This window comes from Phyllobates terribilis, unplaced genomic scaffold, assembly GCF_046119375.1.
Source record: "Phyllobates terribilis strain yellow unplaced genomic scaffold, ASM4611937v1 Scaffold_13__5_contigs__length_258822181, whole genome shotgun sequence".
Classification (NCBI taxonomy): Eukaryota; Metazoa; Chordata; class Amphibia; order Anura; family Dendrobatidae; genus Phyllobates; species Phyllobates terribilis.
Window position 1 is genome coordinate 70,624,499 of NW_027362773.1, and position 72,089 is coordinate 70,696,587.

Sequence of the window (72,089 nt, forward strand, 5' to 3'; positions counted from 1 at the left end):
GATGGCACAAACAAGCCTTGTCCAACTGGAGAAGCGATCAAATCGCAGACAGTTCACTTTCCCCTTCTCCTTCAATTTGGTGATAAGGGTGCTGACATCAGGATGAATCTCTGGGTCAATGTCTGGATCCTAAATGCTGAAGCTGTCTTCAACAGCAATCTCCTCAAACTGGCTGAGAAGGAACTCCGGTCCTGTTAACCAAGAAGAATTTGCAAAAGCACCAACAGACACTGGCCTAGTAGTAAGGTCAGCAGGGTTAAGATGGGATGCAACATACTGCCATTGCTCAGGTTTAGAGGATTTCCTGATCCTTTCTACGCGGTTACTAACAAATATAGAATTGCTTTGTCTGGTTGTATATGTAGCCCTGAACAACCTTGCTGTCTGTGTAGAATCTTGTGTCATCCACGTGAAAAGCTAGTTCACTCTGTATGAAGTCTGCAATCTCTATGGCTAGTACAGCCCCACAGAGTTCAAGTCTGGGTGTGGTGTGCTCGGGTTTAGGAACCAATTTAGCCTTCCCAAATAGAAATCCAACATGGGCTTCATTGTTAGAGTCTATAACCTTCAAATAGGCAACAGCTTCAAAAGCTTCAGTAGAGGCATCAGAGAATGTATGGATCTCTTTCCTTTGACTCGTAGCAAGAGATGCTGGAGTGTAACAACGTGGTATGTGGATTTTATCCAAGGCGCAAAGAGATTCCCTCCATGACTTCCACTTTAGTTGTTTGTCAGCAGGGAGTAGTACATCCCAGGCCTTAATAGACACTGAGAGTTGTCTTAACAGAAGCTTGTCTTGTATAGTCAGGAGTGCAACAAACCCGAGTGGATCATATAGACTGTTCATCCCTGACAGAACCCCATGCTTACTAAATGTTTTTTCTGCACCACTAACCTGAAAGCTGAAGGGGTCCTTTAACAAGCTCTATCTCAAGCCCAGACTTCTCTGTACTGGTGGATTGTCTGAGCCTAGATTCAAGTCTCTGAATTCTGCGGCATGATCATTAGAGTGAAAGGCCTTCATGACAGCAGCACTATTGGAGGCAATTTTATGCAATCTTAAATGAGCTTTAGAAAGCATACCTTGTGTCCGTTTGAGCAGATCTACGACTTCTTCTGCTGTGGGCAGGAATTTGAGACCGTCGTCCACGTAGAAGTCCTTTTTAACAAACTGTTGGGTATCCTTCCTGAACTCTGATTCCCCATCTGAGGCAGTCCAACGTAGGCCGTATGTAGCAACTGCAGGAGAAGGACACGTGCACCTTCATGCGGTATTCAACCATTTCCTTGTTGGTGCCGTTGTCTCGGTGCCATAGAAAACGGAGATAATTTCTGTGATCTTGTCGCACAATGAAACAATGGAACATTTGTTCGGTCAGCAGTAATGGTGACAGGCTCTTTTCTGAATCTCATGAGCACTCACACCAGGTGTCACGAGTATGTCAGAGGTGACAGTAAGTCATCCTGCAGTGGTTTGCAGGAGATCTCCACGTTTGGCAATGCAGACAGCTGCCTAGATAGGCTGTAGCAGCACCACGTCCTCTCTGGAATCTTGAGGCCGTGTGCACTGTTGGAGTTCATCTAAAGCTAAGCCGTTATTACCTTGTTTTGTCTTTCCCTATTGTCTTTAGTTGCTAGCGGAGATTGAGTAGTGCTCATCTCCTTCCACCCCTAGTTTTAGCCTTACGCCAGGGATAGCAGGGCGAGGCATGTGATCGGCGACAGCTGCGGAGGCTGTATAGGGACATTTAAGGGAGACAGGGTGACACTAGTCCAGATTAGGAGGTCACCACTCCCCCTTTCCCTAGTGTCTGGGCTCCTTTCCCTTTCCCCTCTGTGTTATACGCACACCTGGCGTTACTCTCTGTGTTGCACTCTCACCTGGCGTGACACCAGGTTATTAGTCAGGTTGGGGCCAGTGAGGAGAACGTCGTTGAGAGATACACCATCGTGTTTGGAGCTTGAATCAAACCCCACTCTTATTTGTTTAGTCTTTCTTGAATGATATACTCCAAAGAAAGGTAGCTACCAGCATTCTTCATTGACTTGCAAGGGTGGAGCTGGCTCTGCATGGTCATTGCGAAATATCTTGTCCATAAAGGCTACGAAATGGTCCTTAATTTCAGGCTTGATTCTCAATGTTCTCTGCAGTGAGATTAACCTGGATAATGCCTGTTCTCGATTGCTAGGAAGCTTGACCCTTGTAGCTTTGAAGGGTAAGGGAGCAACTCAACGGTCAGATTCATTCTTGAAGAATCCACTGTCCATTATTTTACTAAATTCCTTGTCTTTTATGGATAAGGCGACCTTGTTGTCATCTTGTGTTGTGCGAAACACTGTCCTCCCTAAGTCGTCACCATAGGGAATGGGAATGATGTCAGGCTCTTGGATGAAGTCAGAGAGCCTTTCTTTCACTTCATAGTAATGAGAGAATGGTTTAAATTGAGTTGTGCAGCCATTGTGGAGTACATACGTTTTAAAGGAGTTAACTTCGGATGCCTTGTGACTCTTATCCAGACATACATTGGCCACGATTACCCAATATAGATCGCGTCTTTGGGCGTATGGAGCATCATCTGGAACATTCCATTCTTGGCGCACCTTGTGGACCTTCAGAATGGACCTAGCAGGATTAGAATATCAGCATTCGTGTCCAGAGGAGGAATTACGTTAGGTGCCTCAAGTGGGGATGATGAAGCACGGCTTCCGGAGTGGGAATTTCTTCCCTGTTATCGGGTATCTGGTCACAAACAATTATAGTTGGCAAGAGTATGTGCACGTTCCCCTTGATTGAAGAGATAATGTACCCAGAGGCTCTCCTACCAGAAGTCTCAATACGACCAGAACAAGTGTTGAGGGTGTATGGAGAAGTTTGTCTCTTTATATTGAAGATCTCAAAGAGTTTGGGCTTTGCTAGAGACCTGCTACTTTGCTCATCTATTACAGCATACATTTTGGAGGTCTTGTCGGGTTGTCCTCCTGGATAGACCTTAACCAGACATATTTTGGCACAGTATTTAGGACCAGTCCCTTCTCCGCATACTTCAATACATGAGGAGGAAACAGCAGTTGCAGTTGGATCAGGAACTTGTGACTACCCGCCATGCTTTTGAGCAGGATTGGATGCTGCAGAAGGTTGTGAATTGTGTGGAGCTGGTGTGAGATGCATGGATGCAATGTGTTTGTCACTACTGCATTCATTGCACTTAATGATGGCCTTACAGTCCTTAGCAAGGTGGTCTGAGGAGGCGCAACACTTATAACATAGCCCAAGCTCCTTGAGAGTATCTCTATGCTCCTGCAAAGTGTTAGCCCTAAGCCCACGGCATTTCTTAAGTGGGTAAGGTCTTTTGTGGATAGGGCACATATGGTTGCTGTCCATAACTTTAGGAGCAACAGCATTTGTTTTAGTGAAGGAGGGTGCAGTAAGTGGAACATCAGTCTTTCTCACGGATACTGTGCTCCTTAACTCTCTACGTTTGGTGATATTGTTATCATACTTTGTAGATGATGACGATGATGCTGGTGGAGTAGGTTCAGTGAAGTCGAAGCTGGGATCATTCTTCTTATGAGCTTGATCACTGACAAACCTGGAAAAATATGAAAAGAGAGGAAAAGACACATTATGCTGTCTTTTATACCGTGAGCCGTGGTCTGCCCATTTATCCTGCATGTTGTGTGGCAACTTGGTCACTACTGGATTCACGCCATGGGCAGTATTAAGGTAACTCAGTCCTGAAAGACATGGGTCTAATTTTGCCAATTCTATTTCCTTTAGCAGGTCGCTCTTGAAGTTTTCGATTGTCCTTGTTAGTTATCTTTGGGAAAATTTGCAGTCTCTTAAGTAAGGCAGACTCTATGGCTTCTGAGCTGCCATAGGTTTGCTCCAGTCTCTCCCATGCTGCAATAAGACCTGCATCTGAATAGCCCACATGAACTGCCCTTATTGTCTTGATGCGATCCGATGATTCAGGGTCTAGCCAGTTAACAAGCAAATCCAGTTGTTCCTTGCTCGTGAGGTTAAGATCTTGGATTACTGCTTGAAAGGTCAACTTCCAGGCTCTATAATTCTGGGCACAATCAACAAACTTGTAGAGACTGATGTTTATTAACTCCCTGCGAATCATGTATCCCTTCCCTAGCCAGGGCCAAATGCCAGGAAAAGACTGGACCAGTTTCCTGTGTGGTGATTGGTGCGGAACCAATATAGGGACGTAAGGGGAGACAGGGTGATATAAGGTCAATCTAGGAGGTTTCCACTACCCCTTTCCCTAGAGTCTGGGCCCCCTTTTCCCCCTTCCCTTTGTGTTGCACTTAGTCTTTCCTACACCTTGCGTGACATCGGCACAACACATCGCTCTCGTTACTCTAAAGTCCGTCCTATCCCTCTTCTTGGCAATGAGTGTGTGTGCATCCACGATGTCTTCTTGCGAGTGGGTAGATGGAACAGAGTGTTGGTGATGACAAGGTCATGTGGGGCACATGTTTTGAGGAGCAGAAGGCCATTACTGCTACATTTGCCAATGCCGTGTCTCACAATGACTTCTTCCCAGCTTTGATTGTCTGTTACCACTCTGGCATTAAAGTCTCCCAGTATAATTAGCTTTTCTGACTGTGGGATTACTGAAATAAGCTTGTCAAGTTCATCATAGAACTTATCCTTAATGTCACTTGGATTGGTCATTGTGGGAGCACAAGCTGGGTAAGTTTCTGAACAAGATGAGATTTGATAGCCTGCTTCTCGTCATTCAGTGCTGCCTCGATCACGCCAAATAAGCGTATATCCACCACTACGCTCTGTCAGTTGGCCAATATCTGCTAAGCATGTTTCGCTGAGAGCTGCTATGTCCTTGTTGTAGTGAGCTAGCTCCTTAGCAACCAGCGCTGTTCTTCTCTCTGATCTGTCTGCCTTGATTTTATCTAGCAGATTTCTCATATTCCATGTGCCAAGGTAGGGTACCATAATTTTCTTTGTGTGTCGACCACAATGAGCCATACCCACCAGCTGCGGTAGGCTGGCCAGTTCAAGGTGAAGCAGACTATGTCTGAGGCACCTTTTCTAGTCCCTTCCTCAATGGAGGTGAGCAGAGTGATCCTAAAAAGGGCTGCTCAGACACTCATGGGGCTGACTAACTCCACCGCTGCTTCAGTCCAGTGGGGAGCGACCCTATGCCCTGAGCCGCCTGTGTGCAGGTTCGTGACTACAGCTTCCAGTGATTCCACACCTGCTGCTTTGCCACTCCCCCATCGCCACAAGGCTTTGAAGTTTGGTAATTGAAGTCATGACTTGCACTTGACTTGGATTAAAGTGAGTAAGAGTTGCGCATGTCGTCAGCCTCTCATCCGTGCCTCTCAAGATCCAGTGGCAAGAGCTAGTTGAGACGACTGTAGATAGGTCAAGATGCAATGGATGGCCAGCAGTGTCACTGCTCCCTCAAAGTGCTCCATAATGCTTTGCTGCAAATCGCTTTTCTGTCCACCAAATCCAGCCTTCACATGCACGGGTAGGCAAACCCTTAAAATCAACAAGGTCATCAAAACCAACGGTTACCCTCACCTGGATTTGCCCGCCTGCGGAGGCGGCATACTAGAGTGTACCCACTGCCACATGCTAGCAGTTACTTGGAGGTACAGGTGAGAGCGGAGTACCAGATGAAGACCAAAGATGGGTGAGGCATCCTAAAAGGACACGACATTACCTCTATCAGAGGTGCTACTGTAGCACCCTGAGGATTCGGCTGCTACAGGGGTATTGCACCTCAACCCAGAGGTGTGATATTCCACTCCCGGGTAAGGATGGAGTGTGGAACTGAGCTCAGTTAGCTGCATACACTACATACATCCCATTTCCGAGGGACAGACCGATGGTACTCCCACTAGGTATATGTGCAGGTACGACAGTGTCTGTCCCTGGCTGGAGTGGGAGGGGGGTGGAACATCCCAGTAGTGTAGGGGCAGATAGGGGGAGCAGTCTGGGTAATGCTAGGAGCTCATTGGGTGCTGGTCACCTGAGCTCACACATAGAGGGAGTATATAAGGTGGGCACCATCTTAGATCAGGGTCAGTCTTCTGTAGAGAGTCAGTCAGTCCTGAGAGAGGTCCAGGAGCGCCTGCAGAGAGAAGAGAGAGAGGAGAAGAGAAGGACCCAGAGGGGGAGAAGAAGGAACCCCAAGAACCCAGAATTAGACCAGAAGGGTGAAGGGTTGGCACGCAAGGGAACCGGATCCCAAATTAGTGGAGGAGAGAAACAACCCTCAGCTAAGAACCGGAGGCTGCGACATTACATGTGGAGCAGCCCCTCACTAAGTCCACTAAGAAGGCACACCAGGTATAGGGTCAGGGAACCCCGAAGAGGTGCACCCACCAAGAGGCCCGAGGGAGCCGGATATAAGTGGACCCCTGGTGAGAAAGGCCAGTAGAGAGGACAGTCAGAAAGGGAGCTCAGGACCACGCTCCAGAATTGCTTGGGGGTTGGCCGAGTCCAGGACCTGGTGGACGCAGCACGGCTCGGGCGGTCACTCAAGGCCAGAGTGACCAACAGAACAGCAGTAAGTAAAAACCCTGAACTGCACAGCCCGACTCTGAGTCTTCTTACCATCCACACTGCACCACCACTACCACCATCCTCTACACCTGACCCCCTGAGGCTATACCCCTCCCGTTGGGGGTTATACTACCCGAAGCTGCACACATACCACCAGCCTCAGCGGACCCTGCTGCAGCGGCGGCCGTATTGACCGCAAATCAACGGGTGGCGTAGTCGACACTAAGAACTAATAACATCTGTAAAGACTGCCACACACTGAGTTTGACACCCTGGGCACGGACCGGGTCACAGCCACTCGGAGACTACAACCCCCATCTGATCCGGCTCCGGGTATCCCCCAAACAACACTGGCCCAGGGGGCGCGTCAACTTTGGCGTAGTCGGCAGGATAACGTGCCCGCAACAACCGGGTACTGCGTGCCTGAAGAAAAGTTCACCGTTACCTCAAAAAGAAGTCTCCCGCCGGTTCCGGAGGGTCCCCGCCAACGGACCCCATCACAGGTCGTTTCCCGCCGGTTGTCCGCCATTTGCAGCTTTTTCCCGCCATCCATGGAGTTTCCCGCCACTGGGAGACGATTCCCGCCATTTCCAAAGATTTCCTGCCTTGGAAGAGCGGACGCCATTATGGGCGTGCCAGAGGGTGGCAAAAGGCCACCTCCCATCGTGGGCCAGGTCGAAGAATGGCGCCAAAAGCGGAAACCGCGCCCACCAACAGGGACTGTGATGCTGGAAGTGTCCATCAGCGTGAGAGAACTGCCCCTGGAACTGACAATCACTAAGTTGCCCCGGGACCACCCTCAATGTGGGCGGAGACAGAACAAAAGAACGAAGATGGGTGCAGCCTGGAGGAGTCTGGAGAGAGCGCACCCGGAGACAAGAAGTCTGGAGAGGAGTCCAGAGAAAGCGTACCCGGAGATGGAGGGAGAGACAGGCAGCACCGACCCAGTGGTCAGGAGCCTGCTGCAAGCAACAACCCCACTAGGCTTAGTGGAGATCCTAGCACAGCTCCCCCGAGACCGGGAGTGTGCACAGACCGCGCTGGAGGGCCTCGCACGGAGGATGGCCCAGGTGCAGTAAGACACGCTGACGGAGTGGAGCCGTGAGATGGCCCAGCAGACCGGAACCCGTCAGCGGAGCACGCCGCCCGAGACGAGGAGACAGACCGCCTCTGAGGATGGCGCAGGAGGAATTAAGGCCGGAGACGGCGCCGAGAAGGGAGCTGAACGGACGGAGGCAGGTAAAGGGGACGTCTCTACCCCGAGCCAAGAAACTGTGTATCTGTCCCAGCTCCCCGTCGCAGAGCCCGAAATTCCCCCTGCCGTGCCCGTCGCTGCATCGTCACCATGCCAGACTAGGCCTCAAGCAGAAGCCGCGGCCGCGACCCCTGTGACGTCACGCGCCTCAACCCTGAGCGCGGCAAAGCAGGAAACACCACCGGCCTGGTCGCAAGGTCTAGTACCTCCGGGCGCCGCAATTCCAACAGCGCCCCCTACCTCCGCGGAGCCACCGGCCTGGTCGCAGGGCCGAGTACCCCCGGGCGCCGCCGTCCTTACGGTGCCCTTTACCTTTAGGGTGCCCCAAGCCTGGTCGCAAGGCCTGGTCGACCTGGGTGCCGCTACCATCAACGCGCCCTCAACATCTCGAGTGCCGCACCTGGGCGAAGATCTATTTGCCCAGCACACGTGCCCGGATGGGCAGCCCTTTATATGGCCACCGGAGTACTACCAGCTGGAACTCCAAAAAGCAAGGCCCTTGTGCGAGCCCCTGATTCCGGCTCCGAAGCCCGTTAAGAGGACCCCGCTCCCGCTGGAAGAAGCGCAGTTCGAGTGGGACCCCACCGGAGGAGACCTCATGGGGTTCACTCAAGAAACGCGGGCAGCCGCAGCTGAACGTGCGGAGTGCTGCCGGCAGCAGTTAGAGGTCTTCGACTGGGAGAGGAGAGAGAGGCGGGTCCGAGAGCAGCGGCTGCAGGAACAGAGCGCAGAGCAGAAGAGCCGGACCAGGAGGAACCCCCGTGCAGCCCACGGTCCCCGTGCCACCGGGACTGTAATTAAATTCCAACTGCAGCACGGTTGGGGTTTCATCAGAGACCATCATACCCCCGGCGACGTCTTTGTAACCCGCAGAGACGTAGAAAGCCATCTGCCGGAGGGACACAGAGGTCGTGACCTGTATGTAGGGGATGAGGTCACATTCACCCGGCACAAGTGTGCCAAAGGACCCTACGCCCTCCATGTGCATCGCCTGACGGAGGAGGAGCTGCGGTGTGAGGAGGAGCAAGAGGACCCGGACGGGTCTGAAGAAGGAGCAGGAGGACGCCGTCATTAAAGTACGGTAAAGAGACTGTACATAGTTACCCGTCGGGGTACACTGAACTGTTACTGCTGCTAGTTAAAATATAGTCCCCGTTGGGACCAGCAAATTGAACTGAAACCCGTGTGTCCCTATTCCCACTGACCGAGGACTGAGAGCGGTCATTCCTTTCCTAATACCTGGCCGAGGACTGAGAGCGGCCATATCTCCCCTTGTACATAGTTGCACTTTCTAAGGCGCCCCCTACCGGTTTTATAGGAAACTGTTTTTCTTCCAGAAGAGACTGTGGCACTTACCCGGTCACAATTTGCACCGTGGCCGGAGGAACAAGAAAATTAACAAGAAAGTTTTATATAAAAAGTTTTTGCTGATAATATATATATTGTTTTATATGTTTATGATGTTTATGAAAAAATTGTATGTTTATGGATGTTTTATTCTCTTACAGCCCGAGGATGTGCTGTGATTTACCTGGGGGGAATGTAGCACCCTGAGGATTCGGCTGCTACAGGGGTATTGCACCTCAACCCAGAGGTGTGATATTCCACTCCCGGGTAAGGATGGAGTGTGGAACTGAGCTCAGTTAGCTGCATACACTACATACATCCCATTTCCGAGGGACAGACCGATGGTACTCCCACTAGGTATATGTGCAGGTACGACAGTGTCTGTCCCTGGCTGGAGTGGGAGGGGGGTGGAACATCCCAGTAGTGTAGGGGCAGATAGGGGGAGCAGTCTGGGTAATGCTAGGAGCTCATTGGGTGCTGGTCACCTGAGCTCACACATAGAGGGAGTATATAAGGTGGGCACCATCTTAGATCAGGGTCAGTCTTCTGTAGAGAGTCAGTCAGTCCTGAGAGAGGTCCAGGAGCGCCTGCAGAGAGAAGAGAGAGAGGAGAAGAGAAGGACCCAGAGGGGGAGAAGAAGGAACCCCAAGAACCCAGAATTAGACCAGAAGGGTGAAGGGTTGGCACGCAAGGGAACCGGATCCCAAATTAGTGGAGGAGAGAAACAACCCTCAGCTAAGAACCGGAGGCTGCGACATTACATGTGGAGCAGCCCCTCACTAAGTCCACTAAGAAGGCACACCAGGTATAGGGTCAGGGAACCCCGAAGAGGTGCACCCACCAAGAGGCCCGAGGGAGCCGGATATAAGTGGACCCCTGGTGAGAAAGGCCAGTAGAGAGGACAGTCAGAAAGGGAGCTCAGGACCACGCTCCAGAATTGCTTGGGGGTTGGCCGAGTCCAGGACCTGGTGGACGCAGCACGGCTCGGGCGGTCACTCAAGGCCAGAGTGACCAACAGAACAGCAGTAAGTAAAAACCCTGAACTGCACAGCCCGACTCTGAGTCTTCTTACCATCCACACTGCACCACCACTACCACCATCCTCTACACCTGACCCCCTGAGGCTATACCCCTCCCGTTGGGGGTTATACTACCCGAAGCTGCACACATACCACCAGCCTCAGCGGACCCTGCTGCAGCGGCGGCCGTATTGACCGCAAATCAACGGGTGGCGTAGTCGACACTAAGAACTAATAACATCTGTAAAGACTGCCACACACTGAGTTTGACACCCTGGGCACGGACCGGGTCACAGCCACTCGAAGACTACAACCCCCATCTGATCCGGCTCCGGGTATCCCCCAAACAACACTGGCCCAGGGGGCGCGTCACTACCTCTATCTGGACACCCCACACTGCATGCACACCCAAGTCTCATGCACACATTACTTATTTTTTCCTTGCAGATTTTAGGCAGATTAAAATCTGCATAATGTGAATTCTTGTGGTGTAATTCACCCATACTAATGAGTGGGGGAAAATACGCAACAAAAGATGTCAAAAACGTGGAACAAATTTATTTTATGCAGCATTCTTCCTGCCAACACATAGGATATACAGCACAATTTTCTCCTTCAAATCCTGAACGTGTGTACATAGCCTTAGTTCCTGTCCTAAGCCTCCATTCCCCATTCATTATAAGTCCTTGATAGCATCATAGTGAATTTGGGGGTGGGAGAGACATTATCAGGTACTTAACATCCTCTGCCACCTCTCAATCCATTACAAGTGTCTTGTCCCTCCTTTTAATTCATTATAAAGTGTCCTATGCACCTTTCCCCCACCTCTCCCACTCCCCAATAAATTTTAAGTCCCTGAGAGTGTCATAATAAATTATAAGATGGGGGAGGAAGCTATCAGGGGCTTAGCACCCTTCTCCACCTCCTAATTAATTTTACATCCATATCTAATGTCCTCTTTCCCCTCCCCCTGTTCATAAGTCCATTATAATTCCCCAACCATCTCATTGTCCTTTCCCCCACATCCCATATTGTTCTCTCCACCACTTCCATCAATGTTCTCCCCCACCACAACTCAGTGTCCTCACCACCACACCCATCATTGTTCTTCCCACCACACCGCAGTGTTCTCTCCACCACCCCAATCATTGATCTCCCCACCACACCTCAGTGTCCTCTCCATCACCCCCATCATTGTTCTCCCCCACCACACCTCAGTGTCCTCTCCACCATCCCCACCATTGTTCTCACCACCACACCTCAGTGTCCTCTCAACCACCCCCATCATTGTTCTCCCCACCACACCTCAGTGTCCTCTCCACCATCCCCACCATTGTTCTCCCCCACCTCATCATTCCTCTCCTCCACCACACCGCAGTGTCCTCTCCATCGCCCCCATCGTTGTTCTCCCCCACCACACCTCAGTGTCCTCTCCCCAGTGTATTGGTTTTAAAAAAAAATACTCACCTTTCCGACTGTTCCCCCACAGCATCGTTGTCGCAGGCAACTTTCTCTCTCACACAGTCGCGTGCTGCATGCGGACGTCATCAAGCCGTGTTCAGACAGAAAGCGCCTGGCAGGAAGCAGAGGATGTTTTCCTACAGCTCCACTGCTATTTCCTCCTGTAGGCAGTGGAGCTCCAGGGACCGCTCCCTGCCCACCACGTATGATGAGGGCAATCTAGCCATGGCCTCCCCAGAGCCTTGAGCTCTGAGAAACAGGTCAGATTGGCATCATTATTAGCCACCATGCAAGGGCCCCCCTCCAACTAAGGGTACCGGTGCAGCTGCACCGCCGGTACGTCTGCCCCTGATCCAACCCCTCCATACAGTATGACTTTACTCCTTCATTTTTGTAAGTGGGGTTTTTACACATTTTTTGGATAACGAAGACTGCTATTCCTCTGTATCAAGGCACAATTGACTTTATACACTGCTCAAAAAAATAAAAGGAACACTCAAATAACACATCCTAGATTTGAATGAATGAAATAATCTCATTGAATACTTTGTTCTGTGCAAAGTTGAATGTGCTGACAACAAAATCACACAAAAATCATCAATGGAAATCAAATTTATTAACCAATGGAGGCCTGAATTTGGAGTCACCCCCAAAATTAAAGTGGAAAAACACACTACTGGCTGATCCAACTTTGATGTAATGTCCTTATAACAAGTCAAAATGAGGCTCAGTATTGTGTGTGGCCTCCACGTGCCTGTATGACTTCCTTACAATGTCTGGGCATACTCCTGATGAGGTTGCGGATGGTCTCCTGTGGGATCTCCTCCTAGACCTGGACTAAAGCATCCGCCAACTCTTGGACAGTCTGTGGTGCAACGTGGCGTTGATAGATGGAGTGAGACATGAATTCCCAGATGTGCTCAATCGTATTCAGGTCTGGGGAACGGGCGGGCCAGTTCATAGCTTCAATGCCCTCATCTTGCAGGAACTGCTGACACACTCCAGCCACATGAGGTCTGGCATTGTCCTGCATTAGGAGGAACCCAGGGCCAACCGCACCAGCATATGGTCTCACAAGGGGTCTGAGGATCTCATCTCGGTACCTAATGGCAGTCAGGCTACATCTGGCGAGTACATGGAGGGCTATGCGGCTCTGCAAAGAAATGGCACCCCACACCATTACTGACCCACTGCGAAACCGGTCATGCTGAAGGATGTTGCAGGCAGCAGATTGCTCTCCATGGCGTCTCCAGACTCTGTCATGTCTGTCACATGTGCCCAGTGTGAACCTGCTTTCATCTGTGAAGAGCACAGGGCGTCAGTGGCGATTTTGCCAATCCTGGTGTTCTGTTGCAAATGCCAAGCGTCCTGCACGGTGTTGGGCTGTGAGCATAACCCCCATCTGTGGACGTTGGGCCCTCATACCACCCTCATGGAGTCGGTTTCTAACCGTTTATGCAGACACATGCACATTTGTGGCCTGCTTGAGATCATTTTGCAGGGCTCTGGCAGTGCTCCTCCTGTTCCTCCTTTCACAAAGGCAGAGGTAGCAGTCCTGCTGCTGAGTTGTTACCCTCCTACGGCCCCCTCCACAACTCCTGGTGTACTGGCCTGTCTCCTGGTATCGCCTCCAGCCTCTGGACACTACGCTGACAGACACAGCAAACCTTCTTGCCCCAGCTCGCATTGATGTGCCATCCTGGATGAGCTGCACTACCTGAGCAACTTCTGTGGGTTGTAGAGTCCATCTCATGCTACCACGAGTGTGAAAGCACAACCAACATTCAAAAGTGACCAAAACATCAGCCAGAAAGCATTGGTACTGAGATGTGGTCTGTGGTCCCCACCTGCAGAACCACTCCTTTATTGAGTGTGTCTTGATAATTGCCAATAATTATCATCTATTGTCTATTCCATTTGCACAACAGCATGTGAAATTTATTGTCAATCAGTGTTGCTTCCTAAGTGGACAGTTTGATTTCACAGAAGTTTGATTTACTTGGAGTTATATTCTGTTGTTTAAGTGTTCCCTTTATTTTTTTGAGCAGTGTATTTGTGGCACCCCAGGGGTCTGGTTTTCCACAGTAATGTAATGTTATGTCTGAGAGCAGGTGGGAGGTCCTTTGGTCAGGGATCCTGTGCATGCCACACCTCCTGCCCAGTCTTGGGAGGGGAAGAGCTTCCCCTGTAAAAACCCGGGGCTGAGGCAGGGAGAGTCAGACAAGGAGAGTGGAGACAAGAAGCAGCATAGGAAACAGCAGAGTTCCAAGGAGTCAGGGGCTGGCAGCTGCAGCGCTCGCCCTGACTAAGAAGATTCTTTACCGGACCCGGAGTCCGAGGCTGTGGGGACTAACTTCTACCCAGCAGCAGAATCCGTCAGGCAGGGGATTTCAGGTCCTCTGGCCCAGAAGCCCGAAGGCACGGTCACACGCGTGGGACCAGCACCGCCATCGTGGAGCGGAAGCCATTAGAAGGCCCCGAGTCACCGGCCATACGGGTGAGCACCACACGGTACACTCAGGGACGTGGGCTACTTACATCAGCTTCTAGCAAGGTAGCCAGAAGAGTACAGTCAGTTTGTGAGGCCTATAACTACGCCTGGCCAGGGGAGATCCCATCTGCTCAAAGACTGACCAGGCCCCGTTTGCTAGCAAGTACTCCGGGAGGGTCTATCGTTGTTACCAGTAAAGACTCTGAACTACACCGTACCGTCTCTGAGTGGTTCCTGCTACCCCCATCATCCACGTCGGCTGCCCTGAGGCCATACCCCTCCCGTTGGGGGTTATACTATCACGCTGCACAATCCTACCACCGGCCTCAGCGGTCTGCCCTGCAGCAGCAGCTCCCTGGCTGCACTCAACGGGTGGCGTAGTCATCAACTATTTACTACTAATAGACTGCCGTCTAGTTTGACTCCCTGGGCACGGACCGGGTCACCGCCACGAGACTACAACCCTCTACTGATCCGGCTCCGGGTAGGCTCCCGCATGCGCAACGCAGCGCGACACAGGCCCACGGGCGCGTCATTTTGGCGTAGTCAGCAGGATTTCGTGCCCGCAACCACCGGGTACTGCGTGCCTGAAAAGCAAAGACTGTTCAAACTTACCAGTGGTGAAGATTCCCGCTATCCGTGGAGGTTTCCCGCCATCCGGCGCCATCTTCTACCTTCTTCCCGCCATCGGTGAAGTTTCCCGCCATCCGGCGCCATCTTCGGCCTTCTTCCCGCCATCCGTGGAGTTTTCCCGCCGTTGGACGCCATCTTGGGGACGCCGCGCGGGAAGAAGAGGGGCGTGGACTCCGAAAGCGCGAGAGAACTGAAGCCCCGCCTCACGTCCGGACGTTGCGTAAGGTCCTGGAAGGAGCCCAGCAGACGCCGACGTCACAGGAGCGCGACGGAAGGTCCTCAACCCTGACGATCCACTGCGGAGCCGCGGCCTACGGAAGAGGATCATCGCAAGGTAGGCCACGGTCCACTAGGGGGGAGGAAGATGTCGGATACGGAGGAGAGCTTCACTGCCCCAACCCCCGCCAGCGCTACCGCTGCTGCAGTTATGCCCTTCACCATGCCCTATATCCCGGGAGCAGCTTGGCTACCCCAGTATTCAGGGGAGTCACATACCCTGCATGACTTTAGAGAAAAGCTGGATAGCCTCTTCCAGGTGTACCCCCTCACAGAAGAGCAAAAAGTGAGCATCCTGGTGGCCCAACTAACCGGGGCAGCCAAAAGGGAAGTAAAATCCTGGCCACCTGGGAGGAAGACTGTCGCAGGGATACTAACCCGGCTGAAGGACACCTTTGATACCCGCACCTCAGCCGAGATTAAGCTTAGATTCTACGGGTGCAAGCAGCGAGCGCATGAGAGTATAAGGGACTATGCACTAAACCTACAAGAGGCCCTGAGGGCCATAAAGCAGACCGACCCTGATGGGGTGGGAAACGAGGACAGGCTGTTGACTGAACAATTTATAGAGGGTTTATATTGCAATGCCCACCGAACCCAGTTGCGGGCAATGGCCTTACAGGATCCCCATCTGGACTTTGCACAGTTCAAGGACAGAGCCATCCGGGTGCTCCGAGAACCGGCACCAGGTGGCGTTGTGACCCACAGACGCCCCACTACCACTTACTACCAGGAGGCGGCGCCCTTGTCAGCAGGGCCTGTGGGAGCTGATGCGCAGGCTTTGGACAATGACCCGGCTCCAGACCTACACCATCAGGTCCAAGAGCTAGCTAAGAGCGTTGCTGCGCTAACCCGAACTGTGCAGTCTTTACAGGTTTCCACCCCAGGGAAGATCCAGCTGGCATCCGGACCGGAGGACATCCCGTGGCGTCGACCAAGGAGGACCCCACCGGCCAGAGGAAGACCCAGTGACCGATACAGCGAGGACGGACGACCCATCTGCCGCCGCTGCAATCAACCCGGACATATGGAAAGGTACTGTTCTTTAAACGGGCACAACCTGGGGTAGAGGGCCAACCCCCAGGAAAAAGATCACCAGGCCCATCGAACTGGCGCGACAGATATGTGGGAGGACGTCCAGTCTTGCCTGTGGTACTGGATGGCATTCCCATGAGTGCCCTACTGGATACCGGGTCACAGGTCACCACCATCCCGTACGTGCTCTTCAAGCAGTACTGGAATGACTCGGATATTACCCACTACCCTGACGACGACTTGAGTATCATCGCCAGCAATGGCCAGCCCGTGCCACAGATCGGATTTAAGGAGGTGGCCCTCAAAATCGGTAGAGTCGAACTGGCCGCACAGGGACTGATCATTGTAGATATTGATAAACATGAGAGTCACCCAAAAATAACTCTAGGAACTAACGTAATTGAAAATTGTCTTGCAGAGGTGATTTTCCTTTTACAGCAGGTTGCCAAGAACGCCAGCTCCGGCGAGCAGCGGGTGCTCCAGAAAGAGATCCGGGCACTGATGCAACGGCAACAAGTGGAACTCTCCGGCGGTGAGATTGGTAGCGTAAGAATGTGTGACCCTTTTCCTATTGCCATGCCCCCAAAAAGTGAAATGATGATTTGGTGCCGGGCAGCTATTGGTCTGAGAGGAAGAGATTACCAGGCAATGGTAGAACCAGTTTACTCAGACAGTAGGCCCACCATTTTGACAGCACGGGGGGTGGTCAATGTACGCCATGGGAGGGTGCCCATTCGCATAATAAATATCGGGGAGAGGGAAGTGTACCTGCCCCGGTATGCCACGCTAGCCAAATTATTTACCACTAATCAAAATTCTATACAATCTGTGGAACCCTTGCCTCCATCTCACCCGGAGGAAGGTAACGGCTCTAAGAAAGACATGGAGGACTGGTGTCAGCAACTACATTTGGGTACTGATTCCACTCCCTCACATCAGAAACAAGGAGTCTATCGGGTGGTTCAAGAGTATGAGAGAGTGTTTAGTATACACCCGTTAGACTTCGGGCGAGTCAAGGGGGTAGAACACCGCATCCCCACGGGAGATCATCCTCCCATAAAAGAGAGGTATCGACCCGTACCCCCTGCACATTACCAACACGCTAAGGGGATGCTTAGAGACATGAAGGAGGCTGGGGTAATCCGGGATAGCTGTAGCCCCTGGGCAGCCCCACTAGTTTTAGTCAAAAAGAAAGACAACACCATGAGAATGTGTGTAGATTACCGGAAAATCAACCGTATCACACACAAGGATGCGTACCCCTTACCAAGGATAGAGGAGTCATTGGCTGCTTTAAGATCTGCTAACTTCTTCTCTACCTTGGATCTCACTAGCGGGTACTGGCAGGTTCCTGTAGCAGAGGCGGACCGGGAGAAGACCGCATTCACCACCCCGATGGGACTTAGCGAGTTCACCTGCATGCCGTTCGGACTCTGCAACGCCCCAGGAACCTTCCAACGATTAATGGAGTGCTGTCTGGGCCACAGAAACTTCGAGACGGTCCTGTTGTACCTGGACGATGTCATCGTATACTCCAAAACTTATGAGGACCACCTGAAACACCTGGCGGAGGTGTTCGAAGCTCTGGCGAGTTACGGCCTAAAGGTGAAACCCTCCAAGTGTCACCTCCTGAAACCAAAGGTGCAATACCTGGGACACGTGGTGAGCGCTGACGGAGTGGCTCCCGACCCCGATAAGATCACCGCAATTAAGGGATGGCCAAGCCCCTCCAGCGTAAAAGAAGTGCGGCAGTTCCTAGGGTTGGTAGGCTACTACCGAAGGTTTATTCCCGGTTTCACCAAAAAGGCAGCGCCTATGCAGGACCTCCTGATAGGCCAGTCCCGGAAGGCCAAGAACCAGAAGCCGCCCTTCAAATGGGAAGAGCTAGAAGAAGAGTCCTTCCGCCAGCTGAAGATGGCCCTCACGGGGGATGAAATCTTGGCGTACCCAGACTATAGCCAGCCCTTCATCCTCTACACCGACGCCAGTAACATCGGGCTAGGAGCCGTACTATCCCAGATTCAGCAGGGGAGAGAACGAGTGATCTCCTATGCCAGCCGAAAACTGCGACCCACCGAAAGGAATTCCGAGAATTACAGCTCATTTAAGCTAGAGTTCCTGGCCGTGGTATGGGCAGTCACCGAGCGCTTTAGGCATTACCTCGCTTCTTCCCGGTTCACCGTATACACGGATAACAACCCGTTGATACACCTGGACACGGCAAGACTCGGTGCCCTGGAGCAGAGGTGAATGGCCCGTCTGTCCAACTACGAGTTCACAATCAAATACCGGGCAGGACGCTCCAATACTAACGCGGATGCCCTGTCCAGGATGCCCAACCTGCCGGACGAAGGAGAAGATCCGGAGGGACTGGAAGAAGTTGAACTCCCTGCGTTCCACCGTCATGGGACTATCCAGTATTCCCACCGGGTAAGGGGTAAACAGGCTGCTACGTTGAACCCCTTACCCCACTACAACTGGGCGGAAACGCAAGACAGCGACCCTGCCGTCCGACTGGTGAAGGAGATGCTGACTCGGCCGGAGGCTCGACTTGAACCAGACGCTCCGGAGGAAGCCAAACAACTATGGGCGGAGAAGAGTCGACTATTCCTTTACAAGGGGAAGTTGTGCCGCAGAATGGTCAACTCCCGGACGCATGAACTACTCTGGCAAGTAGTGGTGCCACGAAGAGACGCAGCCATGGTGATGGAGGCATACCACGACGGAGCTGGACACTTCGGGTGGAAAAAGCTGGAGTTCCTGCTGCGCGAGCGGTTCCACTGGGTAGGCATGAGGGGAACCATCGAGAAGTGGTGCAGAGACTGTGGCCCGTGCAATCTGAGAAGGAAGGACCGGGCCAGCCAGAAGACTCCCCTGCAGTCCATCGTCACCCGGCAACCGTTGGAACTGGTAGCCTTGGATCATGTAAAACTGACCCCAAGCAGAAGTGGCTACGTCTACGCGTTAACCATCGTGGATCATTACTCCCGGTTCTTGGTTGTCGTCCCCGTCAAGGACTTAACGGCTCAAACAGCAGCTAGAGCCTTCCAGCAGCACTTCTGCCGTCCACACGGGTACCCGGACCAAGTGCTGACGGACCAGGGACCTGCCTTTGAAGCGGAGGTCTTCCAGGAATTCTGCAATCTGTATGGCTGCCGGAAGATAAGGACGACACCCTACCATCCGCAAACTAATGGACTTTGTGAAAAAATGAACCAGGTGGTAATGGATCTGCTAAAAACATTGCCCCTGGAAGAACGCAGTCTGTGGCCTGAGAAGTTGCCCGATCTGGTGGACCTATACAACCACATCCCGGTAGGTTCCACCAACTGTACCCCGGCTTACCTAATGAGGGCGAGACCTGGTAAGTTACCTGTTGACCTGGAAATGGGAGTCCTGACACCTGAGGACACTTCACCAGAAACAGACTGGGACACAGAGAGGCAGCAGCAGTACCGGAGAGTACAAGAGAGCGTGGAGCGAAGTCTCTGTCAGGCTAGGGAAAGACAAGAGAAGACTTACAACCAGTATGCTCCCGCTGTTCCCCTGGTACCCGGAGAGCAGGTCTTGAAGAGGAAAAGACGGCTCCACAAGTTGGATGACCAGTGGGAGGAGGACCCGTACACCGTACTGCCCTCAAGCCACGAGAACCCGAAGGTCTGTACCATCAGTAAAGACGGAGGGGAAACCACAGCCATTGTATCCCGGGACCATCTGAAGAAGTGTCCCGAACAACTGAGGAACCCTGAAGAGGAACAAGAAGACCATCGACCCGTGGAAGAAAGGGAAGATATGGTTAGTACCGTGCTCGGGGACTTCCCTCAGTCTTGGACTCAAGTCAATGGTGCAGTTGTGGTACCCGTACTCACCTTCCTCCAACCATCATCCCAAGAACCTACGGAGCAACGGGTAGAGCTGGAAGAACAGCCGGTCCAGGAGGCAGAAGACTCCACACAAGCAGAACAGGAGAATCAACCCTCTGCTTATAGTGAGCCTGCCGTACCCCTAGTGAGACAAAGAGCCGGTAGACAGCTGCCCAGTTTACCCTTGACAGCTCCTACACCCTGTAGTTCAGGGCCAGACAGTCAGCTCCGTAGGTCCACTCGGGCCACTAGAGGCCAGTTACCCGCACGCTGGAGAATTTAAAGTGTATAAATTGTTTTATTTATGTTTTTTTTTCTGTGTATTGTTGCTTGTGAATAATTTTGTGTTTCCAGTTGTTTTTAGGAAACCTTGGTGGATTTACCGGGAATCCTTGTATATAGTTGGAGCGTAACCCAGGATGGACTAGAGACTGTTAAGGACTCGGGGTAGGACAGACCCCTACCTGGTTACGTCTCCCTGTGTTGGTGAAATGGACACCTTTGCTTTTCTTCAAAGACTGCACCCGGTTGCGGACACGCCGCAACCATCTTATGTGTTTTTCTTATTGTGTTGTTATTGTTATACTTTGTTATGTTTTTCTAAATGTGTTTAGTCCCGGAGTACTAAATTTCACTAGGGGGGAATGTGGCACCCCAGGGGTCTGGTTTTCCACAGTAATGTAATGTTATGTCTGAGAGCAGGTGGGAGGTCCTTTGGTCAGGGATCCTGTGCATGCCACACCTCCTGCCCAGTCTTGGGAGGGGAAGAGCTTCCCCTGTAAAAACCCGGGGCTGAGGCAGGGAGAGTCAGACAAGGAGAGTGGAGACAAGAAGCAGCATAGGAAACAGCAGAGTTCCAAGGAGTCAGGGGCTGGCAGCTGCAGCGCTCGCCCTGACTAAGAAGATTCTTTACCGGACCCGGAGTCCGAGGCTGTGGGGACTAACTTCTACCCAGCAGCAGAATCCGTCAGGCAGGGGATTTCAGGTCCTCTGGCCCAGAAGCCCGAAGGCACGGTCACACGCGTGAGACCAGCACCGCCATCGTGGAGCGGAAGCCATTAGAAGGCCCCGAGTCACCGGCCATACGGGTGAGCACCACACGGTACACTCAGGGACGTGGGCTATTTACATCAGCTTCTAGCAAGGTAGCCAGAAGAGTACAGTCAGTTTGTGAGGCCTATAACTACGCCTGGCCAGGGGAGATCCCATCTGCTCAAAGACTGACCAGGCCCCGTTTGCTAGCAAGTACTCCGGGAGGGTCTATCGTTGTTACCAGTAAAGACCCTGAACTACACCGTACCGTCTCTGAGTGGTTCCTGCTACCCCCATCATCCACGTCGGCTGCCCTGAGGCCATACCCCTCCCGTTGGGGGTTATACTATCACGCTGCACAATCCTACCACCGGCCTCAGCGGTCTGCCCTGCAGCAGCAGCTCCCTGGCTGCACTCAACGGGTGGCGTAGTCATCAACTATTTACTACTAATAGACTGCCGTCTAGTTTGACTCCCTGGGCACGGACCGGGTCACCGCCACGAGACTACAACCCTCTACTGATCCGGCTCCGGGTAGGCTCCCGCATGCGCAACGCAGCGCGACACAGGCCCAGGGGCGCGTCATATTTGTCTAGGGACGATCAGTAGCATTACCCGACCAACGCATAATTTTATTACCCTTTTTGTATGGATAAACTAGTTGCATGCATTGCTCAAGTGTGATTTTGGCTCATTCTTCCACCCAAACACTCTTCACCTCTTCAAATCCTTAAGGTCCCATGGGCTCTTTCTATGAACTCTGAGCTTTAGTTCCTTCCATACATTTTTTATTGGATTCAGGTATGTGATTGGCTGGGCCATTCTAGCAGCTTTATTATCTTTTTGTGAAACCAGTTTGGAGTTTCCTTGGCTGTGTGTTTGGGATCATTGTGTTGATAAACAGTCCACCCTTGTTTCATCCTCATCATCCTGGTAGATGGCAGCAGATTTTTATCAAGAATGTCTTGGTACACTTGTCCATTCATCCTTCCTTCAATCACATGAAGTTTGCCATTGCCGTATTCTGAAAAACTCCACACCTGATGTTCCCAGCTCCAAACTTCACTGTTGGTATGCTGTTTTTGGGGTGATATGCACTGTCTCTTAGCCTCCAAACATGGTGTGTATTATGGTATCCAAAGAGTTCAATTTTGGTCTCACCTGACCAGAACTTCCAGTATTTCACAGGCTTGTCTAAATGTTGTTGAGCCAACTTTAAACGCGCTTGAACATGCTTTTTCAGCAGTGGAGTCTTGCGTGGTGAACGTGCATACAGGCCACGGAGGTTGAGTGCATTACTTATTGTTTTCTTTGAAACAATTGTACCTGCTGACTCCAGGTCTTTCTGTAGCTCTCATCAGGTGGTTCTTGACTCTTGGACAACTCTTCTGATAATTCTTTTCACTTCTGTGTCTGAAATGTTGGTGGGAGCACCTGGTTGTGGCCGGTTTATGGTGAAATTATATGCTTTCCACTTCTGATTTATGGCCCCAACCGTGTTCACTTGACCCTTCAGTAGTTTACAGATTCTTCTGTAACCAATGACATCAGTATGTTTTGCAACAATAAGATTGTGAAGGTCTTGAGGCAGCTCACTGATTCTACCTATCATGAGATGTTTCTTGTGTGGCGCCTTGGTAATGAGACACCTTTTGAAAGGCCATCAGTTGAACCAGCTGATATTATTTTTCACTAAGTGGCAGGATTGCTTTCTAATTACTGATAGATTTCAGCTGGTGTCTTGACTTTCCATGGCTTTTTGCACCTCTCTTTCTTCATGTGTTCAATACTTTTTCCCTGTGTCATTTCTCATTAGTAGGCTATGTTCACACGTTGTGTTTTCACTGTGTTTTTTTATGCATTTTTTTAATGCAAATTAAAAGCCGCGTTTTACAGTACCAGCAAAAGCTATGAGATTTCAGAAATCTCATGCACACACATTGGTTTTTTTCTCAACTGAATTGGGAAACTGCTGCGTTTTTGAAAACTGCAACATCTCACTTCTTTTAGCGTTTTTGCAGCATTTTTTCACCCATAGAAAGCAATGAGTAAGTGCAAAAAAGCAGCAAAAATGCAGCAAAAAATCTTGCTATCAGTTTTTGCTGCATTTTTAGTGAAAAAAGCACGTATAGCAGTATGTCAAACCTATTATATTTGTGATTTTCCCAAGTTTAAACCATAATGTCTTGGTCTCCTCACGTGAGAATGGTAGTTAGGATTAGTACAGTTTAATTAAATTAGTGATATATAAAGTAAAGTAAACAATAGTTGATCAAGGCGTGAAATTGAATAATACCTGACCAGCTCAAGGGCTGACCAAAGTGCATAAGTAAACAGTGTCCTACAAACTCAATGATCTGCCAGTGTCTTAGGTAAACTATGCTCGACCAATTCAACTCCCCCCGCTGTTACATTTGTAATTGTGCATTTTTTCATGAACTCATAAACTTTTTTGTTCAGAATAGTCACTATTTTTTCAGACATAAAAATATTTTTCCACTATATAATTTGATCAAATTTCCCTTTTTTCCAAAATTGTATCATGGTCTTGCACTGGTACCCTAACACCTAGCATTGTTCATGCTTCTGTTATGAAAGCCAAGCGAATCTTTGGGATCCTGAAAAACGCAGCAAAAAGACGCAGCAGAACCTGCTTTTTGCAAGCAGCCTTTTTTACTGCCAAGAGAGCAGGTTTTGCTTGCAGAAAAAAATGCACCAAAAACGCAATGTATAAACATAGCCTTACACATAATTTAATTTTGAAAGTATCACTTTGTATTTGGAGTTTTTCAATAAAAAATTATTTGATTTAAATAGAATGTATTACAGCTTTGTAAACGCTATTTGTAGCCAGTCAAGAGTCTTTCCATTCTTGTTTGAGGGATTTTCATCCATTCTTCATTGGAAAATTCTTCCAGTTCTGTGAGATTCCTGGGTAGTCTTGCATGCGCTGCAATTTTGAGGTCTGGCCACAGATTTTCAATGATGTTCAGATCAGGGGACTGTGAGGGCCATTGTAAAACTTTCAGATTGCGCCTTTTGAGGTATTCTATTGTGGATTTTGATGTGTGCTTAGGATCATTATCTTTTCTGGAAGCCATCCTTTTTTCAACTTCAGCTTATTTACAGATGGAGTTATGTTTGCATCAAGAATTTGTTGAAATTTCATTGAATCCATTCTTCTCTCTACCCGTGAAATGTTCCCCGTGTCATTGGCTGCAACACAACCCCAAAGCATGATTGATCCACCCCCATCCTTTAATATTTGGTACAGAAACCTTTGTTTGCAATTACAGAGGTCAGACTTTTCCTGTTGTTCTTGATACATTGCAGCAAGGGATTTTGGTCCACTCCTCCATACAGCTTCACTGCACACATGTGGGGAGCCGCTCATCACGGCGCATGCACAGCTCCCAGATACACACTGCGCAAGTGTGGTATTTCAAAGCGGATTCCAGTGACAAAAGCGCAAAACTGGAAGCATCATTCATATTGCGTGGGCAGTGACAACCCTGACTGAACACAATGAAGCACACCCCTATGACTAAACAAGCAAGTAAAATATAACTATATAAAGTGTTTTTTGCAAAGTATTACAGCGCTCGTTTTTAATGAGAAAAAGTGTGTTATTGATTCACATTGCATCACTAACAACGTACTGGGGACAGTTTAGTTGCTGCAAATCACATGACAGGTTCCCTTTAATATTTGGTACAGAAACCTTTGTTTGTAATTACAGAGGTCAGACGTTTCCTGTAGTTCTTGACCAAGTTTGCACACACTGCAGCAAGAGATTTTGGTCCACTCCTCCATACAGATTTTCTCCAGATCTTTCAGGTTTTGGGGCTGTCGCTGGGCAATATTGAGTTTGACTCGCCCCCTGGGCAGCGTGGGGAACCCGGAACCGGGCCTTTTGTGGGATGCTGGGGGTTGTAGTCACTGTGGTGATGACCCGGTCCCGTGGCTCAGGGTGGTCAAACCAGTGGCAGTCGATTGATATGATTTTCATTATTTTCGAATGTCCGACTACGCCACCCGTGGATTGCGGTCAGGATGAACAGCCGCTGCAGGGCAGACAGCTGGGGCTGGTGTTGGTGAGAAGCGCAGGAATGGTATAACTCCCCACGGGCAGAGTGTAGCCCCAGGGCAGTGTAGGTGAATGATGGGGGTGATGGTGCGCGGGAATAACAACTCAGAGTCTCTGTAATGCAGTCCAGGATCCTTACTCACAGTTCATTACTCCACGTTACTCCGGCCGGCTGTAACTTCCCGCGTCGCACCATTTTCACCAGGTGAGGGGGCTCGGCCAGCTCTCAGATAATTTTGGAGCGCTTCTCAGGACCCCCATCTTGTGTCCTTTCTCTGGCCTGTCATACCCTGCCAGTGACCACGCTTCTGTCCGGCTGCCTCGGGCCTTCTCTGGGTAAACTTCGGCGCCATTTTCCCTGACCCTATGTGGTGCCTTCCTAGCGGGTGTAGCGAGGGGCTACACCATATAAAATGTCACAGCCTCCGGTTTCTAGTTGAGGGTAGTTCCCCGCCTCCACTAGTTTCGGGGACCGCTCTCCCCCTTGGCCTGACCCCACTACTCAGGTAGATGCGGGCGTATGGTGGCTACCAGCCGGTCCACACCCCTAGGGTCCCTTCTCTCCTCCGTGTTCCTGGAACCTCCTCCGTTCTTCTTCATCTCTTCTCCCCTACTCTCTCTCTCTCTTTCAGTGCTGACTGGGTCTCACTGGCTAGACCCGAGTCCGGAGCAGAGCTCCACAGAGTCCTGCTCTGTCACATCTTCTTTCTCACTCCACTCAACCGGCCTCTCTCTGAACTAAGATGGTGCCCACCTTTTGTACCTCCCTCTAGGTGTACCCAGGAACTGCTTCCCCCCTGCTCCTGCACTACCGGGTTCCCCCTTTCCTAGGTGTTCCCTCCCCCCACTCCAGCCAGGCACAGGGACTGTCATGCTCTACTTGGAGCATATCCGTCGCCCTGCCCCCCGGACATGTGGTGTAATGCATGCAGGTGTCGGGGTTCTGGTCCACACTCCAGCCTTACCTGAGAGTGAGATGTTGCACATCTGGAGGAGATGCAATACCTCTGTAGCAACCGAACCCCCAGGGCGCTACATGTTTCAGCTCCCGCCTAAGACTTTCTATTGGGTTTAGATCTGCAGACTGGCTAGATCAGTCCAGGACCTTGAAATGCTTCTTAGGGGCCACTCCTTAGTTGCCCTGGCTGTGTGTTTTTGGGTTATTGTTATGCTGGAAGACCCAGCCACGACTCATCTTCAATGCTCTTACTGGGGGAAGGAGAAGGTTGGCCAAAATCTAGCGATACATGACCCCATCTATCCTCCCTTCAATAAGGTGCAGTCGTCCTGTCCCCTTTGCAGAAAGCACCCACAAAGATTGATGTTTCCCCAACCATGCTTCACGGTTGAGACGCTATTCTTGGGGTTGTAATCATTCTCCTTCTTCCTCCAAACATGGTGAGTGGAGTTGACACCAAAAAGTTAATGTTTGAGACTGTGGTCCCAGCTCATTAGCCAGGTCCTCCCATGCACAGGTGCATCTCACTAAATTAGAATATCATCAAAATGTTCATTTATTTCAGCTCTTCAATGCAAAAAGTGAAACTCATATATTATATAGAGTCATTACAAACAGAGTGATCTATTTCAAGTGTTTATTTCTGTTAATGTTGATGATTATGGCTTACAGCTAATGAAACACAAAAGGTCTGTGAGATCCAGAATTCTTGCAGGTTGTTAGGTGGTCAAATACTTATTTCATGCAATAATTTAAAAGTCATACAATGTGATTTTCTGGATTTTTTTTAGATTCTGTCTCTCACAGTTAAAGTGTACCTGTGATAAAAATTACAGAACTCTCCATTCTTTGTAGGTGGGAAAATTAGCAAAATCGGCAGTGTATCAAATACTTGTTTTCTCCACTGTATATTTGAAAAAGTGTTTGTCCCTTCCTGATTTCTTATTCTTTTGCATGTTTGTCACACTTAGCTTTTTCAGATCACAAAACAAATTTAAATATTAGACAAAGATAACAAAGTAAATACAAAGTTCAGTTTTTAAATGAAGGTCTTTATTATTAAGGGAACAAGAAATCCAAACCTACAGGTCTCTGTGTGAAAAAGTGATTGTTCCTTAAACTTAATATGCAAATTGCCTCTTCAGAGAAAAAGAGGACTTGTACTCTATAGCGCCACCTATTGGAAGCAGCAATCCTACATGTCACAATCATCCCTTTAACGAGTCGTGCAATATGACTTAGGATAAAAGCCAAATCAGAATCTCAATTTGCAGACACAGTGTTTCGGGCTGTTGGCCCTCGTCAGTGCAAAGTATGAGCACTGATTTGGCTAGGTGAGAGGCTCTGGACTGAGGTCTAAGGGGTAACATTTCTCCTTATAGAGAGTGACACACCAGCTCTGGCACGTCAAGGTAAGGAGGCTTATTCGCCATGCAATGCGAAGCCTTGCAAAGGTAAAAAACGGTGCTTGATATGGACATTGATGTTGTTACCTTGCTGAAGACTGTATCTGAAGCCAAGCGGGCATAGCTGCCACTGGAAAGGCTCTAGAATATTACATGTGTAACATTCCTTTGAGTTATAAGCAGTGTATGATGAGTAATAAACTGCTGGACTTTAGATTACCGGAAAACATGTGTGCTTTAATTGACCCGGCGAAGTGAGTGCCCCTCAACATGATCAATAGCGCTACTCCACAATATATATATATATATATATATATATATATATATATATATATATATATATATATATATATATATGTGTGTGTATATATTGTGTGGGTGTGTATATACAGTGGTATGAAAAAAGCCCTTGACCGGCACAAAGTGCAACATAAAGCAAAAAGTCCATTCAATAGTGCTGGTTACCCCACCTCGCTTAGAGTCCAGCTTCTTAGCTCTTTAGCAAAGGACTCAATTCAGGAGGTCTGAAACCTCCATATACTCTGACTTAAGTGAGACAAACAGGTCTCAAATTACAAAGTGAATCACACCCGGGGTGGAGATATGGTGAGCAGCCATCTCTCCCAACTCATCAGCTGCTCATAATCAACCTTTCATGGCCAATAAACCCCTTTTACTCCATGTTTATCTCACATCCACTATGTGTCTAACAGCCACCTTACAATAATATATACAATGAAGGAAATTATTTGATCCCTTGCTGTTTTTGTAAGTTTTCCCACTGACAAAGACATGAACAGTCTATGATTTTAAGGGTAGGTTAATTTTAACATTGAGAGATAGAATATCCCCCCCAAAAAATCAAGAAAATCACATTGTATAAATTAGATACATTTATTTGCATTTTGCAGTGAGAAATTAGTATTTGATTCCTCTGGCAAACAATACTTGGTGGCAAAACCCTTGTTGGCAAGCACAGCAGTCAGACTTTTTTGGAGTTGATAATGAGGGTTGCGCACATGTCAGGAGGAATTTTGGTCCACTCCTCTTTACAGATAATCTCTAAATCATTCAGATTTTGAGGCTGTCGCTTCGCAACTCGGAGCTTCAACTCCCTCCATACGTTTTCTATGGGATTAAGGTCTGGAGACTGGCTAGGCCACTCCATGACCTTAATGTGCTGCTTTCTGAGCCACTCCTTTGTTGCCTACTCCTTTGTTGCCTTGACTGTATGTTTTGGGTCACTGTCTTGCTGGAAGGCTCAGCCACAATCAATTTTTAATGTCCTGGCAGAGGGAAGTAGGTTGTCACTCAGGATTTTACAGTACATGGCTCCATCCATTTTCCCATTGATGCGATGAAGTAGTCCTGTGCCCTTAGCAGAGAAACACCCCCAAAACATAATGTTTCCACCTCCATGCTTGAAAGTGGGGACGGTGTTCTTTAGGTCATAGGCAGCATTTCTCTTCCTCCAAACACGGTGAGTTGAGTTAATGCCAAAGAGCTCAATTTTTGTCTCATCTGACCACAGCACCTTCTCCCAATAACTCACAGAATTATCAAGGTGTTGATTGGCAAACTTCAGAAGGGCCTGCACATGTGCCTTCTTGAGCAGGGGGACCTTGTGGGCACTGCAGGATTTTAAACCTTTAAGGCGTAATGTGTTACCAATTTGTTTCTGGGTGATTGTGGTCTCAGCTGCCTTGAGATCATTAAGTTTCCCCCGTGTAGTTTTAGGCTGATCTCTCACTTTGCTCATGATCAAGGATACCCCACGAAGTGAGATTTTGCATGGTGCCCCAGATCGATGTCGATTGACAGTCATTTTGTATTTCTTCCATTTTCTTACTATTGTACCAACAGTTGTCTCCTTCTCACCCAGCATCTTTCTTATGGTTTTGTAGCCCATTCCAACTTTGTTCAGGTCTATGATCTTGTCCCTGACATCCTTAGAAAGCTCTTTGGTCTTGCCCATGTTGTAGAGGTTAGAGTCAGACTGATAAATTGAGTCTGTGGATAGGAGTCTTTTATACAGGTGACTATGTAAGAATGCTGTCTTTAATGCAGGTAATGAGTTGATTAGGAGCGTCTAACTGGTCTGTTGGAGCCAGAATTCATAATGGTTTGTAGGGGATCAAATACTTATTTCTCACTGCAAAGTGCAAATAAATGTATCTAAATTTATACAATGTGATTTTCTTGATTTTTTGGGGATATTCTATCTCTCAATATTAAAAATAAAATACCCTTAAAATTATAGAGTGTTCATGTCTTTGTCAGTGGGCAAACTTACAAAAACAGCAAGGGATCAAATAATTATTTCCTTCACTTTACATTCTAGGAGTTCACTCTCTCTTGTAGGCATTTGGCCTTAGCAAGCGATCATATGGGCAATGCAGCTATGGTCCAAACCCATGCAGTTTTCCACAGACAGCGCAGCACCAAAACAAACTAAAAAATAAATCCCTAGTTTTGTCCATGCGCTAACTAAACAGAACAAATCCTGACTACTCATACAAGGCTGAGCTAGCTCCAGCTTGGTCAAACAAAAGTTATTGTCCATACAACTGCTGATACTTGCGGTTCTCTACACACGGTCTGTGCAGGCTCTTCTCAGAGAGGAATTCTAGCCTGTCTTTCTCTATACTTTAGCTCCAAGACAAATCCAGTCTGGTCAGTTTCCCTGAGTTGACTTTTTATATATAAAGCCCGGGAAAGCAGTCTCCAGCACGTGTTTCCGAGCAGTCAAACAGATGGGTGGGACTGGCTGCTGACATATCCCCACCTCAAAGGTGTGATATGGCAGATAAAAAGGAGATTAGTTGTTTCATTCAGTGTCTGTGTCTGGAGGTGTGTTGACCTCCAGTATTGCCTGTGTTTGCTAAAGGACTCAAGAGCTAGACACTAACCTGAGCGGGCTAACCGACACTACTGTATGGAATATTTACTTTCTGCTTTCAATCTGTGCCGGAAAAGGCTGTCTTGTTGTTTTGGCTATGCTGATCGGTTTATGAAGTTTTAATAAACCTGCCTGGACATTTTACTGTAACCATTTCCTGTGTGTCTACCTCAACCGCAGCTGAGTGAGTAGAAACCCTACAATATACAGTGTTCTGTCCTGACAGTGAATTGGCTATCTGAAAGTCATATTTTGTGTTTATTACAAGTTCCTGTGTATTGCACTCTGTTTACTGTTTATATTGTTTGGTAAGAGCACCATCTGCTGCTGATTTAATGTATGCATTTTAGTTTCAGTTTGCTGTGCATTAGTGGGATTGTTCCTGTTGCATTGTGGTCTTGTTATGACACTGTGAAAGTAGCAGCAGCCATTTCCTGCATTCTTCTGAAGAGAAACCATCTCAATTGTTGCTGTCTTGTTCCTTGCAAAACAGCCTGCTCTAAGCATAGTTGGTAAGCTATTGTCTATGTATTTTAATGCAGTATTGCTGTGAGTATTTGATGTATTAGTTAGGTAATAATCAGCTTGTATATTACCTCATGTTATACTGTATATTGCTAAATATCTGTATCTATGCATTGTACAGTTATATGTTCTGAAATACCCGTTATTACACCCTATAGTTTCACCCTTTCCTGTCAATCTCCAATCAATAAAGAAGGTTACAACTTCACAGCCCCTTTTCCTTAAAGAAGACAGGGGGTTTAGCTACATGTCTCACTGAACACCGTGCTATCGTGTGAGGACAGTATAGTGAAATAACTGCTAAGAACACGCTCAGAAGATCTGACTATACGAAGCCCGCCATTATCCACTTGGAGCCCACAACAGATATCATAGCAGCCTCCTATCTGTTGCACCGAATTGTCGTACCATACGGAGCCCGCCATTATCCACACAGAGCCTGCATACAGATATTGCAGCAGTCTCCTAACAGTTGCATCATGTCTGAAGGACTAGCATCCTCTATTAAGACAAGATCACGAATTGGTTCCTCCAAGGAATCATCCGTCAGCAATGCCGCCAACCATAGCCCACGCAAAAGCAGAAGCAGTGAAAGCACGAGTCGGCTTTGCTGATCAACAGATTGAACTGAAATTACAGCATGCATCCCTGGATGCAGAAAAAGCACACCAAAAAGCTTCCCTTGATGCAGAACACGCATCCCTGGATGCAGAAAGAGCAATAGAAAAGGCACGCTTAGAAGCGACATTAGAGAAGCTTGCTAACGAAAAATAAACAGCAGCAGCCGTAGCGGAAGCCGAAGCGTTAGAGGCTGCCATATCTTCTGATGGCGAACACAGCAGACGCAGCAGTGTACTAGGCCTACAGCAAGCTCCTTACGATTCACTGCAGCACACTTCAGAGTATGTCCATCAACATTCCAAATCAGATGACTACCCAGACCTACAGCCGGAGACAGAACATTTTGTCAAGTCAAGCCAACCAGATCATTCGGACCGCCAGAAAGTCAGCTATCAGTTGCCCTGCTGTGAACAAGAAAATTTTGGGGTAAGACTGACTACAGTAATCTTTCTCCAGAACAGAAGATCTGGAATCTGCCCTGACTTAGAGAGACTCCCTTCGCTTCAAAAAGGTACTAGACCAGTTGGACTAAACCAGAGACATCTAACAGGTATGGCCACACAGCACACATGTACTCTGACAACACACCATGAGCTGGCATCAGAGGCAATTAAGCTACAATAGACTTTGCCAAGTTCCTTGCTCGACGTGAGTTGGTCGCTAAGGGACTTGTAAAGTTCAGTGATCACGCTGAAAACTACAGAGCGTGGCGAGCCTCCTTCGAAAATGCCATCAGAGACATAAGTCTATCATGTAGTGAAGAAGTGGATCTCCTGGTAAAATGGCTAGGAAGTTAGTCTGCCGAGCACGCAAAGAGAATAAGAGACATTAATGTAAATCCAGATGTCGGTCTCAAAAGAATTTGGAATAGACTTGATGAATGCTATGGCTCAGTAGAGGTTATAAAAAGTGCCTTGTTTAAGAGAATAGAAGACTTTCCTAAAATAGCGAACAAAGACTATTCAAAGCTTAGAGAGTTAACTGACTTTTTAATGGAATTGTCTGTAGCAAAAACAGAAGGGGATCTTGTGGGGTTGACATTTCTTGACAGTGTTGGAGGTGTGAACCCCATAGTTCAAAAGCTCCCATTCAACCTGCAAGACAAGTGGGTTACACATGGTTGTCGGTATAAACAGACTTACAGTGTACCATTTCCTCATTTCAATGTGTTTGTAGATTTTGCCTGTGAACAAGCAAGAATTAGAAATGATCCAACTTTGGTTTCGCACTGTCATATGCCAATACCTTCTGTTAGTAAACCTCGTAGAGCAACTGTAGAGGTCCACAAAAATAAAATTTCCTCCACCGGTTCAGTTCACAAAGAGTTCAGCTCCCCTCAAGGAGAAGACAAATCCAAGGACCCAAGCAGACAGACAGTGTCCCTTACACAAGAAGCCACATTCCTTACTTAAGTGCAGAGTTTTTAGTGAAAAATCATTGAAAGAATGGAAGGCCTTCCTTATGGAGAAACACATCTGCTAAAAATGCTGCTCTTCAAAATCCCACTTCGCCAGGGACGGTGAGGTTAGTGCAAAGTGTGCGGAATGTGACAGCGGTGAACATAACACAGCTCTACACCCTGGATCACCAACGGGGACTCTGCCCCAAGTCCAAGAGCATAGCGGGGAGCTGGGGAAACAAATACTGACGCTCTAGCAATTACTTCTAAGTGTACAGAAGTTTGTGGAAACCTCACAGGAGGCAAGTCCTGCTCTAAAATTTCCCTAGTGAGAGTTTACCCAGCAAGCAAAAAAGACAAAGCCATCAAAGTATATGCGATTTTAGACAATCAGAGTAACAAGTTGTTAGCAAAGTCTGCCTTCTTTGATAGCTTTAACATCAAGGAACCCAGTGCCCCCTACTCTCTAAAAATGTGTGCCACTATCATAGAGACAACTGGTAGGAGAGCAACAGGCTACGTAGTCGAGTCTATAGGTAGTCAAATGTGTCTGCCCTTACCAACCATACTGGAATATAATAGACAATAGGTCAGAGATACCTACACCTCAAGTAGCATCGCTCTTGAAGCTACCTCTTGAAGCTCATCAAGAGAATGCCAAGAGAGTGCAAAGCAGTCATCAAAGCAAAAGGTGGCTACTTTGAAGAACCTAGAATATAAGACATATTTTCAGTTGTTTCACACTTTTTTGTTAAGTATATAATTCCACATGTGTTAATTCATAGTTTTGATGCCTTCAGTGTGAATGTACAATTTTCAAAGTCATGAAAATACAGAAAAATCTTTAAATGAGAAGGTGTGTCCAAACTTTTGGTCTGTACTATATATATATATATATATATATATATATATATATATATTGTGTAGGGGTTTTATTCACTTGGCTGCGACAGGAGGAAAAAAGAGGCTTGTTTCTTTAAAAGTTCATGTGGGTTTATTGCTTCATAAACACAGAAACCAAACAGAAAAGCAAATAGCCTTTAGATCAGGCAAACAAAGTACAATGACCTTAGCAGGTCTATGCTCACTCAGGCCTGTGTGGCACACGGGCTGGGGGCAGTGTCCAGGATCCTAGCTTGGTCTGAAAACAAACATACACCCTCCAAACACACATACCATGTGCCAAACAACAGCCTCCCTTGTATAGGCTGTTAACCACACCCAGAGGTGAGGTATGTGGGTTGAAAGACCCGCCCAACTGTTAAACTACCCGTAACCTGGTCCCAGGTGCAACAAACGATCCTCCTAGTGCTTATGTGCACTAGAGAAACACTCCAGGTTACATCACAGAGACCAGCCATCTCTGTGACACATACCTCCCATCGACTATGCGACCATTACCCACCTTATATACCTCCCCCCTTTGCCTAAAGCCGTGGGGCTTGGCACTTTCTACTATCAGACAAGGGATTCTCAATAGGGCATCGGCATTACCATGTAGCTTCCCTGCTATATGCGCTACATGGAAGTTGAAATCTCATAGGGCTAAGAACCTGCGGGTGACCCTAGCATTTTTAGCCTTTGTTTCCCTCAACCATCTGAGTGGGGCATGGTCGGATACCACTCTAAATTTGCGTCCTACCAGATAGTACCATAATGTGCTCACCGCCCACTTTATGACCAAGCACTCCTTCTCTATGACCCAATAATTCCTCTCATATGACGACAGCTTCCAACCCAGGTAGAGAACAGGATGCTCCTATCCGTGTATCTCTTGGGAAAGGACTGCTCCTAAACCGACATCTGAGCTGTCCGTTTGGAGTATAAACTCTTTCTTAAACTCGGGGGCCACCAGGACTGGTTGCTTACACAGGGCCCCTTTCATTTTTTAAAAAGGCCGTCTCTGCCTCTTCAGACCATTTGCCCATTGCCAATTTCGTCCCCTTAAGGAGGTCAGTCAGGGGTGCGGCCATCATGGCGAAGTTTGAGATGAAACTCCTGTAGTATCCCACGATCCCCAGGAAGGCTCTAACCTGTTTCTTTGACAGCGGTCTCAGCTAGGTTTGGATTGCTTCCACTTTACTGATTTGGGGTTTGATCTTGACTCTCCCCACTACATAGTCCAGGTATTTGGCTTCTTCTTTCCCCATGGCACATTTCTTCAGGTTTGTTGAAAACTCTGCCTTCCTTAGAGCATCAAACACTGCCTGGACCTTTTCCAGATGATTCTCCCAGTCCAGGCTGAAGATAACAATATCGTCCAGGTATGGTGCGGCGTATTACTAATGGTGTGCAAGGATTCGATCCATAGCTCTCTGGAAGGTTGCAGGGGCCCCCTGCAGTCCAAACGGCATCCGGACATACTGGAAGCATCCGTCCAGCATAGAAAACTCAGTTTTCTCCTTGGCTCCCTGTGCCATGGGGATCTGCCAGTATTCCTTCGTCAAATCCAAGGTGGTTATGTACCTTGCTGGCCCAAGTCTCTCGCTCAGTTCATCGACGCGTGGCATGGGATATGCGTCGAACTTGGAGACCTCATTCAACTTCTGATAGTTGTTGCAGTACCTCCATTCCCCATCGGGCTTTGGGACCAGGACAATCGGGCTCGACCAGCCGCTCTTGGATTCCTCAATGACCCCGAGTTTCAACATACGCTCCACCTCCTTGGAGATCACTTCTCGTTGGGCCTCCGGAATTCGACTGGGCTTCACATTTACGCACACATGTGGCTCCGTCAGAACTTCATGTTCTCTGACCTTTGTGCATCCTGGCAATTCCGAGAACAGGTCCCAGTTTTTCTGGAGCAACTCGCGGCACTGCTATTTTTGGGCCTTCGACAGCGTCTCCGCTATGGCGACATCTCCAACCTCGCCTTCTGGCATGCCCAGCAAGCACGGAGTTTCAGCCAGCTGTCTGTCTTGGTATGGCTTGATGAGGTTGACATGGTAGATCTGATATGGTTTCCGTCTTCCTGGTTGATGAATCCTATAGTTCACATCACCAAGCTTCTCCACCACCTCATACAGTCCTTGCCATTTGGGCAAGAACTTGCTCTCTACAGTAGAAATTAGCACAAGGACTCGGTCTCCCGGATTGAACTGCCTCACTCTGGCTGACCGGTTGTAGACCCTGGCCTGAGCTTCTTGTGCCTGGAGGAGATGTCCTTTTATAATGGGCATCACCTTCGCAATCCTCTGCTGCATCAGTGCCACGTGCTCGATGACGCTTCTGTGGCACGTGAATTCGGCTTCCCAGATTTCCTTGGCTATATCCAGGAAACCTTGTGGATGTCGGCCATACAGAAATTCGAATGGCGAGAACCCCATAGAGGTCTGTGGAACCTCTCAGATGGAGAACAGCAGATATGGGAGGGGACTGTCCCAGTCTCTACCATCCTTTTCTATGGCCTTCCTCAGCATACTCTTTAGCATTTTATTAAACCTTTCCACAAGGCCATCTGTCTGAGGATGGGACACTGAAGTCCTCAGTTGGGAGATTTGCAAGACCTTGCATCACCTTACTCATAAAAGGTGTTCCCTGGTCGGTCAGGATCTCCCTTGGTAAACCAAGGGACCAACCAAGTCCATGGCAATTCTCTAGAATGGCACTGCAATAATGGGCAATGGCACGAGGGGACTTCAAAAGTGAGAGGTGGGGCGGTTAACTGGCACGTAGGGCAGGACCTGCAATACTTTAATATTTCCTAGTGGCACCCGGGCCAATAGAACCTCTGCATAATCTGTTCCTGCATTTTTTCCACCCCTAGATGTCCTCCCAAGATACTCAAATGGGCAATGTGGGAAATAGTGACCACAACATTATACAATTCCACATGTGTTTCAGTAGGGTGCCCAGCAAGGGAGTCACAAAAACACTGAACTTCAGGAGGGCAAAGTTTGATCAGCTAAGAGATGCCCTTCACCTTATAGACTGGGATAGTATCTTTAGTAATAGGAGCACGGATAGAAAATGGGAAATTTTCAAAACAGTCCTACATAGTCACTGTAGAAGGTACATACCTTATGGGAATAAAAGGGCTAGGAATAGGAGGAAGCCAATGTGGCTAAATAAGGAAGTCAAGAGGGCAATGAAAAACAAAAAAAGGGCTTTCGGTAAACTTAAACAAGAAGGCAGCGAGGAAGCGCTAATATCTTATAGGGAAAAAAACAAAATCTGTAAGAAACAAATAAGAATAGCAAAAGAGGAGACAGAGAGACTAATTGCCAAGGAAAGTAAAACAAATCCCAAACTGTTCTTTAACTATATAAACAGTAAAATGATTAAAACTGATGGAGTTGGCCCATTGAAAAATAACCTGGGTAAAATCCTAGAGGGCGATGAGGGTAAAGCAAACCTACTCAATAGCTTCTTCTCCACTGTTTTCACAAAAGAAAACAATTTATCGGAGGAAATGCAGAGTGATAAAGTAAACCCTCCGCTAAATATCACCCACCTAACCCAGGAGGAAGTTCAGAAACGCCTAAATAATATCAAAATAGACAAGTCACCAGGCCCAGATGGCATACACCCCCGGGTACTAAAAGAATTAAGTAATGTGATAGACAGACCGCTGTATCTTATATTCAAGCACTCTTTATGGACAGGGACTGTCCCACTAGACTGGCGCCAAACAAATGTGGTACCAATATTCAAAAAGGGGTCTAAAAGTGACCCTGGGAACTATAGACCAGTCAGCTTAACGTCTGTTGTGGGTAAATTGTTTGAAGGATTTCTTAGAGATGCTATTGTAGAATATCTTAATGATAATAACTGTCTAACTCCATATCAACATGGATTCATGAGGGATCTCTCCTGCCAAACAAACCTGATTGCCTTCTACGAGGAGGTGAGCTCACAGCTGGACCGGGGAGAGTCAGTGGATGTTGTATACCTTGACTTCTCCAAAGCGTTTGATACCGTGCCACACAAAAGGTTGGTATATAAAATGAGAATGCTTGGTCTGGGGGATAATGTGTGCAAGTGGGTGAATAGCTGGCTGAGTGATAGAAAGCAGAGGGTGGTTATCATTGGAGTAAGCTCAGGTGTGTCAGGGTTACTAGCGGGGTGCCTCAAGGGTCTGTCTTGGGCCCTATATTATTTAATATATTTATTAATGATCTAGTGGAAGGGTTGCATAGTAAAATAGCAATATTTGCAGATGATACTAAACTTTGTAAAGTAGTTAATACAGATGAGGATAGGGCACAGCTACAGGAGGATGTAGATAAATTGGGGAGTTGGGCCAAAAAATGGCAAATGGGGTTCAATGCCGATAAATGTAAGGTCATGCACATGGGAAAGAAAAACAGCAGTCACCCATACATATTAAATGGGAAACTGTTGGGGAAATCAGACATGGAGAAGGACCTGGGCGTCTTGGTTAATAGCAAATTAAATTGGAGTGCCCAGTGTCAGGCAGGAGCTGCGAAGGCAAATAGAGTCATGGCATGCATCAGAAGAGGAATAGGGGCATATGATGAGAACATTGTTCTTCCTCTGTATAAAGCACTGGTAAGGCCGCACTTAGAATATTGTGCACAGTTCTGGGCTCCGGTGCTCAGGAAAGACATATTGGAGCTAGAGAGGGTACAAAGGAGGGCGACTAAGGTAATAAAGGGAATGGAGGAACTAGAATACCCAGGTTGTCAAAATTAGGCCTATTTACGTTGGAAAAGAGAAGGCTTAGGGGAGACCTCATAAATATGTATAAATACATCAGGGGGCAGTACGGAGATCTCTCCCATGACCTGTTTATACCAAGGATGGTGACAAAGACGAGGGGGCACACTATGCGTCTGGAGGAAAGGAGGTTCCTGCACCAGCATAGAAGGGGATTCTTTACGGTCAGAGCCGTGAGACTCTGGAACTCTCTGGGAGAGGAAGTGGTGATGTCCAACTCACTTAATGAGTTGAAGAGAGGCCTGGACACCTTTCTTGAGAACAATAAAATTACATCTTATGCTTAGGATAGTTAATTAATCCAGGGATTTAATCTGACTGCCAGATTGGTGTCGGGAAGTGAATTTTTCCTCAATGATGTAAATTGGCCTATTCCGCATGGGTTTTTTTTTGCCTTCCCCTGGATCAAGGCTGCGGAATAGCTGCAGTGCACAAGAAATAGGCTGAACTGGATGGACGCTTGTCTTTTTTCGGCCTTATAAACTATGTATCTATGTATCTAAACTATGTATGTCCAACACTTTCCGTCTATAGGGACTCGGGACTATTAACTGTTCTACCAGCTCTTCCCTCACTTTCGTGACCTGGTACAACAATTCCCCACTTTTCATAAAATAGCGAAACCTTGTGTCAGCCCCTGGTTCCTATGCCACCCCATTTATGACCGTGACATTATTTAAGGCTTCCTTCAGAAGTTAGGTCCCTATGTTGGGCAGACCCAAAATTCTTGCTGGACACCCCTAACTCTGGAATAAGAGATAGAAAAGACAGCGCACATAGGGCTTAATCTGTATAAAAGTAAATACTAGGTCCCACAATCAGTCTGACTCACCTTCTGAGGTTGTGTGAGTCACAACCAACTGTGAAGCACCTGTAAGATGGCCACTGCAGGAGATCCCGCTGATCAGTAAACAATGAGAGGAGATAAGAAGCTGGGCTGATCCTCCGCGCTGGTCCAGAGACACACAAGGGTTAATGATAAACCAAACCTTCTTTATCACTTGGCCTACGCGTTGTGGCAACACTGCCACTTCCTCAGGGCAGCCAAATAAAACCAAATGATAAAGAAGGTTTGGTTTATCATTAACCCTTGTGTGTCTCTGGACCAGCGCGGAGGATCAGCCCGGCTTCTTATCTCCTCTCATTGCTAACTCTGGAATGTCAGACTCAGGGGACCCTACCTCTTCATCCCGCACAAGGACACAAAAGGGAAACCCGTCTGACTCTGGGTGTGGTGATACTTCTTCAGTGTTACCTGGTTTCCTAACCGTGCCAGAAAACCTTGTACTCTTCTTCCACAGATCCCAAAATAAACAAAAGTCTTGGCCTATAATGATAGGGTGCAACTGACGCGCCCCCTTGGCCTGTGCTGTGCAGGGGATACCCGGAGCCGGGCTTTCTGTAAGATGCTGGGGGTTGTAGTCTCCGTGTGGCGGTGACCCGGTCCGTGCCTAGGGTGGTCAAACCAGTGGCAGTCTAGTGGTATTGCAATTGTCTGACTACGCCACCCGTGGATTGCGGTCAGTGGGGACCGCCGCTGCGCTGCAGACCGCTGAGGCTGATGTTATATGCGCAGCCAGGAATGGGATGACTCCCCACGGGAGAAGTATTGCCTCAGGGCAGCTAGAATGAATGTTGGGAGTGATGGTGTGAGCGTCCCAGTACTGATGGTGCTGGTGCGGCGATGAAACACAGAGACTTGTAATTGCAGTTTCCAATGCTTTACTCACGGTTGTTATTCTGGTCACTTGTGCACATGAGGGACCGTCTGAGCCGTGCTGCGTTCACCAGGCAAGGGGCTCGACCAACTCCCAGGCAATTCCAGAGCGTGGCACAGGGCTCCCTTCCTTTCCTTTCTCTGGCCGTCCCCACCAGTGACCCACCTTTGTCCAGCTCCCTCGGGCCTTCTCTTGGCGAAACCTATCTCCGGTTTCCCTGACCCTATGCGGTATGCTTTCCTGGTGGATGTAGTGAGGGGTCGCACCAAGATGTGGTAACAACCTCCGTTCTTTGGCTGAGGAATCTGTTGCCTCCACCAATTTGGGTTCCGGTACCCTGTTCTGCCAACCCTTCACCCTGTATCTCCTGGGCATATGGGGTTCCTTCTGTCCTCGTGTCTCTGGGCCTTTCTCTGTGTTCCTTGCTTCCTTTCTCCTCTGTTCCAGTTCCTTTCTTACTTTCCTTTCTGTTCTTTCTTCTCTCTCTCAGGCTCCAGCCTTCTGACAAGGCCTGCCTGCGGAGCAGAGCCCATGCAGAGGCTCTGCTTCCTGTCTTCTCCTCTCACTCTTAACACTGACTCTAAGATGGTGCCCACCTTATATACCTCCTTCTGACAACCGAGCCCAGGTGACTAGCAACCAATGGGCTACTACCTATGCCCAGGACCCACCCCTATCTGCTCCTACACCACTGGGTATTCCACCCCCCGCCCCACTCCAGCCAGGGACAGATGCTGTCGTGCCTGCACTTCTGTCTAGTGGGAGCACCGTTGACCTGTCCCTCGGAAATGGGGTGTGTGTGGTGCATGCAGCTAAACGAGTCCTGGTCCACACTCCATCCTTACCCGGGAGTGGAATATCACACCTCTGGTTTGAGATGCAATACCCCTGTAGCAGCCGGGCCCTCGGGGTGCTACATTCCCCCCTGGTAAATCACAGCACGTCCTCGGGCTGGAACAGAATAAAACAATTTTAAAACATACAAAATTTTTAGAATGCATTTGACGCGCCCCTGGGCCTGAGTCGCGCAGCGTTGCGCACGCGGGAGCCTACCCGGAGCCGGATCAGATGGGGGTAGTAGTCTCGTGGCGGTGACCCGGTCCGTGCCCAGGGAGTCAGACTAAGTGGCAGTCTATTAGCAGTAGATGGTGGATGACTACGCCACCCGTTGAATGCAGCTATGGAGCTGCCGCTGCAGGGCAGACCGCTGAGGCCGGTGGAAGGATGGTGCAGCGTGGATGGTATAACCCCCAACGGGAGGGGTATGGCCTCAGGGCAGCCGACGTGGATGATGGGGGTAGCAGGAACCACTTAGAGACGATGCGGTGTAGTTCAGGGTCTTTACTGGTGACAAAGATAGACCCTCCCGGAGTACTTGCTAGCAATCGGGGCCTGGTCAGTCCTTGAGCAGATGGGATCTCCCCTGGCCAGGCGGAGTTGTAGGCCTTCCCAACTAACTGTACTCTTCTGGCTACCTTGCTAGAGGCGGGTAAAAGTAGCCCACGTCCCTGAGTGTACCGTGTGGTGCTCACCCGTATGGCCGGTGACTCGGGGCCTTCTAATGGCTTCCGCTCCACGATGGCGATGCTGGTCCCACGCGTGTGACCGTGCCTTCGGGTTTCTGGGCCAGAGGACCTGCAATCCCCTGCCGGTCGGTTTCTGCTGCTGGGTGGAGATTAGTCCCCACAGCCTCGGACTCCGGGTCCGGTGATACTTCTCATTCAGGGCGAGCTCTGCAGCTGCCAGCCCCTGACTCCTTGTAGCACTGTTCCCACAGAGCTCCTGATGTTCTTTTCCTATATCTGCTTCTCTGTCTCTACTTCTTCTCTACTCCCTAACCCTGCCTCAGCCCTAGGTTTATATAGGGGAAGTTCTTCCCCTCCCAGGACTGGGCAGGAGGTGTGGCATGCATAGGATCCCTGACCAAGAGACCTCCCACCTGCTCTCAGACGTAATATCTCTATCACTGTGGCAACCAGACCCCTGGGGTGTCACACATTCACATATAAGACATTAACCAAAAACTCATCCCTTTATGGGAGGTACTCTTTTCTTTCCGTTACTGGTATAAACCTTATAAAACATTGTAAGACTTTCTTCACACACACATAAAATACCATAAACTCTTTTAGCAGCAAATTAAACTTTTCAATATAAAACTTTTTCAAGTAAAACATTCTTGAGCTCTGGCCGCCGTGCAACTTGCGACCAGGAAAAGGTGCAACAGTCCATTTAAATCCGCCTTGAGGTAGACGTTGTGGTTTTTGTATAAAACCAGTAGGGGGCGCTTTAAGAAGCGCAACTATTTACAAGGGGTTGGCCGCTCTCAGTCCTCGGCCAGTAGGGAATAGGAGAATGGCTGCTCACAGTCCTCAGCCTGGTTAGGGATTAGGGGCTATTTTTAAACAGTCAACAGTTCACTATTTGTCCCAACGGGGACCACACTTTCAAAAATGGGAACAGTTCCATTTTACCGATTACTGGTAACGGTGTCCTCCTCGCTCTTCTGGGTAGTCTTCAGGTCCGTCCGGATCCTCAGGGTAGTCCATGTCTGGGCGGTACCGCAGCTCCTCCTCTGTTAGACGGTGGACATGGAGGGCATACAGTCCCTTTGCGCCCTTGTGCCGGGTGTAGGTGACCACATCGCCGGGGTACAGGTCACAGCCGTGATGTCCCTCTGGCAAGTGGCTTTCAACGTCCCTTCTAGTGACGAAGACGTCGGTGTCAGCCTCCGGGTCTCTGATGAAGCCCCAGCCATGCTCTAGCTGGAACTTTACTACGGTCCCGGTGGCTCGGGGACCGCGGATGGCTTGGGAGTCCTGACGGGCCCTCCTCTTTTGCTCCGCGCTCCGGGCTTGGAGTCGCTCCTCCCTGATGCGCCTCTGCCGCCGCTCCCTTTCATAGGTGGCCAGCTGCTGGCGGCAGCAATCCAGGCACTGGGCTGCTTCCGCCCGGGTCTCCTGGGTGAACCCCATGAGATTCTCGCCGGTGGGGTCCCATGCAAACTGGGCATCCTCCGGCGGGGGTGGAGCGATGTTGGCAGGCTCCGGGGCCGGGATCAGAGGCTCGCTCAGGGGTTGTTCTCTCCGGAGATGGGGGTTGGCAAACTCCGGTGGCCACTCAAAGGGCAGCCCGTCCGGGCTGGTATGGTGGGCGTACAGGTCCGCACCCAGGGGTGGCACCGCGGGCTTCAGACGTGTGGCAGCACCCGGGGGCACTCGGCCTTGCGACCAGGCCGGTGGTCGCTTGTTGGTCACGCCCGGGGGTGGCACCGCTAAGGTAGGGGGCGCTGGTGAGGCAGCGGCGCCCGGGTGTGCTGGGCCTTGCGTCCCGGCCTGTGACGTCTCCCGCTTTACGGCGCCCGGGTTCAGAGGGCACAGCGCGGGGCGGGGCGTGACTGTGACGTTTGCAGCCTGAGGCCTAGCTGGCGGCGGTGGAGGCATGATGTCAGGTACGGTCCCCGGGGCTTCGGGTCCCACAGTGGAGGGTGAGGGCAGGCTGGTGTTCCCAGGGCTTGGGGTGGTGGCGTCCCCATTACCTGCCTCAGTCTCCTTGGCCTCCTCCGCGGCGTCGTCTGCAGCTGCCGGTCCCTCTTTTCCGCGCCCAGCGATAAGCGCGCTGCCCGGTCCCGGTGGAGTCCTCCGCTGGCTGCCTTCGTGCTGCCGGGCCATCTCCTCTCTCCACCCGGCAAACACATCCCGCTGCGCCCGGACCATCCGTCTGTTCAAATCTTCCAGCGCTGCGCGCGCACAGTCCGGTTCCCTGGGCAGCTGGGCTAGCAACTCTGTCAGGCTGCAGGGTGGCTCAGCTTGCAGCAGGCTGCGGGCCAGGGTGCTGGTGGAGTTCTCTGCTCCCTCCATCTCCGGGTGCAGCAGGTCCATACTGATCCAGGCCGCGCCCGGCCCCACAGTTTTCTTTCCTATCCGCCCCCATGGGGATTGGTCTTGGGGGCATCTGCTGACAATCACCTTCAGGGGCAGCCCCCCCACGTTGATGGACATCTCCATTGCTGCATTCATGGCTGGTGGGGGCGGGCTCCTTCTTTGGCGCCATTCTGGGACCTGGCCCACGATGGGAGGTGGCTTCCTGCTGTCTTTTGGTGCGCACATAATGGCATCCGCTCTGCCAGGGCGGGAAAAACGGATGAAGATGGCGGGAAACGGTCCAAGATGGCGTCTGATGGCGGGAATCGGCTCCGGATGGCGGGAAACGACTCCGGACGGCGGGAAACTTCTGGAAATGGCGGGAGACTTCTTTTCAAGGTACATGTACGATCTTCTTCAGGCACGCAATACCCGCTTGTGGCGGGTTGGTAAAGATCCTGCCGACTACGCCAAAAGTTGACGCGCCCCCTGGGCCTGTGCTGTGCAGGGGATACCCGGAGCCGGGCCTTCTGTAAGATGCTGGGGGTTGTAGTCTCCGTGTGGCGGTGACCCGGTCCGTGCCCAGGGTGGTCAAACCAGTGGCAGTCTAGTGGTATTGTAATTGTCCGACTACGCCACCCGTGGATTGCGGTCAGTGGGGACCGCCGCTGCGCTGCAGACCGCTGAGGCTGATGTTATATGCACAGCCAGGAATGGGATGACTCCCCACGGGAGAAGTATTGCCTCAGGGCAGCTAGAGTGAATGTTGGGAGTGATGGTGTGAGCGTCCCAGTACTGATGGTGCTGGTGCGGCGATGAAACACAGAGACTTGTAATTGCAGTTTCCAATGCTTTACTCACGGTTGTTATTCTGGTCACTTGTGCACATGAGGGACCGCCTGAGCCGTGCTGCGTTCACCAGGCAAGGGGCTCGACCAACTCCCAGGCAATTCCAGAGCGTGGCACAGGGCTCCCTTCCTTTCCTTTCTCTGGCCGTCCCCACCAGTGACCCACCTTTGTCCAGCTCCCTCGGGCCTTCTCTTGGCGAAACCTATCTCCGGTTTCCCTGACCCTATGCGGTATGCTTTCCTGGTGGATGTAGTGAGGGGTCGCACCAAGATGTGGTAACAACCTCTGGTCTTTGGCTGAGGAATCTGTTGCCTCCACCAATTTGGGTTCCGGTACCCTGTTCTGCCAACCCTTCACCCTGTATCTCCTGGGCATATGGGGTTCCTTCTGTCCTCGTGTCTCTGGGCCTTTCTCTGTGTTCCTTGCTTACTTTCTCCTCTGTTCCAGTTCCTTTCTTACTTTCCTTTCTGTTCTTTCTTCTCTCTCTCAGGCTCCAGCCTTCTGACAAGACCTGCCTGCGGAGCAGAGCCCATGCAGAGGCTCTGCTTCCTGTCTTCTCCTCTCACTCTTAACACTGACTCTAAGATGGTGCCCACCTTATATACCTCCTTCTGACACCCGAGCCCAGGTGACTAGCAACCAATGGGCTCCTACCTATGCCCAGGACCCACCCCTATCTGCTCCTACACCACTGGGTATTCCACCCCCCGCCCCACTCCAGCCAGGGACAGATGCTGTCGTGCCTGCACTTCTGTCTAGTGGGAGCACCGTTGACCTGTCCCTCGGAAATGGGGTGTGTGTGGTGCATGCAGCTAAACGAGTCCTGGTCCACACTCCATCCTTACCTGGGAGTGGAATATCACACCTCTGGTTTCAGATGCAATACCCCTGTAGCAGCCGGGCCCTCGGGGTGCTACACAACAAGTCCTGAACGATGCTGACCTCGTGGGACTTGTTACGGGTCTGGGTGGTGAAACCTCTGTGCTTCGGTGCAAGGAGGGACCAGAAGGCCGTGACTAAGTGCCTACTCGGCCTGACCAAGGTCGCACGGCAGCTCAATTGACTCCGTGAACCAGGGAGGGACCGGGCAGGTGGACCAGGTGCCACTCTGGGACCGACCTTGCATGAGAGCAGGTGACTCCCATGGGTCAGATGGCAGGAACTGACCGGTACAGCGGATGAGCACGGCAGGAAGGCTGACGGGTGGTCCGGGTAGATAAGTAGGCTGGTTCGTCAGATAGCCAGACGGGTGTTCCGGGTAGGCAAGCTGGCGGGCACTGCAGGTTATGGGCAGGTGCTCCAGGTAGGCTGGCTGGCGGGTACAACAGGTAACAGAGAGGTGCTTCCAGGTAAGCAGGCTGGTGGGCACGGCAGGTAACTGGCAGGTGCTTCCAGGTAAGCAGGCTGGCGGGCAGAACTATAGACAGACTGGCGGGCTGGACTGTAGACAGACTGGTGGGCAGGACTGTAGACAGACTGGCGGGCAGGACTGACAGGCAGCGGGACCTGAGGACTGAAGCAAGTGTTAGCACATGGAACAACAACCTTGCACAGGTACCTCCATATTGGAGCGCGTGCCCTAAGCACAGAGCCCGGGAAGCTGCATGCGGTGCGCACCACAGCAGCAGGGAGGCGGGAGGACGCGGGACCTGGACCGCAGCAGTGAGGGGAACCGCGTCTCTGCCTGGCAGGAGGCAGAGACGCCGATGCTACAGGACTCAGTACCGTGGGCCGTTTCAATGTCCACTTTGGCCATAGTATAGTCTTTAGCATCTCCATGAATGCACCGTATGCCGACTTTTTTACTCGGGATCAGTTTGAGAGGAAGGGTGGGCCTCACAAGGGTCACCAGACTCTGGGAGTCTAGCAGCGCCGTTACTTGCCACCCGTTCACCTTTACGGGACACGCTTGTTGCCCCTCGCTGGGTGGAGAGTTCACACTGAAGGCCGGATACGCGTAATAAGAACAGTGACATTCTATGCTACAGTCCATCTGCTTGGAGGTCAGGGGACAACGGGCGGCTATATGGCCTGGGCCGTGGCACCTCCAGCAAATCACATCACCCATAGGGACCTTGGGCACCACCTCCCTCGCCCCTTTGGACCTTTTGGGCCTCCGCCCCCTGTTGGGACCCCCAGTATGGAGTGGGCTGCCTTCCCAAGAAACCTTCAACCCCTTGGCATCTTTTCAGCAGTCTGACCAGATCATCCGTATTCCGGGGATCACCCCGGGCAACCCAAGTCTGTATGGGCCTCTGTAGGGAGTGCACAAACCTGTACATTACCACTCGCTCTAAGATCTGCGCAGGCGTAAAGTTAAAGATGACACATTTCCTTTGTATTTTAGGCAAAGAAAAATAAATAAATAATATATATATGCTACTGGAATAGACAAACTAGCTGGCACCAAATACCAATGTGTATTAAACCATTCCAATGCTGGACTTGAGCAATTCAACCTGGTGGTACCGGGTGATCACAAAAATAGATACATGAATTCAATGAAATAGAGAAAATAGTGGCACTCACTGGACCTTTTAAAATCCAAAGTCTTTATTTAACGACACATTAAAAGAGGCTGCAGGGAGGGAGAAAGCATGTCTGGAGGACGACAGTAGTTTCACGTTAGCCCGCGCTTCAACGGGTCCTGGTAAGTGACCCATTGAAGGTCCAGTGAGTGCCACTATTTTCTCTATTTCATTCAATATATATATATTGTGGTAGATTGGCCCCCTCAACAGCACACAGAGGTAGACATGGGAACACTATCTCTTTAAATTCTTCCCAGGTTTATTATACTGGCAGCATAAACCGGAGTGAAGTAAAAATAAACACGACCTTTAGGGCAAAATCAGGAAAACTAAACAAAGTGGTAGCACAAAGCGCAGTCCTTGTGGTAGTGGGGATCCGCCCGCTCAGAATTTAGCATACAAAAGGTTCAATTTTTCCTTGTCAGGACACAAAACACTGGAGCTGCTCTCTCCAGCCCTACTAAACACTGAATGATTCAAAAGGCTGGCTGTTTATAGCCCAGGCAACACCCTGGGGTGGAGATATGGTGAACAGCCTCCCACTCGCTCTACTGCTGTTCACATAAAAACTTAGCCCATTAAAAATGGCCAATTAACCGCTCATAACATGCTGGAGAAAACTTCAAGGTTTCACATCACTGAAGCAAATAGCTTCAGTGAAACATTTTTTCCCCTCCAGTACTTTGCCAATGACTTTGCCATATTATATATGTACAGTACAGACCAAAAGTTTGGACACACCTTCTCATTTATAGATTTTTCTGTATTTTCATGACTATGAAAATTGTACATTCACACTGAAGGCATCAAAACTATGAATTAACACATGTGGAATTATATACTTAACAAAAAAGTGTGAAACAACTGAAAATATGTCTTATAGTCTAGGTTCTTCAAAGTAGCCACCTTTTGCTTTGATGACTGCTTTGCACACTCTTGGCATTATCTTGATGAGCTTCAAGAGGTAGTCACCGGAAATGGTTTTCACTTCACAGGTGTGCCCTGTCAGGTTTAATAAGTGGGATTTCTTGCTTTATAAATGGGGTTGGGACCATCAGTTGTGTTGTGCATAAGTCTGGTGGATATACAGCTGATAGTCCTACTGAATAGACTGTTAGAATTTGTATTATGGGAAGAAAAAAGGAGCTAAGTAAAGAAAAACGAGTGCCCATCATTACTTTAAGAAATGAAGGTCAGTCAGTGTGAAAAATTGGGAAAACTTTGAAAGTGTCCCCAAGTGCAGTTGCAAAAACCATCAAGCGCTACAAAGAAACTGGCTCACATGAGGACCACCCCAGGAAAGGAAGACCAAGAGTCACCTCTGCTTCTGAGGATAAGTTTATCTGAGTCACCAGCCTCAGAAATCGCAGGTTAACAGCAGCTCAGATTAGAGACCAGGTCAATGTCACACAGAGTTCTAGCAGCAGACACATCTCTTCAACAACTGTTAAGAGGAGACTTTGTGCAGCAGGCCTTCATGGTAAAATAGCTGCTAGGAAACCACTGCTAAGGACAGACAACAAGCAGAAGATACTTGTTTGGGCTAAATCTGTGCTTTGGTCTGATGAGTCCAAATTTGAGATCTTTGGTTCCAACCACCGTGTCTTTGTGCGACGCAGAAAAGGTGAACGGATGGACTCTACATGCCTGGTTCCCACCGTGAAACATGGAGGAGAAGGTGTGATGGTGTGGGGGTGCTTTGCTGGTGACACTGTTGGGGATTTATTCAAAATTGAAGGCATACTGAACCAGCATGGCTAAGACAGCATCTTGCAGCGGCATGCTATTCCATCCGGTTTGCGTTTAGTTGGACCATCATTTATTTTTCAACAGGACAATGACCCCAAACACACCTCCAGGCTGTGTAAGGGATATTTGACCAAGAAGGAGAGTGATGGGGTGCTACGCCAGATGACCTGGCCTCCACAGTCACCAGACCTGAACCCAATCAAGATGGTTTGGGGTGAGCTGAACAGCAGAGTGAAGGCAAAAGGGCCAACAAGTGCTAAGCATCTCTGGGAACTCCTTCAAGATTGTTGGAAGACCTTTTCCGGTGACTACCTCTTGAAGCTCATCAAGATAATGCCAAGAGTGTGCAAAGCAGTCATCAAAGCAAAAGGTGGATAGTTTGAAGAACCTAGAATATAAGACATATTTTCAGTTGTTTCACATTTTTTTGTTAAGTATATAATTCCACATGTGTTAATTCATAGCTTTGATGCCTTCTGTGTGAATGTACAATTTTCATAGTCATGAAAATACAGAAAAATCTTTAAATGAGAAGGTGTGTCCAAACTTTTGGGCTGTACTGTATATACACTGCTCAAAAAATAAAGGGAACACTCAAATAACACATCCTAGATCCGAATGAATGAAATATTCTCACTGAATACTTTGTTCTGTACAAAGTTGAATGTGCTGACAAACAAAATCACACAAAAATCATCAATGGAAATCAAATTTATTAACCAATGGAGGCCTGGATTTGGAGTCACCCCCAAAATTAAAGTGGAAAAACACACTACAGGCTGATCCAACTTTTATGTAATGTCCTTAAAACAAGTCAAAATGAGGCTCAGTATTGTGTGTTGCCAACTCTTGGACAGTCTGTGGTGCAACGTGACGTTAGTGGATGGAGCGAGACATTATGTCCCAGATGTGCTCAATCGTATTCAGGTCTGGGGAATGGGCGGGCCAGTCCATAGCTTCAATGCCTTAGTCTTGGAGGAACTGCTGACACACTCCAGCCCCATGAGGTCTGGCATTGTCCTGCATTAGGAGGAACCCAGGGCCAACTGCACCAGCATATGGTCTCACAAGGGATCTGGGGATTTCATCTCGGTACCTAATGGTAGTCAGGCTACCTCTGGCGAGCACATGGAGGGCTGTGCGGCCCTCCAAAGAAATGCCACCCCACACCATTACTGACCCACTGCCAAACGGGTCATGCTGAAGGATATTGCAGGCAGCAGATCTCTCTCCATGGCGTCTCCAGACTGTGTCTCGTCTGTCACATGTGCTCAGTGTGGACCGGCTTTCATCTGTGAAGAGCACAGGGCGCCAGTGGTGACTTTGCTAATCCTGTTGTTCTGTGGCAAATGCCAAGCGTCCTGCACGGTGTTGGGCTGTGAGTACAACCCCCATCTGTGGACGTTGGGCCCTCATACCACCCTCATGGAGTCGGTTTATAATCGTTTGTGCAGACATATGCACATTTGTGGCCTGCTGGAGGTCATTTTGCAGGGCTCTGGCAGTGCTCATCCTGTTCCTCCTTGCACAAAGGCGGAGGTAGCGGTCCTGCTGCTGAGTTGTTGCACTCCTACGGCCCCCTCCACGTCTCCTGGTGTATTGGCCTGTCTTCTGGTAGCGCCTCCAGCCTCTGGACACTACGCTGACAGATACAGCAAACCTTCTTGCCACAGCTCGCATTGATGTGCCATCCTGGATGAGCTGCACTATCTGAGCAACTTCTGTGGGTTGTAGAGTCCGTCTCATGCTACCATGAGTGTGAAAGCACAACCAACATTCAAAAGTGACCAAAACATAAGCCAGAAAGCATTGGTACTGAAATGTGGTCTGTGGTCCCCACCTGCAGAACCACTCCTTTATTGAGGGTGTCTTGATAATTGCCCATAATTTCCATCTACAGGGTGGGCCATTTATATGGATACACCTAAATTAAATGGGAATGGTTGGTGATATCAACTTCCTGTTTGTGGCACATTAGTATATGGGAGGGGGGAAACTTTTCCAGATGGGTGGTGACCATGGCGGCCATTTTGAAGTCAGCCATTTTGGATCCAACTTTATTTTTTTAAATGGGAAGAGGGTCATGTGACACATCAAACTTATTGAGAATTTCATAAGAAATACAATGGTGTGCTTGGTTTTAACATAACTTTGTTCTTTCATGACTTTTTTACAAGTTTATGACCACTTATAAAATGTGTTCAAAGTGCTGCCCATTGTGTTGGATTGTCAATGCAACCCTCTTCTCCCACTCTTGACACACTGATAGCAACATGCAGAAGAAATGCTACCACAGGCTTCCAGTATCCGTTGTTTCAGATGCTGCACATCTCGTATCTTCACAGCATAGACAATTGTCTTCAGATGATTCCAAAGATAAAAGTTTAAGGGGGTCAGATCGGGAGACTTTGGTGGCCATTCAACTGGCCATGTGTAAAAAAGCTGCAGTTGAAAAGAGGATGGCTTCTACAAATGGATAATGATCCTAAACACACGTCAAAATCCACAATAGACTATCTCAAAAGGCGCAAGCTGAAGGTTTTACAATGGCCCTCACAGTCTCCTGATCTGAACATCATTGAAAATATATGGCTAGACCTCAAAATAGCAGTGCATCCAAGAAGCCCCAGGAATCTCACAGATCTGGAAGAATTTCCCAAGGATAAATGGATGAAAATCCCTCAAACAAGAATTGAAAGACTCTGAGCTTGCTACAAAAAGTATTTACAAGCTGTGTTAATTTCAAAAGGTAATGTACTAAGTACTAACCATGCAGGGTGCCCAAAGTTTTTGGATCGACCCATTTTCCTTTTTGTAATTTTTAAAATGTAAAAGATGGAAAAAAAATTGTTGTTGCCTAAAATGCAAAGAAAATGTATCATCTTTAACTTTCGGCCTTTGAGTGGTCATTTCATCTTCAACCTGCTTTGCTGTTCACAATAACAGAAATTTTGACCAGGGGTGCCCAAACTATTACATGCCACTGTAATATATCCATTATTCAGATAGATATTGATTGAAAAAAAACTTAAAATATTGTTTTATCTTTTGCTGTCTATGGACTACAGATGGAACAGTTCTACAAGGTAAAGCATTGATGCCCCAGGGTATCATTGTACAAATGGAGGTATACAAGAGACATCTGTGGGCCCAGATGGTTATCCAACATTGACAGCTACCCTTTAATCACTTTGTGTACACATTCCATGTCTGCTGCACCATCAGATAATCCGCTTCAATTACCTGTTCATAGCGGGAGGTATTGACAGTGATCCAATACCCCCAGTCTTTAATCTGTGTAACTGATAACTCCACTTATGAGAAGGTGCAAGATATATGGGCTAAGATGTATATAAACCTTGAATATGTGAAATTTTAATGACATTACTGCTATACAGAATATAGTTATAAGATTAAGGTACTTAGCATACAAATTTGCCAATTTTTGTATGCACATATGGTCAGTTTTTTCTTTTTTTGCAGTATATATTTAGGGGTTATTATTAGATTGAATGCTCCTCCTACTAGTCTAAGGCTATTTTTAATTAGCATTGGATCCTACTTATCCTTTAAATTTATAAGCTCATGGACCAGGAGAGGTAGAGTATGACTGATAGATTACCCCCCCCCCCCCCCCAATGTATCCCCCCGGGCCCCTAAGACTTTTTCTAAATAACTTCCATTGCAGATAATGCCTGTGAGCGGTGCTATCTCCGGCCGCTCACAGGCATCACGTGACCCCCGGCTGCAGCTGTGGTTCCCTGCTGCGCATGGTGCCACAGAACCCAGAAGGGTGCACGCACGGATTTCTCCACAAGAGGCCCTCACTACATGCAAACACCTCCACCTTCCACCTCATACCAGCAGAGGGAGCCCTGATAGGGATATATAAAGGGAAGGTGGAGCCAGGCAGCTCAGTCAATCAGTTTCTAGTGAGTTAGTGTTCAGAGAGGAGCACGCAGGCTGCTGTGTGAGGCAAGCTAGGCCTCCAGCAGTACTGAAGCCTAGTGAGGGCCCCGAGCGTGGCCAAAGGCGAGTGGAAGAAAGGAATGATAAGAGGGGGCAGAGGAGCATACCAGGCTCACCCCAGTATATCTACCGGACACTGGGTCCGAGCCTACAGGGACCCTTTACACCGGAATCCCAGGAGGACTACAAGTCCCTGGCAAACCTGAAGCTAGACACGTACAAGACCAGGAACCACGAAGGCCCTGATGTCCAGGGAAAGTGGTTACCAACCGGAGGTCCTACTTCAGAGCAACAGGTGGAGTAGAAAAAGCAAGACACATAAGCTAGGCACAGTTGCAGGCTGGCCAGGAGCTTACACAGAGGCAGACACGGATCAGGAGGCCTTATACCCGCTCCATGGGGAGAATTCCAAAAGTGCGCCCTTCACCTAGAGTACCCTTGACCATATCTACCAGCTGTACCAGTAAAGGTAACAAAGCAAAAACCCCTGTCTCTGTCCGTTAATCCTTCTGCGTTCTCTACCTGCACTACAACGCCCAGCACACCATTCCACCATCTATCTATCTACACTGCCCTGAGGCCCGCTCCACCTGTGGGGAGCTGTACCATCTTTAGCTGCCTTGTCACCTGCCTCAGAGGACTGCTGCAGCGCTGGTGACCTTCACCAGACACCACAGGTGGCGTCATGAATTTCTCTGAACTTTATTAGTAATCGCTACCCCTTTTGTGCACTGTCCGCCCTGGGCCAGCCACTGTGATAGATATATACTCTCCCCAAACAGTAAGGCCCACGGGGGCGCGACATCCCAACTGGCGTCACGAACAGGATTACGTGCCCGTTGCCACCGGGTACTGTGCGCCTTTAAAAGGCTGTAAATCATACCGTGGTGAAGTTTTTCCCGCCAATTGCGGCTGTTTCCCGCCATTATCCGCCATTTTCGGGTTGCCGCACGGGAAGAAGAGGGGCATAACCGCTGGAAGCGCGTGAAGTCGAGGACACGCCCTGCCCCTGACGTGGAACCAGGAAGCGATAGGACCTGGAAGGAGCCGGAAGGACGCCCTGACGTCAGAAGTGAGCGACGCAAGGTCCTGAAAGAAGACCGTCGCCCGCGGAGCTGCGGCCTACCTAAATGAAAAGTTCAGAAGGTAGGCTCTGGTTCACTAGGGGGGTGCAACGATGTCCGAAGCCCAGCAGAGTGCCGGAATACCGGTTAACGGCTCCGATGTCCCACTTGCACTCGGCGCTGAGCAGGCTGAAGCGGCCACTCCACCAGCAGGGCCTGTAACCCCTGTCATACCTGTGGCCCTGCTGTATATCCCGGGAGCGAAGTGGTTCCCCCAGTATAACGGCAAACCGAACACCCTGTCCGGATTCAAGAGTAAGATATGCGGCATACTGGACATGTACTCTATGACTGGCAAGCAGAGAGCCGCTGTAGTGTTTGGACAATTGACTGGTGCCGCTGAGCGAGAAGTTGAAACCTGTCCAGCCGGAGACCGAGAATCAGTGTCCACCATCTTTAAGAGACTGCAAACGGCGTTTGAAAACCGCACTGAAACAGATCTCCGGATGAGGTTCTACCATTGTGTCCAAAAACCTGAGGCCAGTATCCGGGACTATGCCTGGCGCTTACAGGAGACCCTGCAGTCCCTGAAACAGGTTAGTCCAGCCAGCATCCATGATGAAAATAAAATGCTGACGGAACAGTTCATCCGGGGGTTAAAGTCCCAAGAAGAGAGCAGAACTGTACGGTGGTGGGCCTTAGACCATCCAGATGCCACCTTTGACACCCTTAAGGACATGGCTATAAAGGGACTGCAGCCCCTGGAAACCACAGACACTGCTATCCAGCGTTACCAGGGTGGGGCCACCCCAGTGCCTACAGCACCCACCGCTTCTTCACTAACCGCCGAAACAAGGATGCAAACAGTGCCCCCTAGCGAGCTGGACAGCCTATGCTCTGAGGTGTACCAGCTAAGTAAAACCCTGGCCACTGTCATGAGCACCCTGCAGCTACAGACGGAGCCTGAGCCGGAAGGAAGGATCTTGCTAGCCGACAGCCCTGAGGATGTCCCCTGGATGAGAAGAAGAAGAAGGACAACACCACCCCAAGGGGGACAACGCCGCCCCGTGGAAGGACTAACGACCAATGGCGCCCTCCAGAGGACTTCATCTGCTACCGCTGCCATAAAGCAGGCCACACCACGAGGAGGTGTCCTTTCAACGAGAAAACCCTGGGAGCGAGGGCCGACACCCAGGAGTAGACCAACCAGGCCCAACAAACTGGTACCGCCGGTTCGTGAGAGGAAGACCTTTCCTGTCCATTGTGCTGGACGGCATCGCGACCCCTGCCCTGCTGGACACAGGATCTCAGGTAACCATTATGCCTGATGTCCTCTACAAAAGGTTCTGGTCCATAGACGAACTGAGCCCACCAGCTCCAAACCTTTCCGTGTATGCCTCCAATGGCCTTCCCCTTAACCTAGTCGGGGTTAAGGATGTGGCAGTAAAGGTGGGAAGAGTGGAACTGAAGAACCAAGGACTAATTATAGTAGAGACTAATCCTGATGATACAGACTTGTATATGGTACTTGGCACAAATATTGTTAGTAACTGTTTGGGAGAAGTGTTGTTCTTGCTCCAACAGATGGCTGACACCGCCAGACCAGGGCAGAGGAGGGTGCTCCAGAAAGAGATCCGAGCCCTTATGTACCAGCAACAGGTAAAACTATCAGGTGGTAAAATTGGTAATGTACGGGTTACAGACCCAATACCCATTGTGATTCCCCCAATGAGTGAAATGTTGATTTGGTGTAGAGCAGCAATAGGTCTCAAAGGACGGAGCTACCAGGCGGTAGTAGAGCCCCTTATCTCAGAACATAGACCTACACTCTTGACTGCCAGAGGGGTAGTGGATGTACACAATGGGAGGGTGCCCGTACGCCTCCTAAACTAGGAGGACGAGATTAGATTACCACGCTACGCCACTGTTGCCAAACTGTACACAGTAGATGACAACTCCATACACACGGCGGAGTCCTTAACCTCACCAGACCAAGTAGAGGATAATGACCCGGCAACCCAGGTGGAGGATTGGTGTCAACAGCTCCATGTTGGGACAGACACCACTCCTGCCCATCAGAAGCAGGGTGTACACCGGGTGGTTCAAGAATATGAGCAGGTATTCAGTAAACACCCACTTGACTTTGGGAGAATTAAAGGGGTACAACACCATATCCCCACAGGTGACCATCCACCCATCAAAGAACGTTGCAGGCCTATACCACCAGCACACTACCAGAAGTCGAAAGAGATGTTGCATGACATGAAGAAGGTAGGGGTAGTAAGGGATAGTTGTAGTCCCTGGGCAGCGCCCCTAGTTCTAGTCAGGAAAAAGGACGGAAGCATGAGAATGTGTGTAGATTACAGACAAGTTAATCGCATTACACATAAAGATGCATACCCTTTACCACGTATAGAGGAATCCCTGGCTGCCTTAAAGTCTGAAAATTACTTCTCCACCCTTGACCTCACTAGTGGGTACTGGCAAGTAGCTGTTGCTGGGGAGGATCGGGAGAAGACGGCCTTCACCACCCCGATGGGACTCTGCGAGTTCCACAGTATGCCGTTCAGGCTCTGCAATGCCCCCGGAACGTTCCAGAGATTGATGGAGTGCTGACTGGGACACCGCAACTTCGAGACTGTACTACTATACCTGGATGACGTGATAGTGTACTCCAGAACGTATGAGGACCACTTGAAGCACCTGGCAGAGGTATTTGAGTCGCTGTCCCGGTATGGGATGAAGCTGAAGCCCTCAAAGTGCCACCTGCTCAAGCAGAAGGTACAGTACCTGGGGCACATCGTTAGTCCAGAGGGAGTAGCACCAAACCCGGAGAAGGTCACTGCCATCCAGAAATGGCCGGAGCCGAAGAGCCTCAAGGAGGTACGTTAGTTCCTGGGACTAGTCGGGTATTACCGGAGGTTTGTGAAGGACTATACCAAGAAAGCGGCGCCTTTGCAAGATCTCCTGGTAGGACAGTCCGGGAGAGGCAGAAACCCCCCGTTTCAGTGGACTACAGAGCAAGCTGAATCCTTTAAGGTGATGAAGGAGATCCTGACCGGCAAAGAGATCCTAGCCTACCCTGACTACAGCCAACCGTTCCTGCTGTACACAGATGCTAGCAACGAGGGATTAGGAGCTATGTTAAGTCAGAAGCAGAATTGGCAAGAGAAGGTGATCGCCTTTGTAAGCAGGAAGCTCCGCCCGACCGAGAGGAACCCAGAGAACTATAGCAGCTTTAAGTTGGAGTTCCTGGCCCTGGTCTGGGCCATCACCGAGCGGTTCAAACACTACCTAGCCTCCAGTAAGTTCACTGCCTACACAGACAATAACCCCTTGACTCATCTGGAAACAGCCAAGTTAGGAGCCATGGAACAATGATGGATGGCTCGGCTGTCAAACTACCAATTCACTATTAAGTACAGGGCGGGCCGCAAGAACGCCAATGCCGATGCCCTGTCCAGGACGCCTCACCAGTCGGACACTGAAGAAGAAGTGGATGACCTGGAAGAGACTGAGCTACCTGCCTTTCACCGTAATGGAATGGTCCATGAGCAACGAGCCTCCAGGAGGCATCGAAGTAAGACGCTAAACCCTCTGCCTCACCACAGCTGGAAAGAGACCCAGGACAGCGACCCGGTTGTCAGCCGTATTAAAGAACTGATAACCCAGGAAGGTTCCTCCCTGGAGAAGGAAGCGTCTCTACAAGCCAAGCAACTGTGGGGTGAGAGAAGCCGGCTGTTCATCTATAGGGAGAAGCTGTGCCGAAGGTACGTCAACCCGAGGGCCCATGAGATGGTGTGGCAGATCGTAGTGCCCAGGACGGACATCCAGATGGTGTTGGAGGCCTACCACGATCAAGCGGGGCACTTTGGCTGGAAGAAGCTAGAAACCCTGCTAAAAGGTCGGTTTTACTGGGTTGGAATGCGGAACTCCATAGAGAGATGGTGCCGAGACTGTTTACCCTGTAGCCTCAGAAGGAAAGACTACAGCAGCCAAAAGGCACCCCTGCAACCCATCAAGACAACTCGGCCCTTGTGGATCGTGGCCCTGGATCATGTCAAGCTGTCACCCAGCAGGTCAGGATATTCCTATGCCCTGTCCATGGTGGATAACTACTCCCGGTTCCTGGTGGTCGCCCCCGTCAAGGATCTGACGGCAGAAACTGCGGCGAAGACGTTTCAGGCGTACTTCTGCAGGCCCCATGGATACCCGGAGCAGGTGCTGACAGATCAAGGCTCAGCCTTCGAAGCCGAATTGTTCAAGGAGTTCTGCCATCTGTACGGGTGTAAGAAGATCCGGACTACCCCGTACCACCCCCAAACCAACGGTCTCTGTGAAAAGATGAATAACATCGTCATCGACCTGCTGAAGACCTTACCATTAGAGGAGAGAAATCAGTGGCCAGACCTACTACCTCACCTGGTAGATCTGTAAAACCACATACCTGTGAGTTCCACCAATTGTACTCAAGCATATCTCATGCGAGCAAGACCCGGGAAGTTGCCCATGGACCTGGAGCTTGGTGCAGTAGAACGAGAAGCAGATATGTCCACTGAGGACTGGGACATGACCAGACAGGAGCAGTACAGAAGAGTACAGGCCTGTGTCGAAGACAGTCTGAATAGGGTGAGAGACAAGCAGGAAGCTCACTACAATAAAAGTGCACCAGCAGAACCCTTCACACCAGGAGAAGTGGTGTTAAAGAGAAAGAGAAGGAACCATAAACTTGATGACCAGTGGGATAGAGAACCCTACACTGTGTTAAAGTCAAGATTCGATAGCAGGAAGACCTGTCTAATTACCAAGGACGGAGGAAGAACAACTGCAATGGTATCAAGAGACCACCTGAAGTTGTGTCCAGGTCTGCTGAAGCCCCAGGAGGAACTGCCTCTTACTGAACCACAGGAGCCTAAAGAAGCAATGATACACACTGAATTAGGAGATTTCCCGGAAGATTGGCCCCAAATAGGAGGAGCAGTGATAATACCTGTGATCCCCTTCTTCCAACAGCCAGAAGACCCTCCACAGCAAGAAGAACCTATAAGTGCTCCAGAAGAGCCCGCTCAAGAAGAATCCCCGGAAGAAGGATCCCCGGTTGGAGCAGAGCAAGAAGGCCCAGCCAATGGTACACTTGCCAGTCCCATGGAGAGGTTAAGGCTGTATTACAACCTACCCACACATAGAACTGACAGGGTAACAAATACAGATACCATCCACACTCCCGTACTACGTAGATCCTCACGTAGCACCAAAGGCCAGACCACTGTTAGGTTTAGTGAATAAATAGGAATGCCTACAGTATAAATAGTTGCTCCTGGGGTATACTATAATTGTGAAATTGCCAGGTATTTAATCATTGTTTTGTTTTGCCTTGCTGATAGACAATTTACGTGATATGGACACTTTTCTATTGTATTTAGTTACCCGTAAGGGTATATATAAAAAGGACTCTGTGGCTGAGGACTGTGAGCAGCCCAAAAACTATTCATGTACTTAATTGCACTCCCTGGAGTGCCTTGTTACTGACCACTGAACAAAAACCCGTTTGGCGTGGCGGAAGACGTGGTCCATCACCTGGATCACCTATGTCCTGCAGCCACGCCCAGGGCCTATGTGGAGGGTTTGCGGACGGGTCCCTCATGCTACTTATCTACTTTTGGTAAAAAGGACACCAGGTTACGGGACTTGCCGTAACCTTATTATTGGAAATATTAATGTAATTGCTATTATTGTTGTTTAACCTGTTTTGAAAAAAATGCTTCAGTCCAGGAGTACTGAGTTTTACTAGGGGGGAATGTGGCGCCCTGCTGCGCATGGTGCCACAGAACCCAGAAGGGTGCACGCACGGATTTCTCCACAAGAGTCCCTCACTACATGCAAACACCTCCACCTTCCACCTCATACCAGCAGAGGGAGCCCTGATAGGGATATATAAAGGGAAGGTGGAGCCAGGCAGCTCAGTCAATCAGTTTCTAGTGAGTTAGTGTTCAGAGAGGAGCACGCAGGCTGCTGTGTGAGGCAAGCTAGGCCTCCAGCAGTACTGAAGCCTAGTGAGGGCCCCGAGCGTGGCCGAAGGCGAGTGGAAGAAAGGAATGATAAGAGGGGGCAGAGGAGCATACCAGGCTCACCCCAGTATAACTACCGGACACCGGGTCCGGGTCCAAGCCTACAGGGACCCTTTACACCCAGTAGGGATAACCGGAATCCCAGGAGGACTACAAGTCCCTGGCAAACCTGAAGCTAGACATGTACAGGAACAGGAACCACGAAGGCCCCGACGTCCAGGGAAAGTGGTTACCAACCGGAGGTCCTACTTCAGAGCAACAGGTGGAGTAGAAAAAGCAAGACACATAAGCTAGGCACAGTTCCAGGCTGGCCAGGAGCTTACAAAGAGGCAGACACGGATCAGGAGGCCTTATACCCGCTCCCTGGGGAGAAATCCAAAAGTGCATCCTTCACCTAGAGTACCCTGGACCATATCTACCAGCAGTACCAGTAAGGTAACGAAGCAAAACCCCCTGTCTCTGTCCGTTAATCCTGCTGCGTTCTCTACCTGCACTACAACGCCCAGCACACCATTCCACCATCTATCTATCTACACTGCCCTGAGGCCCGCTCCACCTGTGGGGAGCTGTACCATCTTTAGCTGCCTTGTCACCTGCCTCAGAGGACTGCTGCAGCGCTGGTGACCTTCACCAGACACCACAGGTGGCGTCACAAATTTCTCTGAACTTTATTAGTAATCGCTACCCCTTTTGTGCACTGTCCGCCCTGGGCCAGCCACCGTGATAGATATATACTGTCCCCAAACAGTAAGGCCCACGGGGGCGCGACACAGCCAGCTCTGACATCCGCTGATGTCACGACAAGTGCTGGCAGCAGCCAGGGGTCTTTTTCTTCCTGGTTCCACGGTGGATGCCAGGCTGTGGCCGGGGTTACCCCGCGCGTCATACCCAGCCTCCACCGCGCATTCTACCTCTCCTCATTCATTAAGAAAGCGTGCAGTGGATGCTGGGTGTGACGCGGGGGGTAACCCCGCCCACAACACAGCAGCCACTGCGGGGACTCCAGCGCTGAGTCACACCTCACTTGTCGTGACGTCAGCGCGGGTTCACGTGATGCCTGTGAGCGGCCACCGATAGCGCCACTCACAAGCATTATCTGCAACGGAAGGTATTAACAAAAAGTCTTAGGGTCCCCGGGGGGATACATTGGGGGGTAGTCTAAAGTAGTGCACAACTTTTTTAAAAGTCCCATTAGAAAATAGTCACCTTGTTGTGGCTGAAGGAAATTCATGAATTGGGCAATTTGGGCTCTTAGTACCTCAATTTTATAAGTATATTCTTAATACCAGTTATGCAGTTCAAATGTTACATATTCAATGCTTGCATACATCTTAGTGCATTCAGTGAGCTACTGTATTCTTTTTTTGTATATACAGTACAGACCAAAAGTTTGGACACACCTTCTCATTTAAAGATTTTTCTGTATTTTCATGACTTTGAAAATTGTACATTCACACTGAAGGCATCAAAACTATGAATGAACACATGTGGAATTATATACTTAACAAAAAAGTGTGAAACAACTGAAAATATGTCTTATATTCTAGGTTTTTCAAAGTAGCCACCTTTTGCTTTGATGACTGCTTTGCACACTCTTGGCATTCTCTTGATGAGCTTCAAGAGGTAGTCACTGGAAATGGTATTCCAACAATCTTGAAGGAGTTCCCAGAGATGCTTAGCTCTTGTTGGCCCTTTTGCCTTCACTCTGCGGTCCAGCTCACCCCAAACCATCTCGATTGGGTTCAGGTCTGGTGACTGTGGAGGCCAGGTCATCTGGCGTAGCACCCTATCACTCTCCTTCTTGGTCAAATAGCCCTTACACAGCCTGGAGGTGTGTTTGGGGTCATTGTCCTGTTGAAAAATAAATGATGGTCCAACTAAACGCAAACCGGATGGAATAGCATGCCGCTGCAAGATGCTGTGGTAGCCATGCTGGTTCAGTAAGCATTCAATTTTGAATAAATCCCCAACAGTGTCAGCAGCAAAGCACCCCCACACGATCACATATCCTCCTCCATGCTTCACGGTGGGAACCAGGCATGTAGAGTCCATCTGTTCACCTTTTCTGCGTCGCACAAAGACACGGTGGTTGGAACCAAAGATCTCAAATTTGGACTCATCAGACCAAAGCACAGATTTCCACTGGTCTAATGTCCATTTCTTGTGTTCTTTAGCCCAAACAAGTCTCTTCTGCTTGTTGCCTGTCCTTAGCAGTGGTTTCCTAGCAGCTATTTTACCATGAAGGCCTGCTGCGCAAAGTCTCCTCTTAACAGTTGTTGTAGAGATGTATCTGCTGCTAGAACTCTGTGTGGCATTGACCTGGTCTCTAATCTGAGCTGCTGTTAACCTGCGATTTCTGAGGCTGGTGACTCGGATAAACCTATCCTCAGAAGCAGAGGTGACTCTTGGTCTTCCTTTCCTGGGGCGGTCCTCATGTGAGCCAGTTTCTTTGTAGCGCTTGATGGTTTTTGCAACTGCACTTGGGGACACTTTCAAAATTTTCCCAATTTTTCGGACTGAGTGACTTTCATTTCTTAAAGTAATGATGGCCACTTGTTTTTCTTTACTTAGCTGCTTTTTCTTGCCATAATACAAATTCTAACAGTCTATTCAGTAGGACTATCAGCTGTGTATCCACCAGACTTCTGCACAACACAACTGATTGTCCCAACCCCATTTATAAGGCAAGAAATCCCACTTATTAAACCTGACAGGGCACACATGTGAAGTGAAAACCATTTCCGGTGACTACCTCTTGAAGCTCATCAAGAGAATGCCAAGAGTGTGCAAAGCAGTCATCAAAGCAAAAGGTGGCTACTTTGAAGAACCTAGAATATGAGACATATTTTCAGTTGTTTCACACTTTTTTGTTAAGTATATAATTCCACATGTGTTCATTCATAATTTTGATGCCTTCAGTGTGAATGTAGAATTTTCATAGTCATGAAAATACAGAAAAATCTTTAAATGAGAAGGTGTGTCCAAACTTTTGGTCTGTACTGTATATGTACTATATATACATCTATGTATATATTTCATTGATGAGGAGTGTGTATATATACTGTACATATTGCAAAGCAACACCAATATTACAATTGCAAGATCATGAAGTAAATGGCCCGCAGTGTCCCCAGACTTGATGATTTTCCCAAGTGCATTTAGCATGGCAGAACATTCCTCGACAATTATTAATAACCCCATAGATAGCAATCAAGACATGCAAGTGTGGGGATTTCTGCATGTGGCGCTCATATTCAATACTGAATAAATCAATAAATTCATAAAGTTTTGTTTCTATTTTTTTATCATTTGCATATCCTTAACATGTCTGTCCATCATGTGATTTCAGTATTTCCATGACTTTTCCTTCTATGAGGCGTGTATATACTGTATTTGTTTTTGCTTGGTATAATAGGAACAGCTTCTTCTATTGTATTTTTCATGTGAATGTTTCTGTTGCCATCTTAACAGCAGTAATGTTGCCCTTAGTTTTCCAATGTAAAGAGGCAAATTGGCACAGGATAGAGTGTGGGTTGACTATGTAAGTTGCATTCATATGCAGAAATAATTCCAAACACTACGCCAGTCTCAGTCCTATTACTATATCCATGGCAACCAGATAAGGACACCTCATAAGAAAACAGCTTCTCAATTCAACAAGCTCCACCTAAGCCACTGTACTGTATTCTATGGAATCATAGACTGATAGTAAAATAACCTCTGGAGCGGTGTCGCTCAGGTGGAGTGGGATGCGTGGCATAAATCTCCAGCTTGCCCTCCTATTATTGAACTATATATCTGTCACAGCTGTCACAATGAAGACAACTACATAAACTCCAGGAGTGATCAACTAAATTGTCATAGCTAGTATGACATAACTTTTTGTCATGATCATTTAGTTTCCAACTGATAGACAAGACAGGGTATTCTTCTCCATCAACCACCTGTGACAAAACTGCCCTTTTGCCCCATGATCGGAAGCATCAGTTTGCACCGTGACGGGTTTTGAAAAAATCCAGACAGACTAACACCGATTGTGAACATAGGGCTTGTTTCAGGGTCTGGAATGCACTCTCAGCCTCTGGTGTCCATTTCACCATTACAAAGATCTTAGCTTTTGTGAGGTCTGAAAGAGGTGTTGCAATAGATGCGGAATTAGGCATAAACGTCCTGTAATACTCTGCAATCCCCCAAAACACCTGTACCTGCTTTTTATTCAGGGGTCTAGGCCAGCTCTCTCTGGCTTCAGTTTTGCTTAACTGAGGTTTAATTAGACCTCATCCAATGGTGTACACCAAATACTTGGCATCTTCTAAGCAGATTGCGCATTTCTTGGGGTTTGCTGTTAGCCCTGCCTGTCTTAGTGAGTTCACCACAGCTTGTACCTTGTTAAGGTGGTACTCCCAGTCCCCATTGTTCACATCATCAACATAGGCTGAAGCATCCTGTCCATTATACCCTGAAATGTTGCCGGGGCCCCATGAAGACCAAAAAGCGACCGTGTGTGTTGATAGTGACCTGTTAGTGCAGAAAAAGCCATTTTTTTCTGTCAATGGCAGGATCCATTAGTTAAGTCAAGCGTTGTTATGTATCGCGCATTACCCAGCTTCTCAATCAGCTCATCCACTCAAGGCATTGGATAAACATCAAATTTTGAGTACAAGTTAACTGGCAACAGGCATTACAGAACCTTATTGACCTATCTGGCTTGGGTAATAAGACTATTGAGCTCAACCACTCACTTGACAATTCTTCTACTGTGCCCAAAGCTAATATCTTTTGGATCACTTTTGTAATTAGCTCCCTTCTGAGTTCAAGGACACAGCATGGCTTTACCTTTACCCTGGGCGTGTGACAATATCATGTTCGAGGACAAGAGTTAGACCTGGAATATCCGAGAAGAAATCTTTATTTCTCATTACAAATTCTTTGGTCTCTTGTATTTGATGTTGGAACAGGGATTTCACAATTTTTACATCGGGCAGGATACAAGCATGGCCTACTTTTGGAGTGGACAGTATAACCAGGCATTCTCTGTCTTTCCATGGTTATAGTAGATTAATGTGGTATATTTGTTCTGATTTCCTCTTTCCAGGCTGATGAACTTTATAGTGTACCTAACTTATCTTCTCAACAATAGTAAAGGGCCCTTGCCATTTAGCTAAAATTTGCTTAATTTGCTTTCCATGGTAGGAGTTAGTACCAATACTCGGTCCCCAGGCTCAAACATACAAAACTTAGTTCCCCTGTTATATATTTTACTTTGCGCTTGTTGGACTTGTTGCATGTGGTCCAGAACTATGAGCATAAATGCTTTGATTTGGTTTAGTAGCAAACATTGAAACGCACCGGTCGGCAGGATTGTGCTCAGTAAACTACATACACTGTCAGGTGGGCGACATTACACTGATTAAAATGATACCTTGGTTGATTAAATCCGTCTTGTGGTTCTTGTGTAATCTTTACTTTCAATTTGGAGATAATGATATGTTGTGCTCCGGGGCAGCCTGTGGGGGGCGCTCTATCTGGTGCGCTGCTTATATATTCATCTGTATGCTCTTATGACAGCTCACTGTGCCTTCACGGACCTGCCTCCTATTTTACATAATGCATCTAGTAGTGCGGGGCTAGGTAAAATAGGAGGCAGGTCAGTGATCAATCAGTGAGCTGTCATAAGAGCATACAGATGAATATGTAAGCAGATCACAAGATAGAGCGCCCCCCCACAGGTCGCCCCAGAGCACGGTCATATCATTATCTCCAAACTGAAAGTAAAGATTACACAAGAACCACAGGATGGATTTCATCAACCAAGCTATCATTTTAATCAGTGTAATGCCGCCTACCTGACAGTGTATGTAGTTCACTGATCACAATCCTGCTGACAGGTGCGCTTTAAATACAGAAGCAAACAATCCCAATCTTTGCCATCTTTGTTGACCACTTTTTTTAACATGTGTTTAGGAGTTTTATTAAATCTTTCTACCAAGCCAGCAGATGTACGAAGATGCTTGATCCTGAATAGTCTACATAATTCTTTGGTAACCTTTGACATAAATGGGATACCCTGATCCATTTGGATCTCTTTAGGGATTCCAACCCTGGTAAATGCATATACCAGCTCTCTTGCAATTGTTTTTGCAGCCATATTCCTTAGAGATATAGGTTCTGGATATCGGGTGGCATAGTCTAAGATTACCAGTATATAATGATGTCCCCAAGTGACTCGCCCCCTGGGCCGTGGGGCACGCGGATCCAGGCGATAGGGGAACGATGGGGGTAGTAGTAGTGGCGGCCCGGTCCCGCGGCTCAGGGTGGTCAGGCCAATGGTAGTCCGTTACGTGCTTCAAATAATGTCCGACTACGCCACCCGTGGATTGCGATTATTAGGAACCGCCGCTGCAAGGCAGTCCGCTGGGGCTGATGATGAATGCAGCTGGGATGGTGTGACTCCCCACGGGAAGAGTGCGGCCCCAGGGCAGTGTAGTGGATGTGATGGTGGTGAGAGTCCCAGTACCGGTAGTGCTGGAGGCGCGAAGGAGCACACAGACAACAAGTTACAGTCCAGGGTCTTTACTCACAGTTCATTTGTTCCGGGTCACTTCTGTCAGCAGTGACCGCCCGAGCCGTGCTGCGTCCACAAGGTGTGGGGCTCGGTCAACTCCCAAGCAGTTCAGGAGTATGGCACAGGACCCCCTTTAATCCTTTCTCTGGCCTGCCTCACCAGTGACCCACTTTTGTCCAGCTGCCGCGGACTTGTGCGGTTAAACGTGGGCCCCGTCCTCCGCTGTCCTATATGGTGCCTTCCTAGTAGGTTTGATGAGGTGTCGCACCAATAGATGATCACGACGACCGGTCTTTGGCTGAGGGTTGTTTCTCCTCCACCAACTTGGGATCCGGTACCCTTAATCTGCCTGACCCTGCACCCTGGATTCTCGTGGGTTCTTAGGGTCCCTTCCACCTTCTTGTTCCTGAGCCCTTCTGTTTCTCTCTCTCTTTCTTTGCAGTTCCTTTCTGTTTCTGTTCCTTTCTGTTCCTTTCTCTTGGAGCTGAGATGAGCCAGAATCTCAGCTCCCCTTCACCTCCTTATCGGCCTCTCACTAGGCCCTCCTGGAGTAGAGCTCCTACAGAGCCTCTACTCCCTGTCTTCTCCTCTGGCTGAACTGACCCAGAGCTAAGATGGTGCCCACCTTTTATACCTCCCTCTGACCATGAGCCCAGGTGACCAGCAACCAATGGGCTCCTATCTACGCTCAGGAACCGCCCCCTATCTGCCCCTACAGCACTGGGTGTTCCACCCCTCCCTCCCCACTCCAGCAGGGACATGGTCGGTCGTGCCTGCACTTCTGTCTAGTGGGAGCACCGTTGAGCTGTCCCTCGGAAATGGGGTGTGTGTGCTGCATGCAGCTAACTGAGCCCTGGTCCATACTCCATCCTTACCTGGGAGTGGAATATCACACCTCTGGTCTGAGGTGCAATACCCCTGTAGCGGCCGAACCCTCGGGGCACTACATTCCCCCCTGGTAAAGCACAGCACGTCCTCGGGCTGGAAAAGAGCAAAACAGTTAATTACAGGACATGCAAACTTTTTAAAACTTTTCACATCAGAAAACAGGCAACATGGTTCAATTCCCTTTATGGGAAACGCTTTTCTTTTCTTGTCACACTATTATAAAACGCTTACTAATACTTCTGGAACTCTTGACATATAAACACAATTAGAAAACATTCACATTACTATCTAGCAGCATATAAAAACTTTTCATATAAAACATTTGCAGGAAAACATTTTTACAACACATTCTTGGATCCTGGCGGCGGTGCAACTTGCGACCAGGTGTGCACTCTTCTTGTAAGTGCAGGAACTTTGGCAAACTTGTAAACACGAGGGACTTGCTGTCCCGAGGTAGACGTGGTAGTCTTTTTATAAAACCAGTAGGGGGCGCTTTAGGAAGCGCAACTATATACAAGGGGTGGCCGCTCTCAGTCCTCGGCCAGTTTTGGGAAGGGGAATGGCTGCTCACAGTCCTCAGCCTGGTTAGGGATAAGGGGCACACAGGTAACAGTCTCTTAACAGTCCCAACGGGGACCACACACTCTCTGGAAACAGTTCTTTTACCCCGATGGGTAACTATTTACACATATGCTTTTGCTACTTACTAGTAGCGGTGTCCTCCATATGCTCCTTCTTCCTCCTCATATGGTTCTTCAGACCCGTCCGGGTCCTCTTGGCTCTCCTCAAAGGCGGTGTTGTAGCTCCTCCTCGGTGAGCCGATGGACATGTAGGGCGTATGGTCCTTTTGCACCTACGTGGCGGGTAAAGGCGACCACATCACCAGGGTACAGGTCACGGCCACGATGTCCCTCCGGTAGATGACTCTCCACGTCCCTGCGGGTCACAAAGACGTCGCCTGCGGTTTCTGGGCCCCTGATGAAGCCCCAGCCGTTCTCCATGTGGAACTTGACTATGGTCCCTGTGATTCGGGGACCACGGGCTGCTTGGGGGTCTTGGTGGGCCTTGCACTTTTGTTCAGCACTCTGGGCTTGGAGCCGTTCCTCCCTGACGCGCCTCTCTCGTCGCTCCCACTCAAAGGTCGCCAGTTGCTGGTGACAGGCCTCCAGACGACGGACCGCGTCTGCCCGGGTCTCTTGAGAGAACCCCATCAAGTTCTCGCCGGTGGAGTCCCACGCAAATTGGACGTCTTCTAGTGGGGGTAGGGTGACCTCGACGGGTTCAGGAGCCGGTATCAGAGGCTCGCGCGGGGGCTGGGCCTTCCATGGCTGATTGCCAGTCACTTCAACCGGCCACTCCAGCGGCAGTCCATCCGGACCGGTATGATGGGCAAACAGGTCCACGCCCAGCGATGGTATAGTGGGGGGACCTGATCTGGGAGCAGCGCCTGGGGGCACTCGGCCTTGCGACCAGGCCGGGGGTCTTGTGGCTGTGCTAGGTGGCAGTCCCATCCGGGACAGGGGCGCAGGCTTGGCGATGGCGCTCGGGTCATCCAGGCCTTGCGACCGGGCCGATGATGCTTCCTGCTTTACGGCGCCCGGGGTCAAGGGGCGTGGCGCTGGGCGGGGCGTGGCCGCAGCGCTCGCCGCTTGAGGCCTAGCTGGGAGCAGTGGCGGCGCGGCAACAGATGCGGTGAGTGGGGCTTCTGGTGCTGCGACGGGAGGCTAGGGCAGGCTTGCGGGTGCTGGGCTTGGGGTGGTAACGTCCCCTTCACTTGCCTCAGTCCTCGTGGCTCCCTCCGCGGCGTCGCCTCCGGTCCTCTCTCCTCTTGCGCCGTCCTCAGAGGCAGGCAAACCCCGGGGTGCGGCTGAGGCCTGTCGCTGGTGGGTCTCGGCCTGCCGGGCCAGTTCCTCTCTCCACTCGGTGAGTGCACTCCGCTGCGCCCGGACCATCCTCCGCTCCAGGTCCTCCAGTGCAGCTTGCGCACGCTCCGGATCTCTGGGGAGCTGTGCTAGGACTTCTGCTAGGCTGCAGAGCGGTTCGGCCTGCAGCAGGCTTCGGGCCAGGAGGCTGGTGCTGCTCAGGGCGTCCATTCCCGGGTGCGGTCTGTCTGGACTGATCCAGACCACCCCCCGCCCCGCAGTTTTCTTTCCTATCCGCCCCCATGGGGGGTGGTCCTGGGGCATTCTGCTGACAATCACTCTCAGGGGCAGCCCCCCACGTTGATGGACATTTCCACAGCAGTGCTCATGGTTGTTGGGGGCGGGCTTCCTCTTTGGCGCCATTCTGGGACCCGGCCCACGATGGGAGGCGGCCTCCTGTGGTCTTTTGGCACGCACATTATGGCGCTCGTTCTTCTGGGGCGGGCGCCATCTTTAGTACCGTGAAACAGTCTCTTTTCAGGCGCGCAGTACCCGTGGTAAGCGGGCACGAAATCCTGCCGACTATGCCAAAGCTGACTCGCCCCCTGGGCCGTGGGGCACGCGGATCCGGGCGATAGGGGAACGATGGGGGTAGTAGTAGTGGCGGCCCGGTCCCGCGGCTCAGGGTGGTCAGGCCAATGGTAGTCCGTTACGTGCTTCAAATAATGTCCGACTACGCCACCCGTGGATTGCAGTTATTAGGAACCGCCGCTGCAAGGCAGTCCGCTGGGGCTGATGATGAATGCAGCTGGGATGGTGTGACTCCCCACGGGAAGAGTGCGGCCCCAGGGCAGTGTAGTGGATGGTGGGAGTGATGGTGGTGAGAGTCCCAGTACCGGTAGTGCTGGAGGCGCGAAGGAACACACAGACAACAAGTTACAGTCCAGGGTCTTTACTCACAGTTCATTTGTTCCGGGTCACTTCTGTCAGCAGTGACCGCCCGAGCCGTGCTGCGTCCACCAGGTGTGGGGCTCGGTCAACTCCCAAGCAGTTCAGGAGTATGGCACAGGACCCCCTTTAATCCTTTCTCTGGCCTGCCTCACCAGTGACCCACTTTTGTCCAGCTGCCGCGGACTTGTGCGGTTAAACGTGGGCCCCGTCCTCCGCTGTCCTATATGGTGCCTTCCTAGCAGGTTTGATGAGGTGTCGCACCAATAGATGATCACGACGACCGGTCTTTGGCTGAGGGTTGTTTCTCCTCCACCAACTTGGGATCCGGTACCCTTAATCTGCCTGACCCTGCACCCTGGATTCTCGTGGGTTCTTAGGGTCCCTTCCACCTTCTTGTTCCTGAGCCCTTCTGTTTCTCTCTATCTTTCTTTGCAGTTCCTTTCTGTTTCTGTTCCTTTCTGTTCCTTTCTCTTGGAGCTGAGATGAGCCAGAATCTCAGCTCCCCTTCACCTCCTCCTCGGCCTCTCACTAGGCCCTCCTGGAGTAGAGCTCCTACAGAGCCTCTACTCCCTGTTTTCTCCTCTGGCTGAACTGACCCAGAGCTAAGATGGTGCCCACCTTTTATACCTCCCTCTGACCATGAGCCCAGGTGACCAGCAACCAATGGGCTCCTATCTATGCTCAGGAACCGCCCCCTATCTGCCCCTACAGCACTGGGTGTTCCACCCCTCCCTCCCCACTCCAGCAGGGACATGGTCGGTCGTGCCTGCACTTCTGTCTAGTGGGAGCACCGTTGAGCTGTCCCTCGGAAATGGGGTGTGTGTGCTGCATGCAGCTAACTGAGCCCTGGTCCATACTCCATCCTTACCTGGGAGTGGAATATCACACCTCTGGTCTGAGGTGCAATACCCCTGTAGCGGCCGAACCCTCGGGGCGCTACACAAGCATATTTAACAATAGGTCCCACCAGATGCATTGCGATGCTTTCAAATGGCACTTCAACAATATGTAGAGATGTTAGGGTGAACACTTTGATATGTTCACTCGTTGCCTGCTCCTGGCCTAATGGATATGATCAAGTGCATGCAGGAAAGAATAACATCAGACACACACACAGTCGGATGTAAGCTCTCCTTGATCAGCTATGGCACAGCTCCAAGTGTTTATTCAACCCGAACATAGACTTATATAAACACTGTATATGGGCTCGGTTAGCCCAGAATGTGAGTAACTAGCTGTATTGATTGGTTAGTCCAGGGGGCGTGGTCCATGAGGTCATCAGGGGGTGTAGTCCATGAGGTCATCAGGGGGGCATAGTCCATGAGGTCATCAGGGGCGCGTGATCCATGAGGTCATCAGGGGGGCGTAGTCCATGAGGTCATCAGGGGGCGTAGTCCATGAGGTCATCAGGGGGTGTGATCCATGAGGTTATCAGGGGGCGTGATACATGAGGTCATCAGGGGGCATAGTCCATGAGGTCAT